Source organism: Pistacia vera, unplaced genomic scaffold (assembly GCF_008641045.1).
Source record: "Pistacia vera cultivar Batoury unplaced genomic scaffold, PisVer_v2 Contig469, whole genome shotgun sequence".
Lineage (NCBI taxonomy): Eukaryota > Viridiplantae > Streptophyta > Magnoliopsida > Sapindales > Anacardiaceae > Pistacia > Pistacia vera.
The window spans coordinates 313,844-385,932 of NW_022196300.1; the positions used below are offsets into that span (position 1 = coordinate 313,844).

Below are 72,089 nucleotides of genomic sequence, written 5' to 3' on the forward strand. Positions count from 1 at the left end.
TCCATGTATCATCTAAATTTTGAAAACAAATTAATTAAACCTATCCTTCCTGAATATTTCCAGTTGACAAAGTTTCACATGCACCCAGTATCTTAATTGTCATTAATTAGTCATGACTATCATCATTAATTTGGGTCAATGTCAACGTTTTCCACATGTGTATTGGTACAAGTGTGAATCTAGCTGGAGACTGGAGAGTCTCCGGAGAAGTCTTGACCATATAAGTTTATTCCTATCAGCTGTAAGTGACGGAGCCACTCAGGGCTGAGTGGGGGCTCATGCCCCACCTAAACTTGGAATTTTTTATTTTCCCTTTTTTGACAAGGACCCTATTTATTTTATTTTATAAAAATAATTTTAATCCCACAATACTATAATTTTTCTTTTTCCTAACTATATATTTAAGTTTGTCTTTTCCTTCTCCTCACTGAATATAGAGTAGATAAACAAAAAAGGCCCTGTATTTTATTATTCCCAAATTATTATTATTATTTTTCTATCTTTTGCCTAATCAAAATAGTGGTATTAATTGCTTGATTGCTTTAGAAACTAAAGATAAGATATCATTGTATAATAGTTTTTGAGAACTAGGCATAAAGTAACATTTGGAGACTAATGGATAAATGACAAATTTATTGTACATATATGAATCCGACAGTGCTTTTATGTTTTTTTAGTATAGAAACTTTTGAAAAAAAAAAAAATAATAATAAAGACTTGAAATCTCTTTTGATAACAACTTGTTCTCATGAGATACTCAATTCAAGAATTAAGAAGTGGAAGAATATTATATCCTAACTCTTTATCTTGTGTTTGTAGTAGATGGCTGAAAATGGTAACTTTTGTCTTATAAAAAAGTTCTAAAATAAAAAAGTCCTAACTCTTTAACTTTTGCCTTATAAAAAAGTTCTAAAATAAAATGGTTTTGTGAAACTAATGATAATGTACTCTTTTTTCTAGTTTGTGTTAACTTTTTTTTATTAAATTTATTCTTAAACGGGTTTTTCTACTTTTTGTTTTTCTAGTGTTCATTTTTCTCAACTTTTTGGATTTATTTTTTTAATTATTTAATTTAAACCATTTTTCATTTATTTTACTAGTCTTTTCATTTTTTTTTAAAATAATTTTATCAATTTAGAATTTAGTAACTATAACTAAAATTTGCAAGAAAGGGATTGTCGAATTGACAAAGGATATATAGAGAGACAAACAGTCAAAAGTGTAAGAATTGAGAAATTAAAATTACACTTGCATTTCATGTCAATCGATAAAATAAATAAATGAAGTAATAATTAAACAATTTGTCCCTTTCTAATAAGAATATTTTATAAATTTGATGTGATGTGATCTAAATGAACTACACAAAATCTAGATAAACAGAATATTTTACACGGTGGATGTGCCCAAAAAAGGCTAGATCTACGGCCAAAGATCTGATAGTAGCCAGTTGTCAACGATAGTCAAGATATAACAGTCGTTGACGACCAAATGCGACCAGATCTAGCCGTCAATAGTGACTGATGGTTCATTGAAATTTGGAACCGAAACCAAAGGTTCCGGTTCTTAGGTATCCAGAATCGGAACCTATAACAACGGTTCTGGTTTCAGTTTTAGGTATCCAGTAAAATTATAATTACCCCAAAAAAAACCTTAAAAACTTATAAATACACCCATATTATCGACGCACGACCGGTCAGATCCAGCGACTCTGATCACCCTCCGTCGGTGCCTCAGTGGTGGCCGACTGTCGATATGTAATGGGTAGGTGGGAGTGTTTATGTTAATTTTTAATATTTTGTTATAGGGGTGTTTAATAAATAAACAAACTTAAGGAGGTATTTTTATTAATTTCAAATCCTACATCTTAATGATCAACTAGTTTTATTTTTTTCAAAATATTATTTAATACATATAAGAATAATAAACCAAGTAATGATTTTTCCACCGTGAACCGCCCCAGCTCCGGTCCGGGTTGATATAAAACCGGTTTTCATTTAAAACCTGTGTTTTTCATTCCAAAAAACCTACAACTAAACCATTTCATTTTTGCTCAAAAGTCTAAAAACCCAGAGTCTCTCTGAAATGTGAAATCAAGGACGATGATGACACCCTTGCTCAAAATCGAGTTAGATTTATTTCATCGGCCACCGCCATTACGTCAACAACGACACCATTCGAAGGTATTTCTACCTAGTTCCTTCCAATGTTTCAGTTTTGTGTGGGTGATGGTGGTGGTGCTTGGTGTGGGCGGTGGTGGTGCTTGGTAGGTGGTGTTGGTGTTGGTGGTTGTGCTTTGTGTGGGTGGTGGTGGTGCTTGGTGGTTGTGGTGGTGATGGTGCTAGGTGTGGGTGGTTGTGGTGCTTGGTGTGTGTGGTGATGGTGATGGTGGTGGTGGTGGTGGTGGTGGTAGTGGTGGTGGTGGTGGTGGGTGTGGGTGTGGGTGATGGTGGTAGTGGGAAATTTCGTACTTTATTTTGATATTACATGTTAGAAATTTGGAAGGATGAATATTAATCTAATTGGAAATTCTTTCCATCACGCACGGTTTCTCTCACTATCGCAATAGAAGGTGAAGAAAACAAACTTCCTTTGTTAAAAATGAAAATGTCCCCAACCAGAGATGCATCAAGTTCAAGTACCAGTGTGATTTCTTTGGGAAAAAGGTTTAGCCCAGAATCAAAAAGGTACGTATTCTTGATTTGGTAAGTGTTGATTTTGTTTTATTGTCTAATGATGCAATTCCATTCTATTTAGGATCCACAACCGGGAGTCTCTTCAAGAGGATTTGATTGATATTCCGTATTAAAATCTAGATGATGCACCTGTGAACCCAGTTGTCCACCGTCTGGCAACCTTAATTGCAGACCACCCCTCCGCCCCCTCCGCCCCCTCTGAGCACTCCTTCGGGCACTCTTCCGGCACAACTCGACGCACTCCTCTGCCCCCTCCTAGCACTCCTTCGGGCACTCTTGTGAACCCAGAATCAGAAAGGTACGTATTCTTGATTTGGTAAATGTTGATTTTGTTTTATTGTCTAATGATGCAATTCCATTCTATTTAGGATCCACAACCGGGAGTCTCTTCACGAGCATTTGATTGATATTACATATCAAATTCTGGCAACCTCAATTGCAGACCCCCTTCCGCCCCCTCCGCCTCCTCCGAGCAATCCTTCGAGCATTCCTTTGGGCACTCGTCGATGCATTCCTCCGGTAAACAATGCTAATGATGATTATGAAGACAAATACAGAAAGGTCTTATTGATGGGAGGTTACGTCGTATCTACAATGGTGACAGTTTTGGCTACCAATTGTAAATATGACATGTCAAGAGGGGCTGAATACCTTTAGTATTTTCTGATAGCCTGCATTTATGTCAGCCTGATATCTCATTTTTATGCTTTATATCTTGTGGTGGTGGTGCTTGGTGTGGGCGGTGGTGGTGCTGGGTGTGGGTGGTGGTAGTGCTTGGTGTGGGCGGTGGTGTTGGTTAATAAAATAAATCCGCAGGGGCTAAAAGAAATTTACCTAAAAATACGCATAATTACTTTAGGATCCAATTTTTTAATTTTTGGGTGCCACCCCAATGGAGTTTCTCCATTGGCCACTTTATGTGGGCTAATCTCTTCGAAATCGGTCAATGGCTGAAAACGTTGATATTTCAATGCAAGAAAAATTTGGGACGCTTGGTTTGATTACATTTTTTTTTTTTCAAATTTGTCTCCGTATTTACTGGAGAGAAATAAATAATTTAATAATTCATGATGATTTTTTATTTTAATAAACTGTATTGGTCATGATATCAATCATTAATCACAAGTCACTCGAATTCTAGATAACTATAAACAAGAAAAAAAATAATTATATTATAACAATAGTTTGAAAAAGATGTAGATTTACAAAACAATCTGCTACCACTAAGCAAAATTTTTGGCAAGAGGTTAAATATCGTATTAATATCAAAATGATAGTCTTTTAACATTATATCTATATCCACAATTTGTTTTTAGCAATAGATACAATATTTGGCCGACATTTGGTGAAAAAAGTAGGGTGACACGGTTTTAGGTCAAGTCTCGACCAAACACCACCTTCATTTCAACTAAAATTTATGTAGAAAGATAGATCATTTAAAAATAATTATTTCAATATCAATTATTTTTTAGAAGCCAAAATCTACAGGGGTGGTGGTGGTGCTTGGTGTGGGCAGTGGTGGTGCTGGGTGTGGGCAGTGGTAGTGGTTGGTGTGGGCAGTGGTGTTGGTGTTGGTGAATAAAATAAATCTGCAGGGGCCAAAAATTTTTACCTAAAATACGCATAATTACTTTAGGATCCAATTTTTTTTTTATTTTTGGGTGCCACCCCAATGGAGTTTCACCATTGGCCACTTTATTTGGGCTAATCTCTTTGAAATCGGTCAATGGCTGAAAACGCTGATATTTCAATGCAAAAAAAATTTGGGACGCTTGGTTTGAATACATTTTTTTTTTCAAATTTGTCTCCGTATTTACTGGATAGAAATAAATAATTTAATAATTCATGATGATTTTTTATTTTAATAAACTGTATTGGTCATGATATCGATCATTAATCACAAGTCACTTGAATTCTAGATAACTATAAACAAGAAAAAAATAATTATATTATAGGAGCAGCTTGAAAAAGATGTAGATTTACAAAACAATCCGCTACCACTAGGCAAAATTTTTGGCGAGAGGTTAAGTATCGTATTTGTATCAAAATGATAGTCTTTTAACATTATATCTGTATCCACAATTTGTTTCTAGCAATAGATACAATATTTGGCCAACATTTGGTGAAAAAAATAGGGTGTCACATTTTTTAGGTCAAGTCTAGGCCAAACACCACCTTCATTTCAACTAAAATTTATGTAGAAAGATAGATCGTTTAAAAACAATCATTTCAATATCAATTATTTTTTAGAAGCCAGAATCTGGTCACTATTGTTTGGATTCCGATTAATTAATTTCTAACTTGTAATGTTTTATATAATTAACTAGAGAACATACTACAAGAAATATTATTAATCATTAATGTAATTTAAAAAATATTATTATAATATGAAATTATTATACAATTAATATATTTGTCCATCCCTAACATTTTCTCTTTCTAAGAAATTTCCTTGCAACTCATCCGTAATTTCAACAAAATTAAACCCTTCATACATAAAGTTGTTAAATTCTCATGATTAACTTGACCAAGACTTGCAAATTAGAGTCTACTACCAATGAGGACACCATCACTCACAATTAATTTTACCAATATTTGATCTACACATTAAAGTAGCAAACATTTTTAATATTATATTGTTTTTAATTAATTATGGTTATGTCACCACTTATCGTTTTTACCTAACTCGCAGGTCCTTTCCAAATGTAAAGGATTTTGACTAGTTTTCTATTGTAAATTTCTTAGAAGTTTGAGTCTATATGTCTTTCATGTGCGGATGTAAGTTTTATGCCCAATCACGTTAAATTATTTTCTCTTTTGTATAATTAGTGATTTATTCAACATTTATTAATTTTAATGTTGGTGTATTGAAAATTTGAAGGTATGTTTATGATACGTTTACAAGTCTTAAAACACTTGTAAATATAAGTGGATAAAGAATTACAAGTCCTAAAACACTTGCTAATTTGGTTGAATTAAAGAATTTTACTCTAAGTCGTAAAACGCTTGGATTGTGGAATGGGAAAAGCAATGGAGGAAATATGACCCAAGCAAGTTCCAATGAAGGAGAGAATCCAAACATTTTGGCCAAAATCATTCCAAGTCTAAGCTCAACAAGTGAAGCTCCCAAGAAAGAAGTCTAAGTGTTGACAAAGTCAAATCTGACTCAAGTCTCATTCCAAAGGGGAAGATCCACATGAACCCTTATTGAATCCATTTGCATGATTTTCAAGGCCTAAACTCTTACATCCTTATTAATAGACTTAATTAGGATCATTGATTAAGTTTTGATCTAATGAAGTAAGCTTATTTCAATTAATAGGTGGTTAAAGATATAGGTGGTATTAAATAGGCATGACCTTGCTATTTGAATGAATGACTTGTAATATTAGTTAAGTTTATTTTCATTTTATTATATTTGTCAATTACTTGTTTATCCTTATATTTGTCTATATAAGAGCGACTATTTCATTCTAACAATTAGCTTATGAAAAATATGAAATTGATTTATCAATTTGAGAGAACTTTTGTACTCTTAAGTGTGCATTCTTTATCCAAGTCTTGGCAAGGAGATTTGGTGATGAATTAATTCAAGTTGGTGGAGTAATCCTTTAGGCTTGAAATGTTTCTACTTGTCTTGGTCTGAATTTGCAAGTAAGTGTGATTAAGTCCATGTTTTTAATTTAGCCGAATTTCTACTTGATTTTTGGAGTATGTTGTGATCAGTTTATTAATTATAATGAATTGAATTAAATTTATAAATGGAATCCTTATGTTTGTGAATATCCTTATTAAATTTTTAGGATTTGTTTAGTAAGTGTATAACCAGGATTTGCACTCAGCTAAGTTGAGCTGTACATTTGTCCAATTTAAAAGGTTGGATCTTTATGCTTGCCCATTTGGAATTAAATTCCTTTTGGTCCTTGTCTTTAAGCTAAATTTCAAATTTCACCCTCTCTCTCTTGCTTTTTAAATTTAACAACTCCAATTTCCAATTTATTGATTAATTAAATTATTATATAGGAAGTTGATAGGAAATTTTCGTTAATTTTTAAAATACTGAAAGAAGAACAATTCAATATAAAATACAGTTATATTATATAGATTTAGTATTTCTTAATTGACCAATATATTGAATTAATTTATCAATGCAATTTTCATGTGAATTCTAACAAAATATTTGGAATATAACTTTAAGAGTCATAAGGAACTATTTGTGAAAATTAATAGTTATTTCTATTGATTTATTAGAATCTAATAACGAACATTTGATCCACTAATTAAATATTCTAAATATTATATTACTTTAATTAAGGTTATGTCACCACTCATAGTCTTTATCTAACTCATAGATCCATTCCAAACATAAAGCATTTTCCTTTTCTTTCCACTGCAAAATCATTGTGTCTCATCATTTTCTTAATATTCTTAATTATGCTTTAATTTCCACCTTTATTTGCTTTTAATGTATCATCCACTTCCTTTTCTCGTTCGTCAAAAAGTTTAGAACTATTAATCCCCCACTTCTTGTATGTTGAATTCAATTTTCAGGATTATTTTCATAGGAAAGTAAGCAAATTCTCTTTCCATCGCAAACATAACATAAAGCATTTTCCTTTTCTTTCCACTACGAAATCATTGTCTTGTCCTTTTTTTAAGATTCTTAATTATGCTTTAATTTCCACCTTTATTTGCTTTTAATGTATTGTCCACTTCCTTTTCTCGTTTGTCAAAAAATTTAGAACTATTAGTCCCCCACTTGTAGGTCTATCCCAAACATAAAGCATTTTCCTTTTCTTTCCATCGCAAAATCGTTGTGTCTCATCCTTTTCTTAAGATTCTTAATTATGCTTTAATTTCCAGCTTTATTTGCTTTTCATGTATCGTTCACTTCCTTTAATTCTTGTACATTGAATTCAATTTTCAGGATTATTCTCATAGAAAAGTAACCAAATTATCTTTGCTTTCGCTCAAACTAATCGTTCTTTACTTGTGACAATATCTCTATTCCTTTCTTCTTTCCGATGACTAAATCCATAGCATTTGTGGTTGAGCCCATTGTCTCTGAACTCTTTAAGGAGTTGTTTGAGAAATTGGCATCTGTGGTTGAGCCTCTTAATAGATCTCGTTTGTCTTGAATCTTATAATTTGATGTCACCGTATTGTAGTTTTGATAAAGGCAAAAGAAGTGAATAAATGGATCTTGTTCAATCTTCCAACTCCGGAGTCAAAATCACTAAGACGATGCAAGTTGATTCCAATAAAGGAACCACGAAATTGGAATGCAAAAAGAATGCTCATGAATCCGAGACAACGCAAGGTAAGTATAGACGGAGATCATATTAAGTGATATGTTGCATGTATCATTAGATCTTTTAATAACTAATATTACATATCGATAGATTCATAGATACATAGTACTTATTATCATGTATACATTATATTTGAAATTAATAGTGAACGGAAAAACTAGAAAAGGCATTCATATTCAACCTCCTTTAACTCAATAAGCAGAAAAGGTAGACGAAACCACTTAAATGAGCCAAGTCTGGAAATAATAGTGAACGTATATAGTAAGTTAAAAGACTATGTACTAGTGGTTTAAAATCATAATTTTTTTTTCTTATGTGTACATAATTTGGAATTAATAATGAACGGAAAGAGTACAGGAGGTGATAGGGTTCAACCATTTAATAACTCCATTAGCAAAAGGGAGATGAATCACTCTGTTATACCTAAGTAGCAGAACTGATTTATCACGCAACAGAATCAAATCAAGAAACACAAAACACACAAACCAAACACACAGAATAAGCCACGATTTACCGTGGTTCACTTATCCTTTATGGATAAGCTACATCCACGTTGAGCTCAAGAAAGGTATGAGCTCGCTGCACTATGATTACCAGAAGAACAGTCAAGATTACACAGATTCAACACTCACCAGATCTACCCTTTACAACAGCACTCGCTTACAAGATACCCTATATATCCCAACCGAGAGAACAACACTCTCACCTGAATGATAAAGCCCCTAATCACTTGACTGATTACTCTCAATCTGGAATTGAATCTTAACCCTAACACAGAGAAAATAGCCGACTCAGAGAATAACCCTAGCCTCTCTCATTTTCTCTCTTTCAAGACTGACTGTATCATGCGCTTTTATAGGTTGACTCTGTGATCGATCCTGGCCGTCCAATCTGAAACGAATCCTATGGTCTGCATTTGCCCAAATGAATATGCCTAAAACGACGCCGTATTAGTGTTACTTAACGACCTGTTTTCAGGCTTCCACATTTACAATCTCCACCTTGGAAGCACTGGAAACAGACTCTTTGTGCACTTGCCCTTTCCCATTCTGTCATAGCTCTTATCACTCCTGATTACTTGATATGAAACAAGTTATCAGTTGTGAACTGACTGGAGTGATAATTTTGGTGCCCATATCTGCTGGGTTCTCTTCGTGGGTACCTTCTTCAGTTCAATGATTCCATTTGCAACTTGGTTCCTCACAAAATGGTAACGTACGTCCATGTGTTTTGTTCTTTCGTGATACACTGGATTTTTGCTTAGATGGATTGCACTCTGGCTATCTGAGTACACTGTAACCTTTCCATCAATGTTTTACTTCTGTCAGAATTCCTTTCAACCAAATGCTTCTTTAACAGCATCAGTGACTGCAATGTACTCTGATTCTGTTGAAGACAGTGCTACAATTGGCTGCAACTGTGATTTCCAGCTTATACAATTTCCACCCAATGTGAAGTAGTATGCAGTTGTGGATTTTCTGGAATCCTTATCACCTGCAAAATCAGCATCTACAAAGCCAACCAGATCAAGTGCAGTATCTCTTTTACAGTAATCAAGACCTACACTAACTGTACTGTTAATATACTTTAACATCCATTTTAGAGCAGTCCAATGTTCCATTCCAGGATTGGACATATTCTACTTAACATAGAGATAGAAAAGGCTAGGTCTGGCCTAGTGCTAATCATGGCATACATCAATGACCCCACACTTTGCATAAGGAACAGACTCCATTTTCAACAGTTCTAACTTAGTTTTGGGGCATTGAGACTTGCAAGGATAAACTGACTGGTAAGGGGCATTGAGACCAGTTTGGCACCAGCCATGCCAAACTTTGTGACTATTTTAAGCAAGTAGGACTGTGCTGCAGTCTGAGTTCACATTTCTTTCTACCCATTTATTTCCATGCCCAAAATTTTCTTAGCACTGCCCAGGTTTTTCAGCTGAACTCAGTTTTAGTCTTTCCTTATTCACTGATTAAGGTTTTTGACTTACTAATCAACAACATGTCATCCACATATAAAAGCAGGTAAATAGGCAGATTATCATCCATTTTAAAGTAGAAGCAACTATCATATTGGCTTCTAGTGAATCCTATGCCTATTATAAAGGTGTCAAACCTTTTGTACCATTGCCTAGGGGACTGTTTTAACCATACGGGATCTTTTTAACAGGCAGGCATGGTTAGGAAACTTTGGGTCAGTAAACCCCATGGTTGGCTCATATAGATCTTTTCCTCTAGTGTTCCATGAAGGAATGCAGTGGTGACATCCAACTACTCTAGTTCTAGGTCTTGATAAGCTACTACTGACAGCATTAACCTAATTGTTTTGTATTTTACCACAGGGGAGAAGACTTCATTAAAGTCTATCCCCTCTCTTTGAGTAAACCCCTTAGCCACAAGTCTGGCTTTTGACCTAGGTGATCAGCTATGGATATACCCTCTTAAGTTTAAACAACCATTTACATTGGGTCAGCTTCTGATTACAGGTTTTGGAACCAGTGTCCGTTTCATTTACCTTTAAGGATTGCATTTCTTCCTCCATAGCTGTTTTCCATTTGTCCCTCTCCTTATTCCATGGCCTCTTGGTAGGCTCAGGTTCAGACCTAAGTACTTCTGTACCTGCAAGTAAGCAGTATATATAGTTCTGCATATGAGTACCTTGAGGTGGTCTTACCTCTCTCCTGGTCCTGTCTCTGCCAGTTGTAGTTAGTCAGGTCATTTTGTTGTGTTTCTAGGAATTCTTCTGCTTCCTCATCTTCACCTGGTCAGGTTCCTCAGTTCCAGCTCAGTCTCAGTAGCTGGGGAGTTGGGCCTTGTGTTTGAGGTGGTGAACTTGATGGGTTGTATGCTCCACCTCAATCTGTGTGGTATTGGTCTGTTTAGCATTTTCTTCTGTACTTTTGTTGTTCCTTCATTAGGGTTGGTGCCTTTGCATGGGAATACTCCCTCATTACACCACATCCCTGCTTATAAGATTCTGACCCCTGGTGACTCTCTGTCCCATAGCCTGTACCCTTTGTGCCCTCAGGGTATCCAAGGAACAACATCTGGTTGATCTTGGCTCTAGTTTTCCCCCTACTGTGTGTGCATATGCAGCACAGCCAAACACTCTTAGGTGCCCTAGTTCTGGTCTTCTCCCTGTCCATCTTTCTTCTGGGCTGATAAGGTTTAATGCTGTGGAAGGGCTCCTATTCACTAAGTAGCAGCCGTGGAGAGGGCTTCTCCCCAGAAGGTTTTTGGTAGGTTGGAAGTGATCAAGAGGCATCTTACTTTGTCTAGCAGTGTTCTGTTCATCCTCTCAGCTACCCCCATTTTGCTGAGGTGTACCTCTTACGTCCTATGTCTCAGGATCCCCTGTTCATGCAGAACTTATCAAACTCCAGATTACAAAACTCAAGCCCATTGTCAGTCCTAAGGGCTTTCACCTTTCTGCCAGACTGATTCTCAACTAGTGCTTTCCAGTCTTTGAACTTTGCTAGAGCTTGGTCCTTTGATCTAAGTAAAAACCCAAACCTTCCTACTGAAGTCATCACTATGGAAAGGAAATAGCTGTTTCCCCCATGAGACTTAACCTTTTCTGGACCCCAAATCAGTAGTGGTAGTCCAAACAGTTGTTTGCTAGGTGAACTCCCTTAGGAAAACTATTTCTGTGCTGTTTACCAAGTACACAACTTTCACAGAACTCTATGCTTGTACAGTATCCTTTCCAAATTCTCCTAGTCGTTAAGTATATCCATTCCCTTCTGACTCATATGGCCTAATCTCAAGTGCCACTTTTCAGTTACTAATACTTTTGAGACCCAAGTGTATTGCTCTTGCATTCAGAGTAAAAACTACCACAAAGCACATATGCCCATTTTTCTTTTCTCCTGTCAACACCAAGTTCTCATTTTTATAAACATTCACCCCCACTGTTAGCCTTATAGCAGCAGCCTGCTTCATCTAAGGTGCCTTGAAAGAGGGTTTCCTCTTAAGTCAGGTATATATCTGACTTTGGTCAACCTTATTAGTTTTCCTCCATTTAGCCTAAGGGTAATGCAGCCTATCCCCTTAACCTTACAGGCTTGGTTGTTCCCCATATACACAGTCTCATGATCAGCTCCTCGAAGTCTTGGAACCAACTTCTATTGGGACTCATATGGAAGGTACAACCAGTCTAATACCCATTCCTTTGCAGTGTCAGATGTTGACACTGTTGACTTCTGGTATCCATTTGGTTACTGGTGGAGGCTAGGTTGCTTTCTGTGTTCCCTAGTTTCTGCTTTTTCTTCCACTCAAAACAGTTTTTCTTCAGGTGACCTGTCTTATGCAATGGTAACACTTCCTAGTTTCAGTTTTTGCTTTGTTGTTCCCCTTCCACTCTCTTGTTCTTACCCCCCTGACTTGATTGGAACCCTTTACTAGACTGGACAGGTTTCATTCTACCCTTCACAAACAGGGTGCTGTTATTTCTCTTAAGGTTTTGAGCTCTAACTCTCTAGCCTTAAGACCTGCAACTATCGGTCAACACTGGGTACAGTACCGGAGTACTGAAGGGCATTCTTGACTACTTGGTAGTCTTCAGTTAGGGAATTTAATAATATCGGGCAAGGCTAGTTTGTCCTAGTTCTTGGTCTGTACCCTTTAAGATTAGATTCATCTTAAGGAATTCATCTAGGTTTTCCTCTATGGATTTCGAATTATCCATCTTATAAGAATAGGCTCCCTTTAAGAAAGCCAAATTCGGGGCAGATTGTAAAGCATATAGGGACTCTAGCTTACCCCATAAACCAGAGGATTTCGAATCCATCTACCTTCCGAAGAACACTGTCAGACAGATTCATCACGATCAGGTTATAAGCTTTTTCATCAATCTCTTCCTTCTTTTCCAGTTTCTCCTCTGACCATTTCTTGGGATCCTTTTCCAGGCAATTGCAACTTTGTTATGTGAGAGAAGAGCCTTTCATTTTCTTTTCCAACTGCCGAAGTCGATCTTCCCATCATATGGGATACTCCATTCTGGTGGTGCTAATTTTTCCTGTAATGACAAAGAAAGAAACACAAAGAAAACAAATGGAAATCTAAGGCGTACTTGGCGTTGTTACACCAGTAGTGCCAATTGCTGCCAGGCAGTTTTTAAGGCGGTCACTGGTATCCAGCCGATAACCCTTATACTTTATCAAGACTTGACTCTCTAGAATCAATTCTGGACTCAAGGTAATAATCGAATCAAAAAACCCCAATTTTCGAAACCCTAATTTGAAACCCTAATTTTTGAAACCCTAATTTCTGTTTCTTTAACACAAGAATCCCAAATTCACAAAACCCTAATTTCGTCAGAGAAAGAATGACTCTCTAGGACTTAATTTTGAGACTCTTACGGAAACCCCATTTTTTCAGAAAGTAACCCTAATTTAGGAAACCCTAATTTTTTCGTGAAACCCTAAATTTCCCAGAACACGAACTTTACTTTCAAGAAAAAATGGCTCTGATCCCACTGTTATACCTAGTAGCAGAACTGATTTATCACGCAACAGAATCAAATCAAGAAACACAAGAACACCACAAAACCAAACACACAGAACAAGCCACGATTTACCGTGGTCACTTATCCTTTTATGATGCTACATCCACGTTGAGCTCAAGAAAGGTATGAGCTCGCTGCACTATGATTAACCAGAATACATTCCAAGATTACACAGATTCAACACTCACCAGATCTACCCGTTTTACAACAGCACTCAGCCTTACAAGATACCCTATGAATATCCCAAACCCGAGAGAACAACACTCTCACCTGAATGATTAAAGCCCCTAATCACTCGACTGATTACTCTCAATCTGGAATTGAATCTTAACCCTAACACAGAGAAAATAGCCGACTCAGAGAATAACCCTAGCCTCTCTCGTTTTCTCTCTCTCAAGACTGACTGTATCATGCGCTTTTATATGGTTGACTCTGTGATCGATCCTGGCCGTCCAATCTGAAACGAATCCTATGGTCTGCATTTGCCCAAATGAATATGCCTAAAACGACGCCGTATTAGTGTTACTTAAACGACGCTGTTTTCAGGCTTCCACATTTAACACACTCAAACGAAGCAAGTTGATCTTACTAAAAAAACTGAACGTGATCAATCAGTATTTAAAGGGAAAGGTATGTGACTCGGATAAAACGGGAAATTTCATGGTATTCATAATAAATTTTAGAGTCATTTACATACATTTTCACATCTACATTATTTGGAATTGACAGAGAACAAAACGACTGAGGTGACAATAGATGTTAATGCTCGGTTCAGGCCATTAATCAAGGTTGTACAGGAGCGTAATTGGATGATTTTAAAATATTTGGTAGATAGCACACCTGGGGCCTTGACTGAAACTGTTTCAGAATTTGGGGATACCATTTTTCACATAATTAATGTATCAGATGCCCCCACTTTGCTTATAAAGAAGCTTGCATTCAAGATCACTGCAGAAGAACTTCAAAATTTGAGAGGAGATCTTGGCTTATCCGTTATGTTCCACGCTACTATTCTTGGCTATACAAACGTTGTAAAAGTTTTTGTCCAGAGGCACACAGAATTTCCAAACATAAGGAACGGAGAGGGTTATCTTCCAATTCATGAAGCAGCAGAAGCAGGCTACAAGGGAATAATTCAATATCTTTTGTCAGAAACAACAGTAAGTTTGGATGACGATAAAAGTGTTAAACTGATTAAAGATCTTCTCAGTTCTGGTCACTATAGTAAGTACAAAAGTAATTTTACTATTTACGATATGATTACTATAGTAAGTGCAAAAGTTATTTTATTGTTTGCGATATGGTTAGATAACGTTGAATTTTCACATTACAACTTTTTAATATTATTGTTATCACAGTTAAGTGTCACATTGTTTTTTTGTCTTTTTTATATCCCTTTTAAACATGTATCCTCAGTTTGATTTTCTCTATAAAATAAATCAAAACTTCTCAAGGTAAATTGAGATAAGGAGAAGATCCAAATACATGTGGATTCAATTATTACCTTATAATTGATATCCGTTTGATATCTTCTTGCATTATATAAAGTCAACTTTAGTTGTGTGTACGAGTTCGCATGCATAGAAGCATGTCACTGTAACATCCCTCGAGCACTCAAAGGTTGCTGAAAGTCCTCGTTAATTTACCATTAGGTTGATCATAATATATATTGTCTTTGCTTTCTTTTATTAGTTTTCTTTTGTGTGTTCAACTCAGCGGTCAGTGGATAGATTTTTCGATCCTAGTTTGCCGCTATCAACGTTACGGTTTTCATTCTTACAACAAAACAATTGCCCTGCTAATTAAATTGCATTCATTATCTGTACTCCATTTACAGGTATAGCGCTAGATTTATGGAAGCGATATCCAAAGTTAGCTCTTGAAAACAATTCAGAAAGAAAAAGTATATTAGATATATTGGCTGGTAAGCCTCTGGCTTTTGAAAGTGCGAGTTGGAGTCGCCTTGGGTTTTGGAGACGCTTGATCTATGATTGTTAGTAACAACATTCTTCCTCTCATGTAGTATAGACTCAGATAGTCAGATACACTCTAACAAACCCATCTTGTATATTCACATGGTCTTATTGTTGTTGCCTGTCTCTGCAGGGATTCCTCTGCCAGAGGAATATGTTCCTTACAATCAAAGTAACAATGGGGACATAGAAAACGCGGTTAAGTGTTTAGACAAGTTTAAAGAATGCAAACATTTTGTATCTATTCGTCGAATAATCTATGCTTCATTTGGTTTGTACAACTCTTATCTATCTACCCATCTATCTATCTATCTTTCTGTCTATTTATCTACCTATCTATCTATATAAATATGCTAAATAAGTAGTCTTTCTGAAATGGATTATCCTACAAACCAAAACAATTTATAATAGTACATATTTGTTACTACACAGGTGCTCTGCGACAAACGATCTGGCATGTCCTTATGCTGCTAGGTAATTGGTATTGAACAATTATCTTAATTAAAAGGAGTATCTTGAAGGAATTCTTTATCTTGTTTTATTGACTTGAGTTGTTTAATTGCAGTCCCAGACATCAAAAACATTCGCGATATAAAGTTGACACATATGCAAACCCTTGACATTGTTAGAATCTTGTGTCATGGTAATGACGTTATGTGGAATTCCACAGAGGCCCTTGAAACTTTCTGGCCGGCATTTCCTGAAGCTGCAAAACTTCGGATTTGCGAGACTGTCAATGAAATTTTGAATGCTTATTTCTATGCTTATACCTTCCGCTACACAGATAATAATTACGATCTACTTCATATGGCAATTTTACATCGCCAAGAAAAGATTTTTAAATTTCTAAAAGAAAGGAATGTGTCTGAACCAACCTGGAAAGCGGCCAACAAGGGAGGAAAAACTGACAACCTTTTGCATTTGGCTGGAAAGTGGGCAGCTTCAAGTCAAGTCTCTAGTGCAGCATTGCAAATGCAGAGAGAATTACAATGGTTCGAGGTGAATCTATGATCCTGCAAAAAAGAAATAAAAAAAATTATACAACTTGTTTTATCCTCTTAACTATTACTTCAAATGATTATTCTATTTAAATCTTATTCTTGCCTCTAGATGCCTTGATCTTACATCAAACTGCTGTACTTTCATTTCTCATATAGGATTATAAATTTATAATTGAATGTGCAAGAGATTTTGAAATCTTGCATATATATAATGTTAATTTTAATTCTAAAGTTTCCTTTATTTTTTCTAACCTCGTTAATAATTTGTTTATAACATTTAGTTCTTCTACAATATTAGAGATTTTTTGTTTGAGAATCAAATTTATTACTGCTCATGCTTACGCTAGCTAAGGTTTTATCTTCAGGCTGTGAAAAGTTATGTCCATCCATCTCTTCAAGAGCAACAAAATATGGATGATAAAACTCCGAGAAAAGTCTTTATCGAAGGACACAAGGAATTGGTTAAACAAGGTGAAAAATGGATGAAGGGAACCGCTACATCATGCAGTGTTGTAGCCGCATTGATAATAACTGGAGTTTTTACAACAGTTTTCACCGTACCAGGTGGTAACAATAATGATGGGATACTCAATTTCTTGCATGACATAGCTTTTATAGTCTTTGTTATATCAGATGCACTTGCACTATTTTCTTCCACAGCTTCAGTTTTGATGTTCTTGGCAATCCTCACTTCACGATACTCAGAAGACGACTTTTTGATATCATTGCCAAGGAAGTTAATCATCGGCCTTATCACGCTATTCTTTTCTATTACAAGCATGATGGTAGCATTTGGTGCTACCGTTTACACATTTCTTTCTCATTCATGGAATTGGACTGTCATTCCAATTTCACTATTCGGATGCCTTCCAGTGACCTTATTTGTCATATTGCAATTTCCTTTATTGGTTGAAATTTTCCTTTCCACTTATAGACCAAGCATTCCCATAACCCCAAATAAATAATTAAGGATGTCACTCTGGCAATAGCAGCCACACAAGTTCTTCCTTTAGTGAATAAACTCGCATAAGGTGTTAATTTCATCTCCTATAGTGATTTTTTTTTTTTTTTTGTATTATTATTATTATTATTATTCCCTTGTAATCAGTTTATGTATTTATCATTCTACTATTTAATATAATAGTGCCTTTTGGGTCTCCTAAGGTTTGCTTAAATAATAATTATAATATACTTTTATCTCATTATAATATTAATTTGGGTTTTAAAATGGCCTAATTTCATGGGCTTCTGGTCCAAAGGTGTTGGGCAGACTACAGCCCAGTTACATAAATAGACTGGTTATTGGTAAATTTAGCACAAAACCAAGGCCCATTTGGTCTAAATTATAACGACAAATGATAATTTTATAAACTAATTATCTACAAATATAAATAAATAAATATAATTTGTTAATACTTAATAGTTTTTCCAAAGAAAAATAGAAGTTAGATGGTATCTTACTCTCTTACATGATGATAATTTATTTGATAAAAAAATGCTACCCAAAATTAAGTCTTAAATCATTCCAAGTAAGTAATGAACAAGTCAATTAATTAATAAACTAACCTAATGGATCTTCTATAACAAATTAGGATCACAATTTGAAGGTAGAATTAAGAAGATTATAAAATATGGCTTAATTAAGTTACCTTCTTTTACTATAGTTTAATAAAACAATTCATTGTCTACGCACTTATATTTATGGGTAAATATTGAAATAATCATATTTTGATTTTTTTTTCCTTATAAAAGCTATCCCTTATAAGAATCATTATACATTGAGTAAATTTCTCACCTAAACGAAAAAAATTATCATTTCTAAACAACATATTCAATATCAAGTATGAGTTCTTGACATACTTAATTATCATATGGTAATCTAGTACACCCAATATGTCAAACACTCATCTAGTATATTGAGTGTGTCAAAGTCTCTTTCTAGTATCTTATTTGATCGCAGATCTTGATATGTATGTTGTACGCACTAATTATCATACATCAAATTCACTTACCAATTCAACACTTATATTTCACTGTGTCAAGAAAAATATTGAGATATATTATTTTTAAAAAAATTTTATCTCAATATGATACTACATGTTACCAATATGACATAATGATTTTAAAAATAGAAAAAAAGAGACGAAAGTGGCACAATTATGTTGAAATAAGGCAAAAGCTTGGGAGAAATTCTTTGATTTAGGAATTTTCTAAATTAACAAGCAAAGGCAAAGCACCTCCCTCTCATTACGCATTCATATGTCTTCTTTTTGTTATAAATGAAAGTGTTACAGAAATAAATGAAGTTTTTATTTAATTTATTGATTTTTTTTTTTTCTGCAGATTTAAAAAAATCGATTAAAGAGTAATACTAGAATATAAAAAAAGATAAAGGAAATGAAAAGTGATTATTTATTGCACTTTTATTTTTTATTTTTTTACATATGTCAAATGCTTAATAAAAGAATAAAAAAGAAAGTATTTCTAACAAGGGAGAGCGACGACATCTTCCCACCCAAGGTTTGGCGAAGTAACACTTTCCCACCCATTAAGTTTTAAAATGACACTTTCCCACCCACCGTTATGTTCCATTAGAAAAATCCGTTCTGAAGGAGGGTAGGATAGTCAATTTATGTGAGCCTTGCATCAGACTTTGTTGCACTGTCTCTTCAGCTTATTAAATTCTCTGACTCTCTCTGTTTAATAGAAAAAAAAAAGTCGTAAAAAAAAAAAAAAAAACTATTGGCGTTTTCTCTCTGTAACAAATAAAACGATTCGATCTTAGCAATGGCTAACATTAATCTCCTCCGACGAATCATCAAGGTTACACTCGCTTTCTCCCTATTTCGATCGGTTTCTCTATTTCTCCGATCGCTTTCGTTTAAAAAACCGATTCAATTTTGTTAATTGATGTCTGTATAGGAAGGATTACTTGTTCTTTCAGTTTGATGCTCTAATTTCCTTCGATTCTCTCTCTTATCGATTGGATTGATTGTGTAATATAGGGAGTTTAATTGATTGAGATCTTTGTTGTCGATTGGACGGTGAAATTAGGATTTTGTTGTTGATGATTTTGTGTTGTGTTTTGAACTGTTACAGGGAACTCAACATCTCTTTAGTGAACCAGGTGAATACTTGATTACCTCTCCGCTTGTTTTATTTATTTATTTTTGAGTTTTGTGCGTTTAGGTTTGTTTGGTTGAGTTTAGGTAGAGTTGATTTTGTGATTTTTGGGTACAGTTCCCCACCGTCGGAGGATAGCATGCGGTATTTCAATGTGAAGATTTTTGGCCCAACACAATTGCCATAAGAAGGTAAATTGCTGAGTGATATATTGCTTTTAATGTCATAGAATTCTTATGGTTGCTTTGGTTATGTAAATTTGGAATCCCCATCTGGTTCTAGAGGTTTTTTCACGAAGACTGTCTATCATGGACTTTGAACGTATCTTTCATGACATTCTCTATTAGATTTTACCGACTCCGTATAGTGCCTTTTGGCTGAAGTATTGTGATGAAAGTGGTGGTGAATTTCGCTTATTGCTTCTAGCCATTTATTTGCCGTGTGATGAAAGCCTCAATCAAGCTGTTTTTTATGCAATTCTGAATTGTTTCAGGCAACTCCAAAACTCAGTGAAGATAAGGTGAAGCAATGCGTTGACGCTAAATTAAATGGAGATTACCCTCCTAAGGCAGTTGTAGAGGTACTGAATATGGGAACTTTGGCTGAAAATAATACATCAAATTCAAGGTTTCTTGGTGGAAGAGCAAAAGACTGTGAAGAAGGTTTTGAAGATCCAAAAGTTTTGTAGACTTATATATATATTGTAAATTAGTAATTTGGATTCTTGTTTAAGCAAATTAGTAATGCTAAGTTGCCACTGCCGTGTGGTTGTTATTTTCTTGCTGCCATGTGGGTTGTTGTGGTGGTGTGTGATGATCTTGCTGGTGTGGGTTTTCTTTTTTTAGCCTTTTAATGCTGCTGCTGTGAGTTCTCCAGGTGCTAAGTTGTTGCTGGCGCGTGAGTGCTCTTGTCTTTGCTGGCATTTTGTGCTTGCGTTTGTGGTCCTGCTCAAAGATTTGTCTTTTCTGTCAGTTGTGGTTTTTATTTTCTCGTTTTGTTTTGTTTTGCTGTGTTGGAGGTTCTCCTTCTTGTTAGCGTTTCCTTTTTGTTTGGGACGCATTGATGAGGGGTTATCCCGGATAGCTTATTCTTTATCCTTACAATATCACCAATTGCCTAAAAGAAATCAATACTGCTAATATACTTAATTTTATTTGGGTTTAAATTGACAAAATTAAAATATGAAAGTCAGTTTAAGGTAGCAATCATAGGGACAAACTAGTAATATTAAAGGTTTCAAATTTTAAATATCTACCGTAATTTCGTTGATTTAAAACATTATTTTTAATAAAAAATTAGAGGGACAAATTTGATATATAGTTGAGGGTATATTAGTAATTTCATATTTAAAAGAGGTATATTGGTAATTGTATTTCTTGAGATGACATAGGATAATATTAGTAACAGATATTCCTAACATGACAAAACGGTAGATAGGAAGTGTCATTTTGAAACTTGATGGGTGGGAGGGATCATTTTGTCAAACCTTGGGTGGGAACATGTTCTCTCTTTCTAACAATCATTTTTGTAATATTATATACAAATAAATTTTCTAGTCATAACGTTCTACATAATTTTATGAAGACTATGCATGTGTATGGTTGAATTTGAGTTGTAAAATATGATTTCAATACAATAAGCTGAATCCAACGGGATTTGAGCCATGGTCCTAACAAAATAAATATCAGGATGTCTTTGAGTAATTGAAAAACAACTTACTTGAACTACGTATAAAACTCTTCTTTAATTGCAACATCCCAGTAAGAAAATCTTGTGTTTTATCCTATAGACAAATGCAGCTAAAGAGACACTACTAATTTATTCCATCAACATTTAAATGTAACAATTAAAATTATATAGAAGAACAAAAAACATCACAATGCTAATTCAATCTCAAGACTAGAAAGATGTTTCAATAGGATGCCCATGTAGATTCCATTGGTTTAGACGTCTCTATAGATGACATGGAAATGGTTGAAGTTGAGTCGAACCAGCCCAACTTTTCCATGAAATTTTTAATTAGCTCTCCAACTAAATACGAAACACACGATACCGCAACTCCTGTGCTCATGTAGTATAGTATTGTTTTGATAGAAAATTTGGGGGATGATTTATTAACATGACACTTGGTAATGGCCAGTAGAGTAATGCATATAAGAGAAGCACCATGTTGTGATGTGGCAATTGATATGTACACACGTGGAAGTCAACTTTTACCTTGGGTGGTCAAAGTTAATTGTTAAAGACTTTAGGGGCATTTCTATCTTTCTGGTATCTTCAATAAACCTAATTTGAATTAGGTTTTGTGCAGCTCATTCTCGATCTTTCTCTCTTGGTTAACAAAAAGAGAAAGCTGTTAGAATCCGCTATGCAGGAAATCCGAAGAACATTGATGGAATCAAACGGTGGTGGTAGGTCTTAGCTATCCTATCTGTTTTACCTTTCTTTGTTGTATAAATCTGTCACTAATTCTACCTATTTGATGATGTATGAGTGGTGAGAGCATCTAGGTGTACGGGTGTAAATCAGAGGGGTTTTTCTCGGGTTGTGCCTTGTGTAAAAGGGGTGAGCATAATCTCTGTAAGGTTTCTCATATCTCACAGTGAATACTTTTCTTTTGCCCTGAAGAGTGGATGTAGGTAATCTAATAGATTACCGAACCACTATAAATCTGGTGTTCTTTATTTTTCTGTCATTATTTGCTTTATTGATTATTACTATAAATTTGTGGTTGCTTGGATTGAATATTGCATATTTTGTTTTGGTTTTGGTCTCATGTTGCAACAAGTGGTATCAGAGCCACGTTTTCTAGCACCTAGGTCTTATTCTAGGTTGTGAGATCCAATTTTCACGAATCTGCAGTAGTCTAGGGTTTGATCATTTTCATAGTAATTTTTCCTTTGCAACTTAGGGTTTCTTTTTGTCTCTAGAAAATTGGGGCTTTTATACCCTGAGTAACTAGGAAGGTTAGAAACCTAGAAATGTCTAAGTTCGAAGTTGAGAAATTTACATGGGATAATAATTATGGTTTATGGAAGATGAAGATGAGGGATGTCTTAGTTAAGGATGGATTGTCTGCTACCTTAGAGGGTGAGGATAGTTTACCAGAGTCTTTGTTTGATGAAGTCCTAAGAGAGGTTAAGAATATGACTACACCAGTAGAAATTTGGAAAAAGTTAGACTCTCTATATCTATCAAAGTCTTCTCCTAATAGGTTAGTTTTAAAGCAGAAATTTTTTAGTTTTAAAATGGATGAAAACAAAATATTAGGTGACAATATGAATGACTTTATGAAACTTGTACAGGATTTAGAAGGTCTTAGTGTTAAAGTTGAGGATGAAGATCAAGCTATGATTCTTATTAATTCTCTTCCTAAAATTTTCTCAAATTTTGTTGATACTCTTAAGTATGGTAGACAAACCCTTAAACTAGATGAAGTAGTAGTAGCCATTACCACTAAGGATGCTGACTTTAAAAAGGAGGGTAAGCTAGATGGAGAAAGACTGAATATCAGAGGTAGATCTGAGAAAAAGATGTCAAAGAAAGGTCATTTTAGGGGTAGATCTAAGTCTAAATCCAAGTTTGTGAGGAAGTGTTTTCACTGTCATAAGGAAGGACATTTTAAAAGAGACTGTCCAGATAGAAAGAAAAGATCAGGAGAGAAAGAGGCTAGTGGCAGTGTAGATATAGCTTCAGATGGATATGAAAGCTTTGATGTTCTAGTAGCTTCTGATAGAGAATCCGAGTCTGAGTGGATTTTGGATTCTGGATGCACATTCTACATGACTCCAAATAGGAGTTCACTGATGAATTTTAAGAAAATAGAATCCAGCAAGGTTCTAATAGGGAATAATGCAGTGTGTAGTGTCTTAGGCATTGGGGATGTCAGATTAAGTCTTCATGATGGCAGTTCAAGAGTCCTTTCAGAAGTTATGTACATACCTGAGTTGAAAAGGAACCTAATCTCCTTAGGTAGCTTAGACTCAAATGGTTTTAGTTACAAGACTTAAGGTGGAGTGCTTAAATTTACTAAAGGGTCTTTAGTGGTTATGAAAGGAGAGAAAAAGAATGGCTTATATGTTCTAAGTGGATCCACTGTTGCTGGAACAGCAATAGTGACCTCATAGAAACCTAACAAGACTTCCATTTGGCACAAAAGGTTGGGACACATTAGTAAGAGAGGATTGATAGAGTTAAGTAAGCAGAACGCTTTAGGAGAGGATAAAATAGAGAAGCTAGATCTCTGTGGTCACTGTATTTATGGGAAGATGAGTAGAATTAGGTTTAGTGTGGGAAACCACTGTTCTAAGGGCATTTTGGACTACATCCATTCTGATGTGTGGGGACCAACCAAACATCCATCTTTGGGAGGATGTAGGTACTTCATTAGCATCACAGATGATTACTCTAGGAGGGTATGGATTTATTTTTTGAAAACTAAGGGAGAGGCCTTTAGGAAGTTCAAGGATTGGAAGATTATGATAGAAAACCAATATAGGAAGAAAATCAGGAAACTTAGGACTGATAATGGATTAGAATTTATCAATGAAGAGTTTGATAGCTTGTGTAGGGAGAGTGCAATTTTGAGGCATAGAATAGTAAGACACACCCCAGCAGAATGGTTTAGCAGAGAGGATAAATGGGACCATTCTTGAAAAGGTTAGAAGCCTGTTATCCTGTTCTAAGTTACTGATCAGGTTTTGGGCAAAGGCTGCTCACATAGTTGTTTACCTAATTAACAGAATCCCTTCCTTAGCTCTTAGTTTCAAAACACCCATGGAAAAGTGGTCTAGGTATCTTACTAACTATAGTAATCTTAGGGTTTTTGGCTGCACTGTTTTTGTTCATAAGAAAACTGATAAGCTAAAACCAAGGGCCATTAGATGTATTTTCTTAGGGTATCCTGATGGCATAAAAGGTTACAGGTGTTGGGATATTGCAGGAAAAAGATGCATAATTAGTAGAGATGTTGGGTCTAATGAGGATGAGGTGAATGGTCTAAATCAAAATGGATTGAGTGAGAATGAAAGTGATAGTACAGTTAGGACAGAGATGATTAACCTGGATTTAGGTGGAGGAATTTCAAACCTGAACAATCCTGGTCCAGATCCTAATGTAGATGTTCAAACCCAGGAGGATGAACCCAGCCTAGATGATAGTGGTGATAATGATAGGGTTGTAAATGATTTGCAAAATTATCAACTAGCTAGAGATAAAGAAAGAAGGGAAATCATATTACCTAGTAGGTACTCATATGCTGATGTGGTAGCTTTTGCTCTTCAAGTTGTTGAAGAGATTGATGAGGAACCTAGAACTGTTAAGGAAGTCATGAGTTGTAGAGAATCTACGCAGTGGAAACTGGCCATGCAAGAAGAGTATGATTCCTTAATCAAAAACCAAACTTGGATTTTGATTGACAAACCTGAAGGCAGTAGGGTGGTTAAATGCAAATGGGTTTTCAAAAGGAAAGAGGCATACTAGGGGTAGAAGCACCTAGCTAGGTTTAAAGCAAGATTAGTGGCAAAAAGGTTTACACAGGTTGAACGGGTGGACTACAATGAGATTTTCTCACCTGTAGTGAGACATACCACCATTAGAATACTGTTATCTTTGGTAGCTCAGTTTGGTTTAGAACTAGAGCAGTTAGACATCAAAACAGCCTTCTTAAATGGTGATTTAGAAGAAAAAATTCTAATGGAACAACCTGAACTGTTTGAAAATGGGCTTAAAAACCAAGTCTGTTTTTTGAAAAAAATCTTTGTATGGGTTGAAGCAATCACCTAGGCAGTGGTATAGGAAATTTGATTATTTTATATTGAATGTTGCTTTCATCTAAAATAGCTTTGATGGGTGTTTCTATTTCAAATGCTTGTATGGTGAATGCTACATCTACTTGTTTTTATATGTGGATGATATGCTTCTAGCTTATAAGGATTTTTATGAAATTGATAGATTCAAAAGGGAGACGAGCAAACAATTTGAGATGAAAGATTTAGGACAAACTAGAAAATTTTTGGGTATGAACATTGAAAGGGATAGGAAAACTGGGAGTCTTGTGTTGTCACAGAAAGAGTATGCTGAAAAATTAATCAAGAAGTTTAACATGCTTGACTCTAAACCTATCAAAACACCATTAGGTCATCATTTTAAGCTTAGTGTAACCCGGTGTCCAGAAACTGAAGAAGAAAAGAGGGAAATGGCTTGTATCCCATATGCAAATGCAATAGGGAGTTTGATGTATTTAATGGTTTGTACCAGACCAGATTTGGCCTTTGTAGTTAGTTCAGTAAGTAGGTTCATGAGTAACCCTGGAAAGAGTCATTGGGAAGCTGTAAAATGGGTGCTCTGCTATGTGAGGGGTACACTGTCCACTGGTATTGTTTACAGTAGAGGGCAAATTCAAGAGAATCCCATCATGGGATGTGTGGATGCTAATTATGCTGGAAATGTAGACAATAGGAAATCCATGACTGGTTTTTGTTTTACCATTTGGAATAATCTGATTTGCTGGAAAGTTATTTGCAGGCTATTGTAAATTTGTCTACCACGGAAGCAGAGTATGTTGCAATTACAGAGGCAGTCAAGGAGGCAATGTGGCTCAGGGGAATGCTTGATGAGATGGGACTGTTTCAACAACAAGTTCCAATCAAGAGTGACAGTCAAAGTGCAATCTTTCTGTGCAAAAATTAGGTTTTTCATGAGAGGTCAAAACACATTGATGTTAGGTTGCATTTCATCATAAATCTGATTGAAGATAAAGTTATTAAGGTGGAGAAAATTCCTGGAAGGGAGAACCCAGCATATATGTTCACTAAGTCAGCGACTTTGGATAAGTTAAAGCTCTTTAAGAGCCTTCTACATATTGAAGAAAACTAGAGGAATTTTCCAGGGCAGTACAAAAGGGAGAAGATCAAATGCCAAGGTGGAGATTTGTTGTGATGTGGCAATTGATATGTACATATGTGGAAGTCAACTTTTACCTTGGGTGGTCAAAGTTAATTGTTAAAGACTTAAGGGGCATTTCTGTCTTTCTGGTATCTTCAATAAACCTAATTCGAATTAGGTTTTGCGCATCTCATTCTTGATCTTTCTCTCTTGGTTAACAGAGAGAGAAAATTGTTAGAATTTGCTGTGCTGGAAATCAGAAGAACGTCGATGGAATCAAACGGTGGTGGTAGGTCTTAGCTGTCCTATCTGTTTTACCTTTCTTTGTTGTATAAATTTGTCACTAATTCTACCTATTTGATGATGTGTGAGTGGTGAGAGCATCTGGGTGTACAGATGTAAATCAGAGGGGTTTTTCTCGGGTTGTGCCTTTTGGAAAAGAGGTGAGCCTAATCTCTGTAAGGTTTCTCATATCTCATAGTAAATACTTTTCTTTTGCCCTGAAGAATGGATGTAGGTAATCTAATAGATTACCAAACCACTATAAATCTAGTGTTCTTTATTTTTCTGTCATTATTTGCTTTATTGATTATTGCTGTAAATTTGTGGTTGCTTGGATTGAATACTGCATATTTTGTTTTGGTTTTGGTCTCATGTTGCAACACACCAAGAACAGCTTCTAGTTTGAGGTCTGTATTGTCACTTTCACGAAATGAGAAACCATAGATAATAGGTGGGAGCAACCCAAAGAAGAGGAAGGATATGACTGCTAAGCTTGCATGAAGTGGGAGGTTTCCTCTTCGTCCAAGTAGTTTTTGATATTGCTCATTTTTCATTTCTCTAAGCTGTATATAAATTAAACCTCACTATAAGTTCCACGTTTAGAAATATATGAGGGCTTAAAACATTTATCAAAACTATGACATATGACAACAAATGATCATATACCTTGAGGGGTTCCAATTCTACGTTTAACAAAATAATCAAATTCCAGAAATGGTATCTAGCTAAAAATAGTAAACCAACGAGGACATGGACATAAACTCACATTGTGACAAAAGATTAAAAGTCCAGCTATCAAATTTACCAGTCCCAAAGCCAAAATGCTCACTGCAATAACCCAAGATCAATATAATTAATTAGTAAATAATTAACACATTAATTATTTAAGATAAAATCAATTGCATTCATCTAATAAAATGTTTGTGTTGGAAGTGAAGACTCACATGTGGTGGCACCAGCACCTGCTGCAGAAGACACTACTCCTAAACTTGTAATTGATTCCACTAAACCAACATAAACAATACTCTTTAAGATATCCCATCTCTGGCCTTCTCTAGTTTCAACTCCCGTAGTACACCCAGGTTCAGGCGCCACTTGTAAAATAACATCACCTCCTGCATCATGTCATTATAAATAATGTCATTGTGACATGCAATAATTTTTAGAGAATTTGTATCCGTAGCATGACATGTATATTCATCACAAGTGGTTACCCAATAGTATATTAAATATACTAATCGCAATTATGCCATGAATATCTCAAGATTGAATAGCTTAATTCTAAAAAAAATAAGAAGTTAATGTATCAATGGAACTTGTCATGGTGAGAGCTCCTCCAACTTTTAGCCAAACATCAACATCAAAATGAGAAAAATAATATTTATGTTATAATGTGCTTGCACCATCAAATATAGATTAGATGATCTCAGTTTGTGAATGCCTGTGATGTTTCCAACCATTGCATCATCTTGTTTCTGTTTTGAAGGAATTAGTAACTTGTTTAAATACTAGCGATTTGTCATACATATGTATCATGTATGTTAATTATCAGTTACAGGAAACATCTGTTCACATGCACATAATAATATAATATCATCTTGGATTTTAATGAATAATTAATTCTCAACGTAATATATATGCTGATCTGTAATCCTTAATAAGGAGCAAGCTATATATTTACCTGTTTTCTTGTTGGTGATTGGCATAAAAATAGACGAGGGCCAATATGCATTTGCTCCAGCACTTTCATTCCCGGCTGCCTCTTCCTTCCTATCCCCATCTTTATTTTCAAAATTGACTGCAAATTAAATTCAATAAAAATAATTAAGCTCTTGGTATTTGCCTCAAAACCCTTGATAATATATATAAAAAATAATAATAATAATATAACATACCTGTAGGAAAGAAAAAGCTGAAGCTTGATAGGCACCTGAAATACACATCTTCTTCAGTTTCTCTTTCGTCGATTAGAGGTTCAGTGTCATCACGAACATCTAACTGGGTTCTGGTAGTACAGACTCGGACATGGGATAAATTAAATCATGTGTATGTTGCTTCTTTATTACCTCCTCAACGTCAAATTTCAATTCCGGGTCAATCACATCAACCCCTGCGTCATGTCATTAATTGTGACATGTAAGAATTTTTAGACATATATTATGAAAATGAATTACACTTTCTATTGAACTACTTAATAGAATGAAGTCTGAATTTATTTTGTGCGCGTGTATGTTAGTTTGTTGAAGGAATGAAATCATTTTGTCAATATATACCTCTTTTGCTTCCAACCACTCCATCATCTGGAGAAACTTGAGTATATATGATTTGAGCCAAACATCAACATGAAAGATGTGAAAAATCTTTCTATATTTATTTATTTGTTTGCCACATCAACTATGATCTCTTTTTGTAAACAATACCTGTAATGTTTCCAACCATTGCATCATCTTGTTTTGAAGAAATCATAGTATCCTTGTGCGTGTTACCATATAAAGTTTCAGAGTGGCCCGCTACCCTATTGCCTACACCAATATATCAAACAAAGATGAGAGAAAAAAAAAAATTGCATTCATTATCCGTCTTTCCAACATAACAAGTAATTTACCAAATATTACAGTAAAAATAATATCAAGTATGCCATGAATATTTTAATTGAGATCGAATTAAGTTATTTAAATACAAGAGATACGTCATACCTACATTGAATCATATATATGCATGTGTCAGTAAATATGTGTTCACAGGATATGTCATCTTGGATTTTAAGGAATATCTCGGCTTAATAGTACTTTTGAATGTATATGCTGATCTATAATCATTAATAAGGAGCTATATATTTGCCTGCTTTCTTGTTTGTTGGTATAAAATAAGACCAGGGCCAATATCCTTTGCTCTAGCAGTTTCATTTCCTATTCTGATCGTTACATCCAACATTGACAGCAAATTAAATTCAACAAAATAGTTAAGGTTAGAGGTTCATATGGCATATATTGGCCAAACCCTTGATAATATAGATCAGTCCATTAGGAACTTATTTATCTACAGTTATATATATTACATAACTCTAGGAATTAAAAAGCTGAACCATGATGCTGCTGTATGACGTTTTGTTGGGTTTAGTTTACTGTTGCCTGATTGCGTCCACCAATCGCTGCATGTGTGGAACTAGAAATTCTTTCTTGAGAGAGCTGAAAAAATTCTTAAAAATTGTTAAGAAGAGTAGACTTGTTATGAATTTAAGAATTTACAAAATAAAGTAAAAGTGTGCGAAAAGATAGAAAAAAATGGTATAAAAGAATTCTTAAAAAAAAATGTTGAGACATTAGAAAATCAAAATTATTTATTAGAATAAATTAGTTTTTTTAAATAAAAAATAATTCTGAATATTATATAATAGATTTAGAAGTTTAAAAAATTTATTATTTTAATATTCTTTAAGTTTCACCAGGGTACAACCAAGAGAAATATTACTGCAACTCTTCGCTGTTTTGAAACAAAGGTAAACTATAGTAATACAAGACTTGCAGCTGGGACAAATTCAATGATGAGTAAAATTTTGCATTTTTATGACCTTCTCATCCTCTTCCTGGTAAATGACAAATCCATCTGCATGGCCATGATATGACTCCCCGTCCTCTCCGAGTGGGCTTCCACTATTGGAAGATTTGGGAGCTGACAAATCATGTGTATCTTGCTTCTTTATTACCTCTTCAACATCAAATTCTGTCAATTCCGGGTCAATCACATCAACCCTTGCGTCATGTCATTAATTGCGGCATGTAAGAATTTTTAGACATATATTATGAAAATGAATTACACTTTCGATTGAACTACTTAATGGAATGAAGTCTGAATTTATTATGTGCGCGTGTATGTTAGTTTGTTGAAACAATGAAATCATTTTGTCAATATATACCTCTTTTGCTTCCACCCACTCCATCATCTGGAGAAACTTGAGTATATATGATTTGAGCCAAACATCAACATGAAAGATGTGAAAAATCTTTCTATATTTATTTATTTGTTTGCCACATCAAATATGATCTCTGTTTGTAAACAATACCTGCAATGTTTCCAACCATTGCATCTTGTTTTGAAGAAATCATAGTATCCTTGTGCGCGTTGCCATGTAAATTTTCAGAGTGGTCCGCTACCCTATTGCCTACACCAATATATCAGACAAAGATGAGAGAAAAAATAAAAAATTGCATTCATTTGTATCTGTCTTTCCAACATCACAAATAATTTACTAAATATTACAGTATACATATAAAAATAATATCAAGCATGCCATGAATATTTTAATTAAGACCGAATTAAGTTATTTAAATACTAGAGATATGTATAATTTACCAAATACTACAGTACACATATAAAAATAATATCAAGCATGTCATTGTGTCTCATCCTTTTCTTAAGATTCTTAATTGTGCTTTAGTTTCCACATTTATTTGCTTTTAATGTATTCGTCAAAAAGTTTAGAACTATTAATCCCCCACTTCTTGTAATTGAATTCAATTTTCAGGATTATTCTCCTAGAAAAGTAACCAAATTCTCTTTGCTTTCGCTCAAACTCATTTTTCTTTACTTGTGACAATATCCCAATTCGTTTCTTCTTTCCCATAACTGAATCCATAGCATTTGTCGTTGAGCCTGTTGCCTCTAAACTCTTTAAGGGGTTGTTTGAGAAATTGGCATTTGTGGTTGAGCCTCTATAATATATGCTCGTTTGTCTTGAATCGTATAATTTGATTTTCACTGTATTTGATAAAGGCGAAAGAAGTGAATAGATGGATCATGTTCAATCTTCCAACTCTAGAGTCAAAATCATGAGATGATGCAAGTTGATTCCAATAAAGGAACCACAAAATTGGAATGCATAAAGAATGCTAATGAATTTGGGACAGTGCAAGGTAAGTAAAAGACGGAGATCATATGTTGCTTAGTATTCATCAGATCTTTCAATAACTAATATTATATATGGATAGATTCATAGATACATAGTACTTATTAATTATCATGTATACATAATATATTTAAAATTAATAGTGAACGGAAAAACTAGAAAAGGCATTCATATTCAACCATCCAATAACTCAATAAGCCAAAAAGGGAGACGAAACCACTTAAACGAGCCAAGCTAGAATTAATAGTGAATAGATACAGTAAGTTAAAAGACTATATGTTGAAGATCAACCCCAGCCCATTACAGAACCCAACCAAAATTTTGATTTCAGCCCAATCCATTTTATCTTAGTCCAAAACAATAGAAGCTTCTCAACAAATGTGGAAGAAAGATATTTTTAGAGAAAATTGTAGAAGGATATAGAAAAGAGATTTTTTAGGAGAAGTGTATAGAATGTGGTAATAATATGTGGTTAGAATTATTTCTTAATTTTATATTTATGTGGTGTATATTGTATGGTGAGGACTATAAATACCCTCCCTTGCATTTGGGTTAGGTATCCTCCAAAAATTAAGTCTTTGTATTCTTAGTTTGAGTGTGGTATCTTGAGTGTGAGTTGTGAGCTTTCTTTTGAGTGTTTGTATTTCTCTTCAAATTGTGAGTGGTTTTGAAAAGTGTTGTAGTATCTTTTATTGTGGATATAATACAAGTAATTTGTTTACTTTTTTGAGCCCAACATTAGTAAGTATAGAGTTGTGTACTCTAAATTTTACTCAACAATTGGTATCAGAGCGGGACGGTCAGGGATCATTCTTGGTGGAGTTATCTTGAGTCGTGAGGAGTTTGGTACTCTGCAAGTTTGTTAGTCAAGCTTGTTTGGTATAGTCGAAGTCTTGCTGGCACGATGGGTGACCTTCAAGTAGTTGGAGGAATCAAGAAGCTCAACAACAAAAACTACAACACGTGGGCAACATGTATGGAGTCTTACCTACAAGGCCATGACCTTTGGGAGGTTGTCGGTGGTGATGAAGTTACACAACCGGCGGCAGAAGATGCCAATGACATCTTACGAAAGTGGAAAATTAAAGCAGACAAAGCAATGTTTGCTTTAAAGACCACAATTGAAGAAGAAATGTTGGAGCACATTTGGGATGCCAAAACACCAAAGGAAGCATGGGACACTTTTGTTACACTCTTTTCAAAGAAGAATGATACAAGACTACAACTTCTCAAGAACAAGCTGCTATCGATGGCGAAACGTGACATGACGATTGCCCAGTACTTTCACAAGGTGAAGTCGATATGCCACAAAATTTCAGAATTAGATCCAACAGCTCCTATTGGGGAAACTAGGATAAAGAGAATTATAATTATCCATGGTTTGAGACCCGAATATCGAGGGTTCGTTACCGCTGTACAAGGATGGCCGACACAACTATCTCTTGTTGAGTTTAAGAATTTGTTGGCTGATTAAGAAGCAATGGCTAAGCAAATAGGAGGAGTCTTGCTGAAGGGTGAAGAAGAAGCGCTCTACACCAGCAAAAGCAAAGGCACTTTCAAGCGGTACAATGGTAGTGGATCTAAAAAGGATGGTGACAAAGGGAAAATTCCTCAAGGAAAGGGAGGCTCTCTCCAAGGGGAGCTTCGAAGAATCGCGGTAATAACAGAAAATTCGATGGTGAGTGTTACAACTGTAGGAATATGGGTCACATGGCGAAAGATTGTTGGACCAAGAAAAAGCATGTTGAAAGTAATACTGCTATTTCCAATCCTAAGGAGAATAACAAAAATGATTGGGATGCCGAAACGTTATTAGTTATGGAAGAAGAAGAATTAGCCTTTATGGTAGCAATACCAGGAAGGATTGACTACGAGAATGATTGGATCATAGACTTGGGCTGCTCAAATCATATGATGGGTGATAGACAAAAGTTGCAAATCTGTCTGAATACAAGGGAAATCGTGTGGTGGTAACAGTCGACAACTCAAGCTTACTGATAACATATATCGGTAAAACAATAGTTACACCTCGGTATAATCCTAACCAGGTGCAACTTCAAGATGTCTACCATGTTCCAGGAATGAAGAAAAATTTGCTATCTGTGGCTCAATTGACATTATCAGGCCACTATGTCCTGTTTGGGCCGCAAGATGTGAAGGTGTTTCAAGACCTCAAGATCTCAGAAAAGCCAACGATGGCTGGACAACGATTGGAGTTAGTTTACGTGATGTCAGTAGAGTCTGCATATGTAGACAAGACAAGAAGGAACGATTTGGGTCGCAAGATGTGAAGGTGTTTCGAGACCTCAAGATCTCAGAAAAGCCAACGATGGAGGGACAACGATTGGAGTTAGTTTACGTGATGTCAGTAGAGTCTGCATATGTAGACAAGACAAGAAGGAACGATTTGGGTCGCAAGATGTGAAGGTGTTTCGAGACCTCAAGATCTCAGAAAAGCCAACGATGGAGGGACGACGATTGGAGTCAGTTTACGTGATGTCAGTAGAGTCTGCATATATAGATAAGACAAGAAGGAACGAGACAGTAGACCTGTGGCACATGCGGCTGGGACACGTTAGCTATTCTAAGCTAAACGTGATGATGAAGAAGTCAATACTAAAGGGACTTCCTCAACTTGACGTACGAACAGAAACAGTCTGTGCGGGATGCCAGTATGATAAAACACACCAATTCTCATATGAGGAATTGAAGTTTAAAGGAAAAGAACCATTGGAACTAGCTCACTCTGATCTATTCGGGCCCGTTAAGCAACCATTAATTGGCGGTATGCGGTACATAGTGACATTCATTGATGATTTTTCAAGGTATGTGTGGGTTTTCTTTATTAAAGAAAAATCGGACACATTCTCAAAGTTTAAAGAGTCTAGAGAGTCAACTGAAGGAGAAGTGGGAAAGAAGATTCGTTGCTTGCGCACAGACAACGGGGGAGAATATAGCTCAAGCGAGTTCTCTCAATACCTAAGGGAATGTCGAATACATCATCAATAAACTTGTGCCAACACGCCATAACAGAATGGTGTAGCAGAGAAAAAGAACCGGTATCTTGCAGAAATTTGTTAGAGTATGCTACATGAAAAGAATGTACTTGGAAGGTTTTGGGCTGAAGCAATGAGGACTGCAGCCTTTGTGATCAATAGACTTCCTCAACCGAGGTTAGGATTTGTTTCACCTTTTGAGAAACTGTGGAACATGAAACCTACAGTTAGCTACTTTTGAGTATTTGGCTGTGTATGTTATGTATTTGTTCCTGATCATTTACGAAGCAAGTTTGACAAGAAAGCTGTTAAAATGTATCTTTGTGGGATACGACAACCAGAGAAAAGGGTGGAAATGTTGCGATCCAACGAGTGGAAGATGCTACACTTCATGAGATGTGGTGTTCGATGAAGCATCTTCTTGGTGGTCCATAGACAAGGAGGTGTTGCTAGACTCAAGAGAATTTGAAGACAAGCTGCAACAAAAGATGGGGGAGCATACTGTTCAACTTCAACCAAGTTCAAATGAATAAGAAGATCCAAACGGCCACGATGACGAACAAAGAGTGACTCATAATCCTTGGCAAACCGGCATGTATCAACAACTAAACGAAGAAAGTGGGCCTAGTGAAACGGAAGAATCAACTCCACAATCTCAAATCCGAAGGTCAACAAGAACATGAAGGCCAAATCCCAAGTACGCCAATGCAGCCATAATTGAAGAAGCAACTATAATAGAACCTGAGATGTTTGAAGTAGCATCGCAAAGTTCTAAGTGGGTGACAGCTATGAAAGAAGAGATCGATACACTTCAGCAAAATCAGACTTGGGATTTGGTGCCAAAGCCAAGAGATGTGAAACCCATATCCTGTAAGTGGGTTCATAAGATAAAACGTTGTTCAGATGGGTCAATTGAGAGGTACAAGGCACGATTGGTAGCTTGTGGTTTCTCTCAACAATACAGACTAGATTATGATGAAACGTTTAGTCTAGTGGCGAAACTTGCAACTGTACAAGTCCTACTTGCACTTGCAGCCAACAAAGACTGGAATTTATGGCAGATGGATGTGAAGAATGCTTTTCTTCATAGAGAGCTGGATCGGGAGATCTACATGACCCAACCAATGGGTTTTTAGAGCCAAGATCATCCTGAATATGTGTGTAAGCTGCGGAAAGCACTTTACGAGTTGAAACAAGCACCCAGGGCGTGGTATGGTAAGATTGCTGAATTTCTAACACAAAGTGGTTATTCAGTAACACCTGCAGATTCCAGCTTGTTTGTCAAAGCCAATGAAGGAAAGCTAGCTATCGTGCTAGTGTACATAGATGATTTAATCATAACCAGTGATGATGAGGCAGAAATTCTTCGGACGAAGGAGAATTTATCAATTCGTTTCCAGTTGAAGGAACTTGGACAGCTCAAGCACTTCCTTGGTCTAGAGGTAGATCGCACACAAGAAGGAATATTTCTTTGTTAGTAGAAATATTCCAAAGATTTTTTGAAGAGGTTTGGAATGCTTGAATGCAAGCTGATTTCGATGCCGATGGAACCAAATGCCAAAATATTTGCAAATGAAGGAAAAGATTTGGAAGATGTGACAATGTATTGAAAATTGGTAGGCAGTCTAATCTACTTAACCTTGACTCGAGCTGACATTTCTTATGTAGTTAATGTGATGAGCCGGTACATGCAAAATCCAAAGAAGCCTCATCTGGAAGCAATTCGACGAATACTGAGATATGTGAAGAGTACAATTAATTATAGTCTTTTGTACAAGAAAGGTGAAGACTGCAAGTTAGTTGGTTACTGCGATGCTAACTATGCAGGAGATCATGACACCAGGAGATCAACAACTAGGTATGTGTTTAAGCTTGGTTCTGGAACAATTTCTTGGTGTAGCAAGAGACAGCCGACAGTATCATTATCAACTACTGAAACTGAGTATCGAGCAGCGGCAATGGCAGCTCAAGAGAGTACATGGTTGATACAGCTAATGAATAATCTACATCAACAAGTAGATTATGCAGTTCCGTTATACTGTGACAACTAGTCAGCAATTCGTTTAGCAGAGAATCCAGTCTTTCATGCAAGAACTAAGCATGTTGAAGTGCACTATCATTTTATCAAAGAAAAGGTTCTGCAAGAAGAAATTGAGATGAGGCAAATCAAGACAGATGATCAAGTTGCAGACTTGTTCACAAAAGGCTTGAGCATTGGCAAGTTCGAAATGTTTCATTGTCAACTCGGCACAGTGAAAATAGTGAGAGCTGGTGTTGAGGGGGAGTGTTGAAGATCAACCCCAGCCCATTATAGAACCTAACCAATATTTTGATTTCAGCCTAAGCAAAATAAAAGCCCAATCCATTTTATCTTAGTCCAAAAAAATAGAAGCTTCTCAACAAATGTGGAAGAAAGATATTTTTAGAGAAAATTGTAGAAGGATATAGAAAAGAGATTTTTTAGGAGAAGTGTATAGAATGTGGTAATAATGTGTGGTTAGAATTATTTCTTAATTTTGTATTTATGTGGTGTAGATTGCATGGTGAGGACTATAAATACCCTCCCTTGCATTTGGGTTAGCTATCCTCCAAAAATTAAGTCTTTGTATTCTTAGTTTGAGTGTGGTGTCTTGAGTGTGAGTTGTGAGTTTTCTTTTAAGTGTTTTCTATTTCTCTTCAAATTGTGAGTGGTTTTTGAAAAGTGTTGTATTATCTTTAATTGTGGATATAATACAAGTAATTTGTTTACTTGTTTGGGTCCAACATTAGTAAGTTTAGAGTTGTGTACTCTAAATTTTACTCAACACTATATACATAATACTTTTTTTTTTCTTTCTTATTTGTACGTAATTTAAAATTAATAGTGAATGAAAAGAGTACAAAAGATGATATTGTCTGAAACACAGAACCATGCTTTTTCCTCAAACTTGAAACCTTCCAATTCCTTGTGATTGTACAACGCTCGAGCCATTGTCGTTTTGCTGATCCCTTCCATGCCGACAACTACAATAACGAGAAATTAAGTTTGCACCACGTGGTTGATCGCTTTTTAGAGCCATTTCAACTAGTTTGGCTTCATTTTCTTTTTTGCCATAAACAACATTTTTAGGTTGCACGCTTGAACTTTGCTCTCGTCTTGGTAGTACTGCAGAATTACTTGATGCGCCTCCAGAAATCTCTTGCAATCCATGTTCATTTGATCTTTCCAGCTGGAGTTTTTCCAAGTGGCTAGTGATGTCTTTGATATCAGACCCCATTTGGACATTGAACAAGGGACCAGGGGCAGAGAGGCAGCTCATTCCCTTGCTAGAGCTAACCTGGTGTTCTGCATGCCTTCAATTTGCATTGCGAAGCTTGGTAGGCAAACTCATCCAGTAAGTCCTCCGCATCATAAGCCCAGTGTTGAAGATTGTCAAGCCACTCTTTTACGCTTTCATCTGTCAGTTGCTTGTCTTCTGCATTGCGAAGAAGATGTCCAATCTGCCTCAACTTGTTTTCCAGATTTTTTAGCTCTAAATCTACCACTCTAAAAAGTTGTCGGGCAAAGTCTCACACCTCACTAGATCCCAATTTCTCAAAAAAACCCTTAAAGAGTTATGAGACAAGGGGCTCAACAACAAATGCCATAGATTGAGTTTTCGGAAAGAAGAAAGGAATAGTGTTATATCGTGGTTCACTTGCTCGAATTTGAGCAAGCTAAGTCCATGTTGAGCTCGGGAAACCAGCGAGCTCGCTGCACTATATTGATCAAGATTACAGAACACAACTCGACCAAAGAATTGAACCTTTTCCCAAACCTTTACAGAACTCGTAACACCCTAGAGACACAAATCTAGTACCTGAGATACCCTGCAAACTCTAGCACCCTCAAGTGGCCTGCAAACCAGCCACTCAACACCCTGTTACAAGATTCAAGATCAAAACTATACCCAAACCCTAAAAGAGGTAGTTCATTCTACAGAGAAAGGGAAAAACATGAAAATAGCTTCAATCGATTGAGAATGGACTGTTGCACTGCTTTTATACCGTTGACCATCAGACTGACTTGCCACTGTTGGATTCTCAGCCAGCCAATGAACAGGATTGATCTTTACTTAGCTCAAAACGACGTCGTCTCACTTAATGATAAAACATCACCGTATAAAGCCATCACCCTAACAATCTCCACCTTGATGGATTTATTCGTGACTGTAGTGCAGCTTGCTCTTTGTGGGATCCTTCATTGCTCTGGTCACTCTGGTCTACTGAATGGATAACAAATTCAAGCAGTGCTTGAACTTGGTATGAGTGACTGTCTTGGTACCCATGTATGCTGGATTTTCTTCGATTGAAACCTTTAGAAGTGCTATCTCATCTCTTGAGATCAGGTCTCTCACAAAGTGATATCTTACATCTATGTGCTTGGTACGTTCATGGTACACCAAATTCTTGCTTAAATGTATTGCGCTCTGACTGTTAGAAAAGATTACAGGCCTCTGACTTGTTAACTTGGCTTCACTGAGAATTCCTTTTAGCCAGATGGCTTCTTTGAATATGTCAGCAACAGCCACATATTCAGCCTCAGTAGTGGATAATGCAACTATCGGCTGTAACTGGGATTTCTAGCTGATGCAGTTGCCTCCTAAAGTGAAATAGTACGTAGTGGTTGATTTCCTGGTGTCTCTGTCACCTACAAAGTCTGCATCTACAAATCCAACCAACTCAAGTGTAGCAGTTCTTTTACAGTAATGCAATCCAATATTTAAAGTAGCATTTACATATTTCAGAACCCATTTTACTGCAATCTAGTGATCCATACCAGGTTTAGACATATACCTACTGAGTAAGGAAATTACAAAGGCTAAGTCAGGCCTAGTGCCAATCATGGCATACATAAGAGATCCTATCACATTAGCATATGGGATATGTTCCATCCTAATCATTTCAGGTTCAATTCTGGGACATTGTGATTTACTCAGTGTGAAGTGATTAGCCAGTGGGACTGTAACAGGTTTTACACTTGCCATACCAAATTTTTCTACTAGTTTGTGCAAATATGAACACTGGTGCACTCTCAGCTCACATTTATGCCTATTTCTGTCAATTTGCATTCCTAGGATCTTCTTTGCATTTCCTAAATCTTTCATTTCGAACTCAGCACTTAATTTTTCCTTTAATTCACAAATCAAGGACTTAGACTTGCTAATTATTAACATGTCATCCACATACAATAGTAAGTACACAGGCAGATTATCACTTAGGGCAAAGTAAAAACAGTTATCATATTTACTCCTAGTGAAACCTATACTCACAATGAATGTGTCAAATCTTTTATACCATTGCCTAGTGGATTGTTTTAGGCCGTATAAAGACTTGAGAAGAAGGCAGACATGGTCAGGGGTCTTTGGATCTATAAATCCTACAAGCTGGTTCATATAGATCTCTTCCTCAAGATCCCCATGAAAGAAGGCAGTAGTCACATCTAATTGTTCAAGTTCTAAATCTAGGTGAGCTACTATGGAGATCATTAATCTAATTGTTTTATACTTAACCATTAGGGAAAAGACTTCATTGAAGTCTATTCCCTCTCTTTGGGTGAAGCCCTTGGCTACTAATCTAGCCTTATACCTTAGTGGTTCTTTGGTTGTTACTCCATCCTTCAATTTGAACAGCCATTTACATTGGATTACCTTCTGCCCTTTTGGCTTTGGTACAAGAACCCAGGTTTTGTTCACCTTTAGAGACTTCATCTCAGCTTCCATGGCAGCCCTCCATTTGTCCCTTTCTTTAAAGTTTACTACTTCCTCATATGTTTCTAGTTCAATTCTCTACAATTTTGTACCTGCAAGAAGGGCAATATAAATGAGGTCAGCATATGAAAACCTTGTGGGAATCCTTACCTATCTCCTAGCCCTATCTCTTGCAAGTTTTCAGGCTGCGTTTCAGTATCTTTAGTTGTTTTTGTCTCATCCACTTGTTCTGGATCATAATGTCTAACTTCTCCTCTAGGTTTAAGAATAGCTTCAGTTTCCTGGATGGTTTTAGAATCTTGCAGTGGTTGAGGTTGGGTAGAAAGCTCCACCTCAATTTGTGTAGTCTCAGGTTGACTCGAACTCTCCCTTACACTTGGATTTGGTCCTACATCAGAGTTAGTACTTTTACAGGGAAAAATACCCTCATTAAAATCACATCTCGGCTTACTACAACTTTAACTACAGGGGACTCCTTGTCCCACAGCCTATACCCTTTTGTTCATTCTTCGTATCCTAGAAAAACACACTTTATAGACCTTGGTTCCAACTTTCTACCAATAGTGTGTGCATATGTAGCACAGCCAAAAACCTTCAAGTGTCCCAGATCAGGTTTTCTTCCAGTCCACATCTTTTCTAGACATTTTAGGTTTATGGCAGTGGAAGGGCTTCTGTTTATCAGGTAGGCTAAGGTGGTTAGGGCTTCTCCCCAAAAAGAGGTGGGAAGTTTGGAGGTGATAAGCATGCATCTCACTTTATCTATGAGGGTTCTATTCATTCTCTCAGCCACCCCATTCTGTTGAGGGGTGTGTTTCACAGTCCTATGCCTCAAAATCCCTTGATCACTATAAAACTTATCAAACTCTTGGTTGTGGTATTCTAACTCATTGTCAGTTCTGAGAACCTTAACCCTCTCATTCATCTGATTTTCAACTAAGAGTTTCCACTCCCTAAACTTTTCTAAGGCTTGATCCTTAGTCTTTAATAGGTAAACCCAAACTTTTCTGCTGTAATCATCTACTAGAGACATAAAGTAACTATTTCTCCCATAGGTTCTAATCCTTCCAGGTCCCCACAGGTCAAAGTGAATGTATTCAAGTTGACTAGTGGCTTGGTGTACCCCCTTTCGAAAACTGTTTCTATGTTGTTTTCCTAGTATGCAATTTTCACAGAAATCCAATGAAGAGATCTTATCCTTACCAAACTGATCTCGATTGTTCAGGGTATCCATGCCTCTTTGGCTTATGTGACCTAGTCTAAGGTGCCACTTTTCAATGTTAGATAGGTTTGCAGGCTTATTACAGAGTTCAGACAGTTAGAGGATATGTTCCCACAGAGTATGTAAAGCCCATTCTTTTTCTCTCTTGTCAGGATAAGGTTCCTATTTTTGTATATGTTCAGGTTTCCATTCTCTACCTTATAACTACAGCCTGATTCATCTAGAGTACCTAGAGATATCAGGTTTCTTTTCAGTTTTGGGATGTACCTGACTCTTGTGAGTTTAACCAATTTTCCAGTATTAAGACTTAGAGTTATAGAGCCAATTCCTCTAACACTACATGCATTATTGTTCCCCATGTAAATTATTTCTGAATCAGTATCCTCAAACTCTTGGAACCAGTTTCTGTTTGGACTCATATGGAAAGAGCATCCTGAGTCCAACACCCACTCATTAGCAGTGTCAGACATTGACACTGTAAGCACCTCAGGTTCATCTACTAGGTTTGTAGTGGTGGCTAGATTTGTCTCTGTGTTCCCTTGTTTTTGTTTCTTGATCCATTCAAAATAGTTCTTTTTAATATGGTCAGCCTTATTACAGAAAAAACATTTTCTAGTTTCTTTACTCTTGTTATTGCCCTTCCACTTTTTCTTATTCCTATTCCCCTGATTCACAAAATTACTCATCCCTGTCTGACTAGACTCCACCTTGGTTTTAACAAACAGGTTTGACCCACTCCTTTTCTGGACTTTCAACTCTAACTCCTTAGCCTTAAGACCTGCAACTATTAGATCTAGGGTTGGTACAGTACCAGTGTACTGTAACGTATTTTTGACTACTTGGTAGTCTTCAGGCAGTAAGTTCAAGAGGATCATAGCTAGGCTAGTACTTCCTAATTCTTGATCTGTTTCTTTTAGGATAAGAATCATTTTAATAAATTCGTCTAAATTGTCCTCTATACTCCTAGAACTATCCATTTTGTAAGAAAATAAAGTGCCCTTCAAGAAAGCTAAATTTGGGGCAGATTGTAAAGCATACAAAGTATTGAGTTTACCCCATAATTCTAGTGGTGATTCGATCCCATCTAACTTTCTGAGGACACTGTCTGACAGATTCAGAACGATCAGATTATAAGCTTCTTCATTAACTTCCTCCTTCTTCGTAAGTTTTTCCTCTAGCCACTTCTTGATGTCTTCTTCCAGTGTGATTGCAACCTTGTTGTGTGAGATGAGAGCTTTCATCTTCTTCTTGTAGCTCCCGAAATCGATCTTCCCATCGTATTGGGAGATCTCCATACGGGTAGTACTCATTGTACTGTAACGGTAGGGAAAAATTGTCTAAGGTGTACGTGGCGATGTTAAACAAGGAGTCGCCAAATACTGCTAGGTAGTTTTTACGGCGGTTTCTGGTTTCCAGCCAAGATACCCTTAAACTTGGCCAAGATTTGACTCCATAGATCCAATTGGAGACTCAAAGGAATCATTGATTTGAAAACCCCCAATTTCCTGAAACCCTAATTTTGCAAAAGAAAACCCCAAATTTGCAAAACTCAAATTTCGTAAAACCCTAATCTCCAAGAAATGGCTCTGATACCACTGTTATACCGTGGTTCACTTGCTTAAATTTGAGCAAGCTACGTCCACATTGAGCTCGGGAAACCAACGAGCTCGCTGCACTATATTGATCAAGATTACAAAACACAACTCGACCAAAGAATTGAACCCTTTCCCAAACCTCTACAGAACCCATAACACCCTAGAGACATAGATCTAGTACCCAAGATACCCTGCAAACTCTAGCACCCTCAAGTGGCTTGCAAACTAGCCACTCAACACCCTGTTACAAGATTCAAGTTCAAAACTATACCCAAACCCTAAAAGAGGCAGTTCGTTTTACAGAGAAAGAGAAAAACACGAAAATAGGTTCAATCGTTTGAGAATGGACTGTTACACTGCTTTTATACCATTGACCATCAGACTGACTTGCCACTGTTGGATTCTCAGCCAGCCAACGAACAAGATTGATCTTTACTTGGCTCAAAACGATGTCGTCTCACTTAATGATAAAATGTCACCGTATAAAGCCATCACCCTAACAAATAGGGATATTGTCACAAGTAAAGAACAATGAGTTTGAGCGAAAGCAAAGAGAATTTGGTTACTTTTCTCTAAGAACAATTCTGAAAAATGAATTCAACATACAAGAAGAAGGGGATTAATAATTCTAAACTTTTTGTTTTTTGACAAAGGAGAAAATGAAGTGTTTATTTCATTCATTCAACAGATCTTTAATAGTAGAAATAAAATTCAATATAAAAAAATATATCTTTAATGATAAAATTTTATAACTATTAATTTTCACAAATAGTTCCCTTATGAAATAATATTATGTGACTCTTCAAATTAATGTTGGCTGAAATTACTTATAAGGTTGCAAGGAAATTTCTTGGGATGATTCATGCAATTAGTTTCCGTAACATATATAGTCACCATAAAATTTTAGCTTACAAATTGCATTCATGTATTAATTCAATATATTGTTCAATTAAGAAATACTAAATCTGTATAATACAACTATATTTTATATTGAATTGTTCTTCTTTCAATATTTTAAAAATTGTGTGTTAAAGAAAATTTCCATTCAACTTGCATTGGTATGCAAGTTTCTTTATATTCGTCTTCACAATGCATTTTATTTTAAGCCTGAATATACCTCTGAAAGTTGAGGTTTCCTTTGTTTTTTTAATTGGGTTTTATATGCTTTGGTAGGCTTACAAATATCTTTGTTATACTTTGTTTGTTCATGACTGAAACGTTGTTCCTTGTTGAAGAATGTTTGGAAGAATTTCAAGCTTTTGGAGCTGAAGTACGTCTTCGATGTTGAACCTTGAGAGGAGGTCAAGGTTGAGCAAGTGGTTTCGAAAGTGAAGCTAGTTGTGGTAGTTCGAAATTCAATCAAAGGGTGAAGTTTGAAGTATTGTCATAACAATGAGTGTTTTGTAATTGTTGTTTAACTTTGACTTTGTAATTTAAATATAAATGTTTATCACAATAGATTAACTTCGTCTAGACTAGATCCCATGGATGTAGTAGGTTATTGAACCATGTAAATTTGCTTTACGTGCTTTACTTTATGCCATGGATGTTTAGTTGTGTTGATAATGAATGAGCTAACTCATAAGCACATAATTGAACGAGTATAACCAATTACACGTAAGTTTAATCAACTTGGCTAAAGTGATAAAAAATTCAACCTTATTTAAAATTTCCTATCAACTTGCTATATAAAAATATAATAATTTAATTAATTAATTAATTAATTGGAAAATGGAGTGGTTAAATTTAAAAAGCAAAAGAGGGAGGGTGAAATTTGGAATTTAGGTTAAAGACAAGGACCAAAAATATTTAATTCCAAGGGATAAGCATAAAGACCCAGCCTTCTAAATTCCAGAATTGCAGAGCTGAGGTGAGTGCAAATCCTGGTTGTTCATAAAACCGTCTCTCAAATCCTATTCATATGTCGTGTAGACTTCAAACACAGGCAGTGAGAATAGCCAAAAAAAAAAAAAAAAATGAACCAATTAAGTTTTAAAAACGTGCTGATCCTGCTAAATAGACCACGTCATCAACCGTTTCTATTGGCTTTACGACACGTGGCGTTTCATGCCTCAATATAGTTTGTGCATTCTGGATATGGTTCATGCCTCAATATAGTCTCATAATTGTAGCATGGACTAATTTTTGCGTATATTAATAAGTTGGGAAGTGATTTATAGCCTCTACCTAATTAATTATTATCCCCTATTTTTAATTTTTTGTTTTGAAAAAATTAAACCATAATTTAGGTTACTGAAAATTTATTTTATATTTTTAATATTAAATCTTATATGAACCCTAACCCTAAATTTTCATAATCATTGAAACCGTTTGTTTTGTTTTAAGTATTTGTTTGTTTGAAGAAAATATAAAACTAAAATTATAGAAAACATAATAGCATAAATCTGAATTTAAAGAAAAGAAAATAAGTTGAAATTAGGAAAGTGGGCAAAACAATGTAAAGAAAAATCCTAATTAAATTTTATATAAGAAAATGGTATAAACGAAAAACCTAATTGAATTTCAAATCGAGGAAAATAAACCCAATTAAACTTAAAGAGTTAATTCTGGTACTAAATGGGGTTTATTGGTTACTTTTTCTCTAAGAATAATCCTGAAAAATGAATTCAACATAGAAGAAGCTAGGCACTATAATCTTTTACAATTTCAGTGTAGGAAGCACTCAATTAAAAATAATGGAATAAAATACTTTTGGTCTGTTCATAAAACTGTAAATAACATGATTGATATTGGAAAAAAAAATGACCTCTTATATTTGTTAGGAAAATTTAGTAGCAAATCAAACTTCAACACATACGGAAAAGAATATTTGGAAACTAAAATAAAATAAAATTATGATAATTAATAACATAATTAGAAATTACAATAATCAATAACATTTAGTTTTGTTTTGCAAGAGTTTAATATTATTATTTTTTGGATGGTAGAAACATATTTTACTTTCTAAATAAGGCACCAACCAACAATAATGACAAACTTAATATTCTTGCTAGAAGAGAGTCCATATGGAATTTCACCGCCCTACAATTAAGTATATTATCGTAGAAAGTTGATGGGAAAGAGATTGATAAAAAAGATGAGCGGTGACATAAACTTAATTAATTGAAGTAATATAAAGTATTAGGTAGATCAAATATTTCCTGAAAAATTAAGTAAGTGTGAACGGCGGTGTCTTCGTTGAAAGTGGACCCCTAATTTGTAAGACTTGGTCAAGTATGTTGAATTGTTCTTCCATCAGTATTTTAAAACTTGGTTTATTCTTTTAATGAAAATTTCCTATCAACTTCCTATTTAAAAATATTTACAATAATTTAATTAATTAAAAATTGGAGTCGTTAAATTTAAAAAGCAAGAGAGAGAGGGTGAAATTTGAAATTTAGCTTAAAGACAATGGCCAAGATTAACTTAATTCCAAACGGATAAGCATAAAGACCAATGTATCATGCTTCAACGGTTGTACTCTGAGGCCCAGCCTTTTAAATTCCACAAATGTACAGCTCCACTGAGTGCAAATCCCGGATGTATATTTATTAAACAAATCCTAAAAATTTAATGAGGATATTCACAAACATAAGGATTCCATTTTAAAAATTTAATTCAATTCATTATAATTCACAAACATACCAAATTTTCAATGCACCAAATTTGAAATTAATAAATATTAATGTTATTTATTTTACCAAAATATTTAAAAGAAAATTTCTTGTTGAAATTACTTAGAAGGTTGCAAGGAAATTTCTTGGAATGATTCATGAAATTTGTTAAACATATATAGTGTCCATAAGATGGTCTTAATTAAACAACCGCCGGAAAATCGTCGGAGCCCCTCAAAACACTGGAAATTCTGTGGGAGGCTCTGAGAGGCTTCGCTATGGCCGTTTTTGGCCATATTGATGGCCGAAAACGGCCATATCGGGCCAGATCTGGCCCGATATGGCCGTTTTCGGCCATCAATATGGCCAAAAACGGCCATAGCGAAGCCTCCCGGAGCCTCCCACAGAATTTCTAGTGTTTTTAGGGACTCCAGCGGTGGTCCGTGGTGGTTGACCCGCTGTCGGCGGTGGTGGCTGGGTGGCTGTGGTGATGGTGGCTTGGTGGCAGTGGTGGTCTGTAAATTATTTTAAATATAAGGGCATTATTGTCCAAAATTTTAATTAAACAAGGGTAAAATTGAAATAGGATATTAATGTAAATTTGTTTTAAAGTAGGGGTATTATTGTCCAAAATTTTTATTAATAAGGGATAAAATTGTAACAAAAAAAGATAACCCTGGTAATCTCAGAAAACCTAAGAAAGTGGAGGTAATCAGATTACCTCTTATATTACCAATAGTAACCACTATTGGTATTTGAAAATTACTGGTATCTTATATTACTTGACAACCAAACGTGGTAATCAAGTAATATAAGATGACATTACCCCAGTAATGCCACTTAACCCCGAACCAAATTGCCCCTAATAAGTTTCTCTATTCTATGCCAATGTTAATGTTGAGAGAAGCAGCAGTGCACTTTTTCCTCTGTTGAATTGATTAGATTTTTCAACTACTAATCAAAGGTTGAAAGTCAGAATGATGAAGACATGTCCACTTCTCATCTTATTTGTGGTATTGTAAGAATCTGTTGGTATTTTTATTTTATTTTTTTTAGTGTAATTTTTTATAATTGTAACAAGCTAAGACTGGAAACCCAATCTAGCTTGAGGGGGGATGTTAGCCACAAAATTATAAGGTTGCTCCCCAACGGTGTCGTTTTTCAGTAAAGAAGTCCAATAAGGACTATATGTCGTTGTTTTGTGTGTTTGTAAAGTGTAGTTACAGTCACTGTACTCACTAAACTTCAGTCTTCATTCAATACAATTTTCTAGAAATTTCAGCTCAAACACTCGCAGAACTATCTCTCTTGAATCCTCCTTCAAACCCTAACCTTCTCAAGTTTGATCCGGGTCGATTTGACTCGTGGACCCAGTTTGACCTAGTTGTCTTGACACGATTTCTGCAAATTTCAAACCCAATTTTTGTACAATTTCACTGCCAAATTTTCCGTGTTCAAGAGAGGAAAAGTGAGTGTGGACTTATGCTATGCTGATGGCAGTCGACATGCTGCTACCATCCTAAATAGGCATCATAAACGACGATTGAAATTGCCCAAACAGCGATTTCTCCCAAAATTTTAAACCACCATAGCTTTGCAATCCGAACTTCGTTTTTGGCAAACAATATATCGTTAGAAAGATTTTTCAACAAGAATTCCAATGATACCCAAAACGAAAATAGATGTGCTTTATATTGAAAGTTATGCCCTATTTACAGTTACATATTTTTACTATAAAAATGTCACAATTTTCATGCAATGTACTCCAAATTTGCATTTAAAAAATTCCAGTATACATCACAAATCAACAAGCATTGTAATCACATTTTTACAGCACTATATACATATATATTGTACGCTACAACAACCATGCCAGACAGAGATCATAAACGGGCTCTGATACCACATGTTAAATCAATCATGAAAAATCACATTCACATTAATAACATGTATAAAGTCATCATTAACTATTCATATACATGTGTATACATATTTATTAAATGCAACGGAAGTAAATCAATGTAATACTAATCTCCCGCAATGGTAATTGTTGTAGAACTTCTTTTGTATTAATTCTGGATTCACGCTTCTGTCTCCTTAAAGTTTTATAGAGTCTTCCATTAACTCCAATTTCAGTGCGATGGTTTTTGAGTTAAAAATTACGTTAATGGGGACCTGTAACTGCTCCCATTATATATGCAATTGTCTTTCCATCAAAGACAATTGTCCATGGGATAATATAAATACTCAACAGTTACCTAGTCATTAAAATAACATTTTAATAAAAAGTGTAGGATCAAATATATAATTTTAATTAAATTAAAATCCCCCTAGCACACATTCTTGATATTATATTGGTTTTATTAATTAAATTTTTTTATGTTCAGATAATTTATTAATTAAAGTTATGTCACCACTCATCGTCTTTACCTAACTCATAGATCCATTCCAAAAGTAAAGGATTTCCGACCCCTCAACATAGGCTTTTATTAATTAATCACTGTACAGGATAAGCTTTGTCCATCACTAACATTTTCTCTTTGAAATTTCCTTGCAACTCATCAGTAATTTCAGCAAAATTAAAGTTGTCATACATAAAGTTGTTAAATTCTCATGATTAACTTAGACCAAGTCTAGCAAATTAGGGTTCACTTCCAATGAAGACATTGTGACTCACACTTAATTAATTTTGCAAATATTTGATCCACTAATTAAACACTTTTTCTTTTTATTAAACACTTTCTCTTATATATCCACCTCCATCTTGACTAGGCCGCAAAAAACCCTCAACTCATCACTCTCATTTCTTCGTGAGTCTGGAATCTTATATTTTGATTGTCACCATATTTATCCTTTTAATAAAGGCGAAAGAAGTGAATAGATGGATCCTGTTCAATCTTCCAACTCCAGAGTCAAAATCACTGAGACGATGGAAGATGATTCCAATAAAGGAACTGCGAAATTGGAATGCAAAAAGAATGCTCATGAATTTGGAATAGCACCAGGTAAGTAAAAGACATAGATCTTATTAAGTGATATGTTACATAGTATTCATTAGATCTTTCAATATCTAATATTATAAATCCATAGACACATAGTACTTCTACCTCATACTTATTATCATGTGTACATAATATATTTGAAATTAATAGTGAACAGAAAAATTCAGAAGAGTGCTGAAATAGTATTGAAAGGGAAAGGTAAGTAAAAAACGATATAGATAGTACTTATACATCATATTTTTTTCTCATGTGTACATAATTTGGAACTAATGGTAAACGGAAAGTGTACAGGAGCTGATAATGTTCAACCATCCAATAACTCGATTAGCAAAAAAGGACACGAAACCACTCGTAGAACAAAGCAAGATGATCTTACTGAGAAAACTGAAAGTGAACAGTCAGTATTGGAAGGGAAAGGTATGTGACTCGGATAAAATTGAAATTTCATGCATTTCATAATAAATTTTAAAGTCCTTTACATATATATTTTCACATCTACATTATTTGGAATTGCCAGAGAACAAAACGACCGAGGTGATAATAGATGTTAATGTCCAGTTCAAGCCATTAATCAAGGCTGTATAAGAGCGTAATTGGATACTTTTACAAGATTTGGTAGATAGCACTCCTGGGGCCTTGACTGAAACTGTTCAGGAATATATTATAGATATAATAATATATATATATCTATCTATATATATAGCGACGGAGAGAGAGAGAGAGAGAGAGAGAGAGAGAGAGAGAGAGAGAGAGAGAGAGAGAGAGAGAGAGAATTATATCTAAATCAAACTAATAAATGTATCACATGCATGGTTAAGGTTAAAAACCAATACATAAGCTTAAACATGAAAGAAGATTCTTATACTCAAGGAGGAATGGCCAGACCTCTACTCTAATACTTGGATCAACACCCTGCATTGCAGAATGAAGAACAAATACTCACAACAATGTGAGAGAGAGAATGATAAAACAAAGTGGCCACAATTGAAAATTATATGGAATGAATAAGTCGACATATAAGTCTGATCAAATTTTTAATAACATACCCCAGTACAGACTTTCTTCAGAAACTTGACACCACCTTCAATAAGTCTTCCATTGGTGTAAATAAACTCTTCCATTGTTTGGCAAGAAGCGCATGTTTTCTTCTCCTACGGGACAATAGTGATTTAAGAGTACCACTGAAAAAGAAGAAACAAAACAAATAAATATCTTCATAAAAGGGAATGAAAAATAACAATTATAATTGGAAAAACAATGCAAAACAAAAAATGGAAGCGTCAATGGGCAATGCACATATACACAATAGACTAGTGAAATTTTGGAGAACTTCATAACAGAAAGAAAATAAAAGATAAAAGCACAAGCTTCTTTCCATATACATTGAGATGTGCAAACAAAACAAAAGCAAACGGGAAAAGGCAACACTCTTAACTCATCAACACTAACGCTTACACTTTAAATTTGTCATCCCTACAATTATTCCGATATGACTCAGTCCATTTGTAAAATGAAAATGACAAGGTGCCACCATTTGTTTGGCTGAAGAGACACAAGATAAGACATGGAATAATAATATTTCAAGAAAAAAATCAAACCATCAGAAACACCAAACTGAATCTTGCATGTATCGGTCTCTTTTTTTGGGGTGGTTATTCGCCTCTAAGCTGGCCTCCTGGACATAAGAACTCCAACTGTTAACCCTTAAATAACTTTTGCAGGACAAACAAATTGACTCCATTATTAATAAATGACAGACCCTCCAAGAGTGGCCCTTAGGATCGACATGCAAACAAAACACAAATCACGAGTGTCGGTAGAGTTAATTGAAATACTACCTTCTGTCAGTAGAGTGAAGGGCGTTTGGGATGGTGGATGGTGACGACCTAGTGCGACTATGGTGGCGGCTACAGCAGCGGCTAAGATTGGAGAATGTAGTGGCTAGCGTTTTGAAAATTGAAAGAAAATTTGGGGAGAATTTTTTTTTTTTTTTTTGGTCCCTATTTTAGGGAAATTGAAATTGATTTGATTTGTTTGAAGGAAAGTGTAGATTTCAAATTTTAGGGTATTTTGATTTTTTTTTTTTTTTTTTTATAGTTTTGGGGGGAAGTGACTGGCAGTTTGGTGAGGTAGCAGATGAGATGACATTTGCTATGTTAGCTATGCCATGATGTGAGAGAATGGTGCCAGAAGGTGGTGTAAAGCTGGTTTTACTAGAGGTAGGCATCTGGGATTAGGTCTAAAAACCTGGTCCTAGGAGGCTTGGTGCCAAAACAGGACCAGACCTAAGGAGGAGGGCTCGGTCCCTCCATTGGGCCCTCCTCCAAGGCCCGGGCCTAGGCCCAATTTTTTTTACATTTTTCCTTTCAGTCCTTTATAAAATTACGAAAATCCTTCTATAAATTTTAAATAAACATAAATTATAGGAGTTAAAATGATATTTTATAAAAAAAAAAAAAAATTTACTTTTTTTATAACCGTTGCAGCAGCCAAGGGTTATATTGGCTAACAGCCAACGTTTACAATTTACATGATCGTTGGCTATAGCCAACGGTCATTTGGGGGGGTGGGGGTAGGAAGGTTTTTTTTTTTTCATTCCCCATTCCCCCCCCCCCCCCCCCCCCCCCACCAAAAAAAAAAAAACAACAATTACAGTATAAACACCCTAAAATCTTTCATTTTTTCCACACCACTCAATCTCTCTACTCCAAATCTCCAATCAAATTCTAATTCAATTTATATTTATATTTATAATTTATTCATATTATTTATTTATATTATTCAATTTTTTATATTTTTCAATATCATCTCTTATTCATATTATTATTTAATTTCTTTTCATTTTAATTATTTATTATTTTATCATAAATTCATAATAGATTCCCGAAATGATGCATTTGGAGGATCATCCCTAAATGAGTTTTACGTTCCATCCACTGAAGAAATTGAAGGTTTCAATCCATTTTCACCCTTTCCTCCAGAGGCAGCAGCCACAATTCCACAACCACATTTGGTCGGATAAGGTGTAGCCAAATACATGCGAGTTGCGAGTCAACGGGCACGGGCATAGCCTAACCCTCCCGACTGTCAAAGATGGTCATGTCTGATGTATGACGACACTTCACCAAATAAAATGGCCAAAGACAAATGGGGTGGGGAAGAATCATGTGGGATATGTAATTTTTGTGGAACCATTATTAGCGCTGAGAAGTGGACTTCGACGATGCGACGGCACGTGGAGAAGAAGCACCCCCAAATAATGCAGTCGCCTGGTACATCTTCAACCGGATCAGGTAGACAAATTCAAACTCAACTTAATTTTGATCCACAATCCTTAACTCTCTTAACATGGCAATACAATGTACATGTTGCATGAGAGGAAATAACAAGATTCATGGTTGCTACGGAGTCTCCCATTTGTTTATTTGAAAATCCTTATTTTATTCACATGATTAAAACTGCATTTTGTCCAGCATATACCCCTGTTAGTAGAAGTACAAGTAGAAGAGATATACTAAAACTTTATAACAAAATAAATAATAAACTTAAAAACGAATTTCAAAATTTGAGGAATATATCTATTGCACTTACATCAGACATATGAGCTTGTAGATCAAAAACCTATTTTTTAACTGTCACAGTACATTTCTTAGATCATAATTGGGGTTTACAATAAAAATTGATGGGTTTTAAATTATTATATGAAAAACATAGTGCTGAAACTATTTATTTTACAATTCTTGAAGTTTTGCAAGAATATTTATTAACTGATAGAGTTGTAGCACTAACGCTTGATATTCCAACTGCTAACACCGCGACAATCTTTTGATACGTCTTATTTGACTGACTTTAGATAAAAATTGGATAGTCTTTTTTCTTTATATGAGAACAGATACAAGGGAAGTGGAAGTAGAAGTGGAACGTTCAGGAGAGCGAATCATGACCTTGATGCAGCCCTCCGTCAAGGATCGAGCAAGTGGACGTATGTGGAACGTGGCGGAAGAAGCAGCTCCAACTCATACATACATAGACCAAATGAGCTGAATCGCTACCTGCAAGTGGATCTGTCCTTTATGACGATGAAGGAGCAACATAACATGGATATTCTTCAATGGTGGAACCAACATGAAAGTCGATTCCCATTGTAGCCCAAATGACACATGACATTTTATCTGTGCCGGTTTCTACAATTGCATTCGAGTCAACATTTTCAACAAGTAGTCGGATTGTTGAAGATAGAAGATGTTCTTTAATCGATGAGATGATTGAAGTGATAACATGTTTACGAGATTGGACTCATATAGAAAGAAGACTACAACAGCACCTTGCAGATCCCGAACTACTTGAACTCTTTAGGAATACAGATTTGAATGATGTGACGATGAAGATGAATAATTTAATTAAAAAATTTATTTAATTATTTATTTGTGAAGTGTGAATATGTGAAATGTGAATATTACATTTATGTTAAAAATTAAAAATAACTATTAATTTATTTGTTAATTTATTATTTTTTTAAATTAATTAAATTTTTAAAAACTTACTAATATACCCTTGAAAAATACTAAAAACCTCCTATAAAATTTTATTTCGCCCTAAAATATAAAAAAGATCAGGAAACAAAAAATTATCTAGGCCTATAAGATCAATCCTAAAGATCGATTTGGGTCCTAATATTACTCATGGGCCTGGGACGATCCCAAACCCATAATGGGATCAGTCCCAAACGGACCGCTTGGGACTGGTCCTTGACCGGGTCTAGTTTTACTCTTCTAACTTTTGACTAGCTTTATTTGGTTTGTCCATCACTTTTCCTGTTTGTCAAAAAGCTTATGTCATTCAAACTTGATTAATTTTCTTTCAATTTATTAACATTTTCTCTTTCTAAGAAATGTCAAAAAGCTTATTGTCCAATGTCCATTACTTTTCCCGTTTGTCAAAAATGCATTTTGAAATTAAGGTTGTCGCTGTTTGAAGTTGAACCTACTGCAGCCGCATCGTTTGACTGAATTTGCCGCATTTTACTATAGCAATACTGTAGCATGTTGGAGAATAGTTAGTTACTGTTACTCAGTTTAGTTAATTAACTCTTTAGTTTGTTAACTCAGCTCCAGTTAATTAACTGGTCAGTAGAGTTTAAAGACTTTAGTTAAATACACAGATGTGAGTCTTTTTTAGTAAGCTGAATATTTGACAGTTGAATGAAATGAAATTGCAGTCTTCTTCTCTGTTTCTTGAATCATATCACTTCCTCCTTGAGTCTTGAATCTTATATTTTGATTGTCAACGTATTTGTCCTTTTGATAAAAGCGGAAGAAGTTGATAAGCAGTAATGGATCCACAAAGAAACCACAGATTTGGAAGAAAAAAAAGAGTGACGCAATCTTCCAACTCCGGAGTCAAAATCACTGAGACAATGCAAGTTGATTCCGATAAAGAAACGACGAAATTGGAATGCGAAAAGAATGCTCATGAATCTGGGACAGGGAAAGGTAAGTAAAAGATGCAGATCATATTAAGTGACATGTTGCATAGTATTCATCAGATCTTTCAATAACTAATATTATATGTTGATAGATACATAGATACATCGTACTTCTACCTCATACATATTATCATGTGTACATAATATATTTGAAATTAATAGTGAACGGAAATAGTCGCAAGAGTGATGAATCAGTGTTGAAAGGGAAAGGTAAGTTAATAACTATGTAGATAATACTTTTACCTCAAAAAATTTCTCATGTGTGCATATTTTTGAATTAATAGTGAACAGAAAGAGTAAAGAAGGCGATCCTGTTCAACCATCCAGTAACCCAGTTAGCAGAAAGGGAACCAAAACCACTCAAATGGAGCAAGCTGATCCCGATGAAGAAACAAAAAAGTTGGAAAGTCAAAAGAGTGATGAATCAATTCTGAAAGAGGAAGGTAAGTTAAAAGACTTTATAGATAGTACTTCTATACCTCACATTTCTTCTTCTCACGTGTGCATAATTTGAATTAACAGTTGATGGAATGAGTACAAAAGGTGATCATGTTCAACCATCCAGTTATTCAGTTAGTGAAAAGGGAGATGAAATCACCCGAATAAAGCAAGCCTATACCGATGAAATAACAGCTAAAATGTATGAGAGTCAAACTTATGAATCATCAGGGGTAGATAGTACTTATAATAAATTTGAAAAGTCAAAAGAGTGATGAATCAGTATTGGAAGGTATGTGACTCGGATAAAAATTGAAATTGAAATTTCGAGCCTTTCATAATAAATTTTAAAGTCCTTTACATACATTTTGACATCTATATTATTTGGAATTGACAGAGAACAAAACGACCGGGGTGATAACAGATATTAATGCTCGGTTCAGGCCATTAATCAAGGCTGTACAAGAGCGTAATTGGATACTTTTACAAGATTTGGTAGATATCACTCCTGGGGCTTTGACTGCAACTGTTTCAGAATACGGGGATACCATTTTTCACATAATTAATATATCAGGTGCCCCAACTTGGCTTATAAAGAAGCTTGCATTCAAGATCAGTGTAGAAGAACTTCAAAATTTGAGAGGAAAGATTGGCGGATCCGTTATATTCCATGCTGTTATGTATGGCAATAGAAAGGCTGTAAAAGCTTATGTCTTTAGGCACACAGAATTTCCAAACATAAGGAACGAATATGGTTATCTTCCAATTCATACAGCAGCAGAATGTGGCTACAAGGGAATAATTCAATATCTTCTGTCAAAAACAACAGCACGTTTGGATGACAATAAAGGTGTTGAACTTATTAGAGATCTGATCAATTCCGATCTCTATGGTAAGTGCAAAAGTAATTTTCTTGTTTGCAATATGGTTAGATAATGTAATTATCACATTATTATTATTATTATTATTAAGAAAACATCGATAATACGGATAAAACTTTTATTAAAAAAACAAAGAAAAGAATGAAATGATAAGGGAATATGTCATTAGTCTTACCTCACAAAAAAATAAAATTATGATTATTACTTGATATGGATTTTTATTTTAGTCAATTTAATTTGTGATTAATAATCAACATGTAATATAATCAAAGAATATATCCTGACCATACAGGTATAAATTTTTTTTTTTTTTTTTTTGTAGACTTTGATAATCGTCTATATGTATAATGAAAGATGTCATTGGCTTAGGCTTATTGTGTAACAAACATGTTAAATTCCTTATCAAAAAAAGTAATAATTTTTACCAAAAACCAATGTTAATTTGATCTATGTAGTACATCACATAATTAAATATAAAATCTCAAAATCTGTATAGAAGAGATTATATTATTTATATAAATGTCTTACCCAAAAAAAAAGGGAGTTATTGGACATGCTAGAATACAACATAATTACCAAATTAAAGTAAAATCAATTGATTTAAATAGTTTTATACTTGGAATTTTATTGATTGAAAATGGATGAATGGTTATTTTGTATATTTTGAAACAATATCATAATGGTCAATATTTGCAAAAGAGAATTAAGGAGAGTATAATTGATTTCTCCGTACCATTACTCAATTTTTTTTTTTTTTTTTTTTGTCTTTTTTAAAACTTATGTCCCTTTAAAAAGATGTATCCTCATTTTGATTTTCTCTCTAAAATAAATCAAAACTTCTTAAGGTAAATTGAGATAAGGAGAAGATCGAACTTCATGTGGATTCAATTAGTACCTTATAATTAATATCCGTTTCATATCCTCTTGCATTACACATGGTCAACTTGTATTTATGAGTTAGCATGCATAGAGCATCCCTCGAGCACTCAAAGGCTCCTGAAGGGCCTCGTTAATTTACCATTCTTCAAATCTGGAATTTGTATCCTTCTACACCAAATCTGGAATTTGTATCCTTCAAGGTTACCGTTCACAGGTATAGCGTTAGATATATGGAAGCGATATCCAAAGTTAGCTCTTGAAAAGAATTCAGACAGAAAAAGTATATTAACAATATTGGCTGGTAAGCCTCCGGCTTTTGAAGGTGCGAGGAGTCGGCTGGGGTTTTGGAGACGCTTGATCTATGATTGTTAGTAACAATTTATTCTCATGCCTTATAGACTCTAACAAACCCATCTCTTGTATTCACATGCTCTTGTTGTTGTTGCCTGTCTCTGCAGGGATTCCTCTGCAAGAGGAATATGTTCCTCACAATGAAAGTAACAATGGACCTATTCCTGGAATGATCTATGCTTCATTTGGTTTGTACACCTCCTATCTATCTATCTATATGCTAAAGAAGTAGTCTTCTGAAATTGATTATCCTACAAACCAAAACAATTTATAATACTACTTATTTGTTATAACACAGGTGCTTTGCGCCAAATGATCTGGCATGTCCTCATGCTGTTAGGTAATTGGCATTGACCAATTCTCTTAATTAAATGAAGTATCTTGAAGGAATTCTTTATCTTGTTTCATTGACTTGAGTTGTTCAACTGCAGTCCCAGGCATCAAAAACATTCGCGACACGAAGTTGACACATATACAAGCCTTTAAAATTGTTAGAATCTTGTGTCATGGTAATGAAGTTACGTGGAATCGTAGAGAGGCCTTTGAAACTTTCTGGTCGCCATTTCTTGAAGCTGCAAAACATGGGATTGGCGAGATTGTCAATGAAATTTTGAATGCTTATTTCCATGCTTATACGTACCGCTACAAAGATAATGGTCACGGTCTACTTCATATGGCAATTTTACATCGCCAAGAAGAGATTTTTAAAATTGTAAAAGAAAGGAATGTGTATCTACCAAGCTGGAAAGCGATCAACAAAGGTGGAAAAACTGATAACATTCTGCATTTGGCTGGACAGTCGACAGCTTCAAGTCAGGTCTCTGGTGCAGTATTCCAAATGCAGAGAGAAGTACAATGGTTCAAGGTGAATATATAATCCTGCAAAAAAAAAAAAAAAAAAAATTATACAACTTATTTATCATCTTAACTATTACTTCAAACGATTATTTTATTGGAATCTTATTCTTGCCGCTAGATGCCTTGATCTTACATCAAACTTCGGTACTTTCATTTCTCATATAGGATTATAAATTTATAATTTCATGTGGAACAGATTTCGAAATCTGGCCTATATATGATTTTTATTTTAATTCGAAAGTTTCCTTTATTTTTTCTGGCCTCGTAATAATTTTTTTATTAACATTTAGTTCTTCTATAATATTAGAGATTTTTGTTTGACAATCAAATTTATAACTGCTCATGCTTACGCTAGCTGAAGTTTTATCTTCAGGCCTTGGAAAGCTATGTCCATCCATCCCTTCAAGAGCAACAAAACGAGAATAATAAAACTCCTAGAGAAGTCTTTACCGAAGCACACAAAGAATTGGTTAAACAAGGTGAAAAATGGATGAAGAGAAACGCTACATTAGAGAGTGTTGTGGCCGCACTGATAATAATAGCAACTTTTGGAGCAATTATCAACTTACATCGCAACAACAATGATTGGATACTCAATTTCTTGCATGGCACAACTTTCATAGTCTTTATCACATCAGATGTGCTTGCATTCTTTTTTTCTGCGGTTTCACTGGTGATGTTCTTGTCAATCCACACTTCATGTTACTCAGAAAATGACTTTTTGGTGTCATTGCCAACGAAGTTAATCATCGGCCTCATCACGCTATTCATTTCTGTTGCAAGCCTGATGGTAGCATTTGGTGCATCCATTTACACATTTGTTTCTCATTCATGGATTTGGACTGTCATTCCGATTTCGGTATTCGGATGCCCCCTAGTGATCTTATTTGCCAGGTTCCAATTTCCTTTCTTGGTTGAAATTTTCAATTCCACTTATAGACCAAACATTCTCATAACCCGAAATAAATAATTCAGGATGTCACTCTGGCAATAGCAGCCACTGAAGTTCTTCCTTTAGTGAATAAACTTGTATGAGGTGTTAATTTCATCTCCTATAGTGTGGCAGAGTCATTTACTTTTCTACTAAACAGTGTGAGGTGATTATTTCAAGGTTGAGGCACGTCTTATTATTTTTATTCCCTTGTAAGCAGTTTTATGTATTCATCATTCTACTATTTAATATAATAGTGCCTTAGGTCTCCAGTCTCCCAATGTTTGCTTAAAATAATAATAATAAATGTTCTTTTAATATTTGGGTTTAAAGAGGGCCTGATTCATCGGCTTATGGCCCAAAGGTGTCGGCCAGACCGCAGCCCACTTACAGGAATAAACTGGTTAATTTATTATGACAACAAAACCCATTTGGTCTAAATTATAGCGACGAATGATAATTTTACAAACTAATTATCTACAAATATAAATAACTATAATTTGTTAATACTTTAAAAAAATTTCTCTCATTTACAAAGAAGGAGAAATTCCAAATAAAAATAGAAGTTACTAATTGCATTAAATAATGGTAATTTATTTAATAACGAATTGCAACCCAAAATTAAGTCTTATCCTTAATTAATAATTGTTCTAAGTAAATGCCATCTTGCAATGAACAAGTCAATTAATTTATAAACTAACTTAATGGATCTCCTATAAAAAATTTAGGATCACATTTTGAAAGCAGAAAAGAAAATTAAGAAGCTTATAAAATAGGGCTTAATTAAGTTACCCTCTTTAACTATATAGTCTCATACAACAATTTCAATACCATATTTAGAGTTGTCTATGCACTTATTTAGAACTTGAGTATAATATATTTTATCAGTATAAGTTTATGGGTAATTCTTGAAATTATCATATATTGAGGGCTTTTTTTTTTTTTTTTTTTAAAGTCTCACTTTAAGAAATCATTATACAGTTAATCATACTTACAGTTAAATGGATTGAATTATCATATTTAGACATCATATTCAATATTAAATAGAAATTCTCGATATACTCAATTACCATATGAATATCCATTACATGGAATATGTCAAACACTCCTCTAGTGTATTGAGTGTGTCAAGCATTCTTTCTAGTATATTATTTTATCATAAATTTTGATATGCTCTACTTACTGATTACCATACAACAAATTTACTTATCAATTCAGTATTTTATGTTTCAGTGCATCAAATTTATCTAAATATAATAAGAAAAATATCAAGATATATTATTTTTCAAAAAATCAATCTCAATACGATACTAAACATTACCAATACGACATAAAAAAAAAAAAAAAATGGAGATGAAAATGACACTGTCATGATTAAATCACGCAAAGTTTGGAAGATATTCTTTGCTTCAGGAATTTTCTAAGTTACAAAGCAAGCACCTCTGTCTTATAACTCATTCATATGTACTTTTCTTTATTACTTTTTAGAGAAATACTATACGCACTCATGAATTTTACTAACCGCTTTATTATCTTTGTAAAATTATATATAATACTCATATTATACATATGATACTTGTATTATGTGTTATATTTTCAAAGGATAATAAGATGGTGAATAAACATATCATTACCCATTACTTTTTATTAGACTCACAGAGGTATACAAATAATCATATAAAGAATGGTATAAAAAGTCAAATTCATTCTTTGAAATATATGATTACCTTTTTTTCTCTCTTTTTTTTCCTTTTTTTTTCAACGTTTGATTTAGCTTTTTATATGCGTCACTAGTATTACTCTTCTAATATATATCCACCTCCATCCTGACTCGGCACCAGAAAACCCTCAACTCATCACTGTCATTTATCTGAATCAAAATCAACCCATCATCTTACCATGGATGAAGAGTATGATGTCATAGTTTGGGCACTGGCCTCAAAGAATGCATCCTCAGTGGCCTCCTCTCCGTTGATGGTCTCAAGGTCAATTTTTCACTTCTGGGTCATTTTTTTTTGTCCAGATTTCATCTGGGTGGTGATTGCTTCTTTGATCTTTATTGGTTTTTCTATCTGGGTTTGATTTTGATTTCAAATTTGTATCTGGGTTTGTTTTGTTTTGCTTCTGATCCGATGGATCTGTCTGTGTTGTTTGATCTGATTGATTGATTCATTTGGGGGATTTGTTAGTTTGGTTTGTGATAAAGATCTATGTGGGACTTGCTTTTAAACTAATCATCAGTTGAAAAACTAAGTAGATGATTAAGATTTTCGTTCTGGATAATTTCATGGATTGTTGGTTAGCTGATAATTTCCGAGGGATAAAGCCATGATTTCCTTTCGATTTCGAAGATTGTAGAGTTTTGCGGTGTCTCAAGTTTTGAACTTGAGTTTTGTCGATGAGGTTGTGGGATTTTGTGGCAGATGATATTTTTCTGTTAGGTGGGACAGTTAGAATTGATCGTATGCTTTTTTGTTGGCTGTTGATTTTAAAGTTTAAAAGATTAGTTAAGGTTGTCAGATACTGGATTCAAAATACAGTCAATTGATTACCTTGGCCGCATTTCTGTCTTATGAGGGGATGGTGGATAGTGAGGCGTTAAAAGTGATGAAGTTGCACTAGAAAGTATATCAGCTAGAAGGGGTGTCAAGATGCACTTAAGTGATTGGTTTTTGTTAAAATTTTTGGTAACTTCTATTGGATTAGATTTTGTCTGGGCTGTGTTGTATGTTGTGCACTTGTAAGAGTTGTGTGTGGTAGTTTATAATTTATATCTCTCTCGCTTCTTGCTTTGCGTAAAAGCTTGCATTTCATGCATTGTCTTTAGTTCGTCGTTTTGATGTTCTTTTCAATGTCTTGTTATTCAAGCCCTGCACATGGATAGGAATGACTATAATGGAGGAGAATCAACATCACTCAATCTCAATCAGGTTCCACCTTTGTGAACTTTCATTCCTAGACTTTTCAATCTATTTGCATTTTTTGTTATGCTTCAAATGGTTTTGATTTCAGTATTGAAGGGGAAAGGTAAGTTAAAACTATATAGACAGTACTTCTACATCATATTTTTTTCTCATGTGTACATAATTTGGAATTAATGGTTATTACGGTGCAAAGGTACGTGCATGTACTGCATGTGCTGCGTCAGTTATAACATGCATAGGTTACAAAGTGCAACTTGTATTAACTACTCACCTCACCACTTACGTTGGCAAACCGATCAGTTACAACTGTTACTATCAACTTGATTCTGCAACTTGATTCTGCAACTTGACTCTGCAACTTGATTCTGTTACAACTGGATTCTTGTCACGGCCGTTGATTCCCTGCAACTTGATGGATTTTTGTTACAGCCGTTGCCGAACTAACTCTGCAACTTGATTCTATTATTCTTTGTTAGGATAGACTGAAAATGAGCTAGGCTTATTTTACTCATTCAACTCATGCAGGTCGTGCTCATGCAGTTCGTTTAAGTAAAGCTCATGCAGTTTGTTTTAAGTAAAAACAGGGTCTGTTTTACTTAGCTGACTTACCGTGTAAACTTTGACTTTTACTTTGTTCACTGTTCACCCTATATAAGTGAACTCATGTAAAATATCTTAGTAAGAAAAGAGTAAAGTTTTAGCTCACACGTTTTACACTCTACTTTGATTTTTCTGCTAAGTTTTTTTTTTTTTTTGTAATTCTACTTTCGCAACTTGGTATCAGAGCCACTGACTAATGTCGGAAATGGCTGATTCCTCTTCAAATCCATCCTCTCTTGATAAATCAAACAAGAATTCAAGCTCTAAGGAGATCTTCGACACAATCAATTTCACTAATCATTCATCAGTTGCTTCATCTATGCTTCCTGTGATTTCACCAAAACTAACGCGCGATAACCACCGATTATGGAAATCGCAAATTCTTTTTACCGTAGGAGCTCATGATCTCGAAGAACACCTAACGGGACTAATTTCATGTCTAGCTCCGTTCATTAGAGTTCAACTAGACAACTCAAATTTAGAGGTAACAACAAAACATAACTCAGAGTTTACTCTTTGGAAGAAAACAGATAAACTGTTAATGAGCTGGTTATTGTCTTCAATTTCAGAGGCAATGTTCTCTGTAATATCGAAATGTCAAACTGCCAATGATATCTGGCTTAATCTAGAAAAGGAGTTTTTAACTGAGTCTAGAGTAAAAACACTACATGTTAGAAGTCTTTTGCAAAATACAAAGAAAGAAAGTATAAGTATGCATGACTATTTTCTAAAGATGAAAGGATATGCTGAAATTTTGTCTGCCAGTGGTGTTGTTATTTCTGACGATGAACTGATAAACTACATATTAGACGGACTTGATTCTGAATATGATGCAGCAGTAGTAAATGTTACCACTAGGCTTGAATCCAGAGTTGATCCTATAACAGTTCAAGAAACACATATTGTTTTGTAGAAGTTTGAATTACGGTTGGAAAAGGCAAATAGTGCAATGAATTCTATGGTACATGCTGAATTTCATAGTAGCTCAGCAAATATTGCTAATTTGTCTACTGATAATGATGCAAAAAAATTACTGTCTGGACAGACTTCATCCCAACTTCAGGGTAGTGTTACTCAATATAACAACCAATCCTCACCTATATCACAGTCTCCAAGTCTTAGTTTATCCTATTTTCCAAATACACAGAGCTCACCTATATACACACCCCAACAAACTCAGTTTTTCACACCACATTTTTCTGGAAACTATACCGGTGGCAGAGGCAAAGGTCGTGCAGGAGGTAGAAATAGAATCATATGCCAAGTGTGTGGGAAAATAGGTCACTTGGCTTTAAACTGTTACCATCGCTTCGATGTGAATTTTACTGGGCACAACTCCCTAATTAGGAGCAACTTTAATCCTAGAGTATTTTCAAGGCCACCTGACCCTAACTATGGAAGACATTATACTTCTTTTCCTTCTCAACACTACTCACAGAGTGTTAATACAGTCCCCTCAATGCAGCTTCAAAATAATTTCCAGTCACCGTCTCCCTCAGCTGTTGGCATTCTTCAGGTTGTTTGGACACTAATTCTGGTACTTCACAAATGCATAATCAAGCCTTCATGGCTCAGTCACAGAATCATAGTCAACCTCCTGCAGCAATCAATTACATTGCTACTCCATCCTCAGTCCAAGACACTGCTTGGTACATGGATTCTGGTGCAATAGACCATGTTACCTCTGATTTTTCCCAACTGACTTCAAGTTCCAGCTACATAGGCAATAAGCAGCTTCAGGTGGGAAATGGTTACACATATTGGTTCTGCAATTTTATCTTGTGTTAATAAAGTGTTGCATCTTAAGAATGTATTATTTGTTCCTCATATCACCAAAAATTTACTTAGTGTTTCTAAATTAACTAGAGATAATGATGTCTTTATTGAGTTTTTCATTGATCATTGTATGGTAAAGGACAAGTCTTCCCAAGCCATTCTTCTCCAAGGAACACTTAAGTCTGGCCTGTATCAGCTTCAGAGTTCAACCTACTCTACTCCTAAGTCTACTACAGTCTTGGTTTCATCCTTCAATTCCATGCCAAGTCACTGTATTGCTTCATTTCCTTGTTATTCCAATAAGGATCCTAGTAATCCTATGAATAAACAACCTGAGTTGTCTTCAGTTCACAATGAATGTACTTCATCCTGTACTCCTATTAAGAGTCAGTTTTATAATGCATGTAATAGTGTTGTTGAACCTAGCAATGTAACCTCTACTTGTGCCACTTCTATTATCAATAAAACTGATCTTCTATTCAACTTTTTCTTGTGCAAAAGACTAATCTTATGATTTGGCACAAGTGGCTAGGTCATCCTAATAAATCCGTACTCACAAAAATACTTAAGCACTTACAAATACCATACAATAACAAATATGATATTACCTTTTGTCAAGCATGCCAATTTGGCAAGATGCATCAGTCCACCTATCTTAAATCCACATTTCATGCCACCAAACCACTTGAACTGGTTTATTCAGACCTTTGGGGACCCTCCCTTATCCCCTCTCCCGAAGGTTTCAAATATTACATTCAATTCTTGGATGATCATTTAAGATTTACTCGGCTGTTTCCCTTGAAAACCAAATCTGAAACATATTCTGTTTTTACACAGTTTCACAAGCTAGTTGAAAAATAGTTTGCTATTTCCTTAAAGTGTGTTCAAACTAATTGTGTTGGTGGGGGGGTGCGGGGGTAAGTATAGGACTTTAGTTCCATACCTAAAAGCTCATGGCATCCTTTTGTTTGAGTATAGGACTTTAGTTCCATACTTAAAAGCTCATGGCATCCTTTTTAGACATCCATGTCCCCATACTCATCAACAAAATGGGAGGGTAGAGAGAAAGCATAGGCAAATAGTGGAACAAGGTTTAACTCTTCTTGTTCAAGCATATATGCCTCTTAAATACTAGTGGTATGCTTTCCAAACAACCACCTACCTCACAAATAGACTTCCTACCCCAGTGTTTGACAATATTTTCCCCTTTAAGATGTTATTCAAAGTTGTCCCCAACTACTCTGTTATACGAATTTTTGGCTGTGTTGTTTATCCATTTCTTCGACCCTATAGTCAACACAAATTCAACTTTCATACATCTAAGTGTACTTTTGTAGGTTACAGCCTTAACCACAAAGGATATCAGTGTCTACCACCTTTTGGTGGAATATACATTTGCCAAAGTGTCACTTTTGATGAATTAGAACTTCCTTTCAAGTTTTTTACTGAATCAACACCACTTACATCAAACAATACCATGAATTCAGAGTCTTTTCCTTCTATGTCAGGTCATCCCAGTTGGTCTATTCCTGTCTCTACTCTACAAATTTCATCCCCAGTCAATTCAGAATCTACATGTCCTACTACACATGATCAGTTAAAAACATCAATTTAGACACCTAACACAGTGCCATCCATAAAGTCAGTTCCTTCAGTAGTAGGTTCCTTAGCTTCAGACCCTGATCAGTGCACCTCTACATCAGCTTTCAACCCTAAAGTTTCTACTAAATCCTTGCCTACATCATATGAATTCTTGTCTTCACCATCAGCACCCATTGACACTACACAATCTGCTCCATATGATACAGATCAATCCTCTAATACCAGAACCTTTACTGATCCTGTAATCTCAATTTTCTCCAACTCAGATTCTCCCAAATCTTGGCTGTCACCTATTACAATTTCCTCTCAATCCTCTTATGATACTATCCCTCTTATAGTTTAGCTGCCTCTAACTGAACCCTCTGTTCCTTCTGCCATTAATACTCACCCTATGGTTACTAGAGCCAAAGCCAAGGCCCATAGCACTGCCCTTTTTTCCACTTCTACACTTGATACTAAGGAACCAGTATCTGTATCTGAAGCACTTACACATCCTACTTGGAAGGCTGCTATGCAGTCAGAATATGATGCTTTGTTGTCTAATAAAACCTGGGAACTTGTTCCTGCCTCATTCGAGATACAACCAGTTGGGTGTAAGTGGGTTTTTAAAATCAAAACCAATCATGATGGCTTTATTCAGCGGTTTAAGAACAGATTGGTGGCTAAAGGATTCCAACAGACCCCTGGTATTGATTATCTTGAAACTTTAAGTCCTGTGGTGAAGTCTCCCATTGTTAGAGTTATATTGAGTTTGGCTGTGAGTTATGCCTGGGATATACAACAAGTGGACATTAATAATGCTTTCTTGAATGGTGACCTTACCGAAAAATTTTATATGGTTCAGCCTGAGGGTTTTGTGAGTCCTCATCATCCTCATCATGTATGTCGGCTTACCAAGGCTTTGTATGGTCTGAAACAGGCACCAAGGGCCTGGTTTGATAAATTAAAGAAAGCCTTTCTTGGTTGGGGCTTCAGTCATTCCTTGGCAGATCCGAGTCTGTTTATTTACAAAAAGGATGAGAAGATAATGTATGTATTGGTGTATGTTGATGACATATTACTCACCGGCAATGATTTCAGCTTAGTTAAGCAAACTGTCACTGATCTGAATAATCAATTTGCTTTAAAAGCATTAGGTTTACTCAAATACTTTCTAGGTTTTGAGGTGACAAGATGAAAGTTAGGTCTTCATATGACACAGGACAAATATGCCAAAGACTTGCTGATTAAAACTAACATGCTTGACAGTAAACCTTGCTTAACTCCAATGGCAATTGGGACCAAACTTACCCTTGAAGATAGTGAACCATTTGAAAATTCAACCCTCTATAGGAGTACAATTGGTGCATTACAGTATTTGACACTGTCTAGACCAAATATTTCTTATGCTGTGAATTAGTTGAGTCAATTCTTGAAAGCCCCCACTTAGCTACATTGGCAAGCCTGTAAACGATTCCTTAGACATCTCAAGGGAACTTCAGATTATGGTCTTCAGTTTAGCCCCAGTCATAGACTTAATTTGACATGCTATATAGATGCGGATTAGGCTAATAGTGTTTAGGACAGGAGATCAACCAGTGGATGTTGTGTTTTTCTGGGAAACAATCTGATACAGTGGTATTCAAGGAAGCAGAAGGTTGTGGCTTTATCATCCACAGAAGCAGAGTATAGGGCTTTTGCACAAGGGTCAACTAAACTTGCTTCGTTTAGCAGCCTATTTTCTGAAATTGGTCTCATTCTTCCAGAAGTTCTTGTCCTCTGGTGTGATAATCAAAGTGCAGGATCTCTTGCCTAGAATCCAGTTTTTCATGGAAGGACTAAGCACATTGAGTTGGATGCACATTATGTGCGAGAACAAGTCACAAATAATAGACTTAAAGTGCAATATGTTCCCACTGAGTATCAAAAGGCCAACATTTTCACAAAGCACTTTCATTGTCTAGATTTGCAATCCTGTGGGAGAAACTGACTGTTACATCATCTGTTGAAGTTTGTAAAGCTACATAGGTTCTTTGATGACTGCTTGCTAGAAATTTTTTTTTGGTGATAATCTGAAGTTTGGTTAGTTTTTGATGGTTGTTTGCTGGAAAAATTTGATTGGTGATAATCTGAAGTTTAGTTGGTTTTTTATGGTTGTTTGCTAAAAAAAAATAATAATAATTTGATTGGTGATAATCTAAAGTTTAGTTGGTTTTTGATAGTTGTTTGCCAGAAATTTGATGAAGTTTTTGGTTGGTTGCTGTTTTGGCTGGAAAATGATGCAGCATGGTTAGTCAGGTGATATTTGACTGTTTGAAAGGTGACTCAGATTTCAGTAACTGGAAATGTGGAACTGGTTCAGTGTTAGATTACCGGAATTGTGAGTTGGTTCAGTTTTAGATTACTGGAATTGTGTGTTTCTGCTTCAGGTTCTGTGACTGGAGTTACATGTGCTGTCAGGCTGTATCACTTGAGGAAGTTCAGCTTGCGGGAAGATGTTAGGATTTAGTTTTATACTTGTTGAACCTAGCTGACTATGGTTGACTAAAATCACAGGAGGTTTTGTTTATGGAAGGATGTTAGGATAGACTGAAAATGAGCTAGGCTTATTTTACTCATTCAACTAATGTAGGTCGTGCTCATGCAGTTCGTTTAAGTAAAGCTCATGCAATTTGTGCTCATGTAGTTCGTTTTAAGTAAAGCTCTTGCAGTTCGTCTAAGTAAAGCTCATGCAGTTCGTTTTAAGTAAAGCTCATGCAACTCGTTTTAAATAAAAACAGAGTCTGTTTTACTCTACTGACTTACCATATAAACTTTGACTTTTACTTTGTTCAATGTTCACCCTATATAAGTGAACTCATGTAAAATATCTCAGTAAGAAAAGAGTAAAATTTTAGCTCACACGTTTTACACTCTACTTTGATTTTTCTGCTAAGTTTCTTTTTCTGTAATTCTACTTTGGCAACTTTCTTCAACTTGATTCAATCACGTCTTAGAACTTGTATAAATAGTACTGCACGAATAGCATGTTGTAATCTTTTAAATTAGCTTATAATAAACATTTCTCCAGCAAGTTTTTCCTTGCTCTGTTTTTCTATCAATTTTCATTTCTTCTTCTCTGGAAAGTTTTGCGACTTTCCTTTCACGATTCTAGGACTTCTTCATGATATCAGAGCTATTCAGTTGACATGGATAATCTTGAAGACTTATCCAACTCCAAAAGCAAGATCAAAATGATAGATTTGGAGAAATCAACCCATAGCGATGATCAGCTGAAGAACTTCAGCTTTCCAAGTTCCTTACCTAATGTTGTTGTCAAATTAGGAAAAAGAACCACAACTACTAGAGTTCTCAAGTACTACCAGCTCTTACATCATTTCAGCTTGAAGGTTTTATCAATGGTGAACGTCTCTGTCCTAAGCCTTTTATCTTGAGCAAAGACGACGAAACAGGAGACCTGGTGAGAAAAACTAATTCCGACTATTTTCTATGGAAAAGAATTGATCAATTCCTTATGAGCTGGTTATATTCCTCAATCTCTGAAACAATGTTTGGATATGTTGCAAAATGCTCAAGTTCTTCTGAAATTTGGAAAACTTTGGGAATCATTTTATTACTGAATCAAAAGCTAGAACAATGTATCTTAGGAACTTATTGCAGAATACAAAGAAAGAATCCTTAAGTATTAATGATTTTCTGCTTAAAATGAAAGGATATGCTGATTCCCTCTCTGTAAGTGGAGTGATCTTAACCACTGAAGAATTGATAGCCTATATTCTAGATGGCTTAGGTTCTGAGTATGATGCTGTATTAGTACACCTATCAGCTAGAGGAGATGATATTACTCTTCAAGAGGCACAATTCTTGCTCCACAAACATGAGATCCGACTAAAGAGATACAATAGTGCACACAACCTATACCATGATAACTCAACCTTAATAGCACAGAAACAATCCTCAATATATCCTTATCATGTTTTCAATACAGGTCACTTACCATACATAAATACCACTCAGCATTCTGCACCAATACCAACACCATACACTCCTTCACCACAATATTATGTGCCTACATTACACTACAATCCACCACCAGCTCCAGCTTCAGACTTCAGCAACTCAAACAACACCTTCTTACCTCATAATGCCTTAATGGTGCAAGACACAAGAAGAATAAATCCAAATTCTGGACGAGGGAGAGGTAGAAACTTTTTCAAACCAAAAATCTTCTGTCAGGTATGTGGGAAACTTGGCCACACGGCTGTATAATGCTATCATAGACTTGACTTATCCTATAATGGTCCTAAAAACCAAAACCAACCTCAATAGTCTCAATATCACCAAACCATTCAACAACAATCCTTTTCACCCAATCAAACTGAATTTTTAGAACAAGCAAATCAAGTGTTTTATCTGCAAAAAGATCATGGCTTTACCAGTCAATCAAAAGAAGTTCTTACACCACAACCTAATCCATCACAACCACAGCAACATGAGCAACAAATTCCTTAGCATGCAGGTCCAATGTCCTACTTTGCTTAGCCCATTTCAGTAATAGATCCTCAATGGTACCTTGATTCTGGAGTCACCAGTCACATTAGCTCAAACACTCAATCTTTGGAGACTGTTACACCTTACAGTGGTCTAGAAAAATTGTAGAGTCAAGTTGCAGAATCAAGTTGATAGTAATAGTTGTAACTGATCGGTTTGCCAACATAAGTGGTGAGGTGAGTAGTTAATACAGGTTGCACTTTGTAACCTATACATGTTATAACTAACGCAGCACATGCAGTACATGCACGTACCTTTGCACAGTAATATCCTCCCTCGAACTGAGCAGTAGTAAGCTGTGAAAGTTTGAAAACAAACATCATAATACAAATCAACCAACGACTTCTGTATTTGTCTCTTTGGCAATCTTATTAGCTCGGTATCTCACAAACAAAAGGTGGTGGCTTTGAGTTCTACAGAAGCTGAATACAGATCACTTACTCAAGCCTCTACCGAACTTGTTTGGGTTCAACAATTGTTACATGAATTGAAGATTTTTATTCCTAACCAATCAGTCTTATGGTGTGATAATAAGAGTGCAAATGCCTCAGCTGCAAATCCTATGTTTCATGCTCGGACTAAGCACATCGAAATTGATGTGCATTACATCTGAGACTTGGTTCTCTCAAAAAGGTTAGTTGTTCAGTACATAGCCAGTGAGTTTCAAATTGCAGACATTCTTACAAAACCTCTGCTTATCACACATTTTCAAAAGTTATGTGATAAACTGCGTTTGATCTCTCTTATCCGCTTTAGGGAGGACACACAATCCAATATCAACTGTCCTATGAGTTTCAGGGAGGACATTCTGTCTCCTACTTCCTCTTGTAACCAGTTAACCTCTTCGAGTATTCACTCAGATCAAAACTAAACTTGTACACCTTTGTTCTTCAAACTTTCACAGCTTACTGCTGCTAAGTTCGAGGGAGGATATTACCGTGCAATGGTACGTGCATGTACTGCATGTGTTGTGTTAGTTATAACATGCATAGG

General features: G+C 35.3%; 3 protein-coding genes and 1 long non-coding RNA gene across 6 annotated transcripts; all 4 read left to right on the plus strand.

Moving 5' to 3' along the window:
• The first annotated feature begins 7,889 nt into the window (after positions 1-7,889).
• Positions 7,890-17,455, plus strand: LOC116145882 (ankyrin repeat-containing protein ITN1-like). The gene is made up of 5 exons (XM_031431317.1): positions 7,890-8,013; positions 14,246-14,740; positions 15,922-15,963; positions 16,055-16,488; positions 16,856-17,455. Exons 1-5 carry the CDS (start codon positions 7,890-7,892, stop codon positions 17,453-17,455), a joined length of 1,695 nt encoding a protein of 564 aa, XP_031287177.1.
• Positions 17,456-19,179: 1,724 nt separating this feature from the next.
• Positions 19,180-20,619, plus strand: LOC116145872. The gene is made up of 4 exons (XR_004130440.1): positions 19,180-19,313; positions 19,590-19,617; positions 19,731-19,804; positions 20,107-20,619. It is a non-coding gene; the product is annotated as an uncharacterized LOC116145872 (long non-coding RNA).
• Positions 20,620-32,590: 11,971 nt separating this feature from the next.
• On the plus strand, positions 32,591-33,160 carry LOC116145883. The gene has a single exon (XM_031431318.1). The coding sequence runs from the start codon at positions 32,591-32,593 to the stop codon at positions 33,158-33,160; it is 570 nt and encodes a 189-aa protein (XP_031287178.1).
• A 21,883-nt stretch (positions 33,161-55,043) lies between these two features.
• LOC116145900 lies at positions 55,044-59,923 on the plus strand. Of its 3 annotated transcripts, none has more exons than XM_031431334.1 (9): positions 55,044-55,333; positions 55,611-55,769; positions 55,849-56,056; positions 56,162-56,656; positions 57,739-57,891; positions 57,983-58,063; positions 58,174-58,215; positions 58,307-58,740; positions 59,095-59,923. In XM_031431334.1, exons 4-9 carry the CDS (start codon positions 56,443-56,445, stop codon positions 59,701-59,703), a joined length of 1,533 nt encoding a protein of 510 aa, XP_031287194.1. In that variant the 5' UTR covers positions 55,044-55,333; positions 55,611-55,769; positions 55,849-56,056; positions 56,162-56,442; the 3' UTR covers positions 59,704-59,923. The 3 variants fall into 3 exon arrangements, with proteins under 3 accessions (XP_031287194.1, XP_031287196.1, XP_031287195.1); XM_031431336.1 differs by having other exon boundaries at positions 59,107-59,923; XM_031431335.1 differs by having other exon boundaries at positions 55,618-55,769.
• Positions 59,924-72,089: the final 12,166 nt, after the last annotated feature.

Excerpts from the sequence above, each read along its gene's own strand:
- LOC116145883 (XM_031431318.1), top strand. The coding sequence starts at position 32,591 with ATGGGTGACCTTCAAGTAGTTGGAGGAATCAAGAAGCTCAACAACAAA.
- LOC116145900 (XM_031431334.1), top strand. The coding sequence starts at position 56,443 with ATGTATGGCAATAGAAAGGCTGTAAAAGCTTATGTCTTTAGGCACACA. Across the intron at positions 56,657-57,738 it reads GATCAATTCCGATCTCTATG|GTATAGCGTTAGATATATGG; the intron begins GTAAGTGCAAAA and ends TACCGTTCACAG. Across the intron at positions 57,892-57,982 it reads GAGACGCTTGATCTATGATT|GGATTCCTCTGCAAGAGGAA; the intron begins GTTAGTAACAAT and ends CTGTCTCTGCAG.
- LOC116145882 (XM_031431317.1), top strand. The coding sequence starts at position 7,890 with ATGGATCTTGTTCAATCTTCCAACTCCGGAGTCAAAATCACTAAGACG. Across the intron at positions 8,014-14,245 it reads TGAATCCGAGACAACGCAAG|AGAACAAAACGACTGAGGTG; the intron begins GTAAGTATAGAC and ends TGGAATTGACAG. Across the intron at positions 15,964-16,054 it reads GCATGTCCTTATGCTGCTAG|TCCCAGACATCAAAAACATT; the intron begins GTAATTGGTATT and ends GTTTAATTGCAG.